Below are 70,428 nucleotides of genomic sequence, written 5' to 3'. Positions count from 1 at the left end.
CACATAATGTAAAAAATACAAGATAATGATCTATGAAATTGAGCCCCTAAAGACTTTAATTTCTGATGCTATTATTTTAGACTTTCCTTCGCAGGCGATTCAACTACGAAACTCTCCACAGTTAAGGGAATTTGTGAACATCCATTAGAGATCCATTTACCTAATCTCCTAGTTCAGGGTGCGGTAATAAAATTAGAATGGAACAACATAACCCTTTGGTTTTGGTGGAAAGTTAGTGGAATTCCTTTAAATTTTAAATATATTAAAATCAATGGAAGGGAGTAAAATATCGATGAAATAGAAATCAAATTAATAATTTTTGTAACAAGAGTTCAGACTAAGGTAGTTTCCATTAATATTAGACATAACTGATTGCTGACTAGTTAATTGTCAATTAACCGTGTGAGCATGGAACTTTTGAAAGAGTTTATAATTATGAAAAAAAGAATGCGATTTAAATACGAAAAATTTCGAATTTCAATGTAAATCAAAGATATATCGCTAACACTAAAACTGAACCTGATGAGTGAGATCTTATACCACAGAGAAGGTTAATTGCATAAACATGACAAATGCTTTAACGTCTAAAATCTGAAATAGTTACTTTTAACGGATTTACAAAACAATCAGGTCTATCTTTCCATTGCGAAGATCCCGGTATGCCACCGTTTTGCACTGTGAGCGCTGGATGAGGAAATTCCCGGTTCGATTCCCTGTAGGACCAATTTCGAAAACAATCTTTTCTATATTGATTCTATTTCTGATATTCTGGGTAATTAGTGTGAACATTACATTACACCTTTTCGGCTCTTAGTTATTATCTACCTCTTTTATTTAATACAATAAGAACAATAATACTCAAAAAATTATATATAAATAAAAATTGATGTTTGAAAACAAATCAAATAAAATTACTTGAGTACCCAGACATTTTACATTTTTCATCAAGAGCAAGAAATCACAAAATTTGTTATTGTTGACAATCCCCTCTGGATTTCATACGACCATTTATCATCTGTGAAGACTAAATAGAAAACATCCCCTTATTTTCCAGGTGCATTTGGCCTTGGGCCAAATACGATTATGGCACTTGCACTCCTCAAAACAAATTCAGACCGCATAAATGAATTTTAAATTTGAATAACTGAATTTGAAGACAGACTTCCAAATTTTATTGCTTCACCTGAAACCGCTGAAATACATTACGTAGGACTTGACAGTAAAAGAGTTGCAAATAAAGCACAAAGTAATATTTCACACAAGAGGTAAAGTACACCAAAAATTTGAACGCATAAAATTCAAATAAAGCCAGTTTTACATGAATTACGCCCGGAAAGCATTCGCGTATGAAGTAAAGAATGATATTGTATGCATTTTGCATGAGAGCGGTATTATCGGATATGGTAAAGAATTTGAATATTCCGACGGTGCTGTTACTATTGCTTAACAAATTGTCAAATAGACAATGCATCGTGAATGTAACGAGTTTTACTTATTACAAGAATGACATATACGATAGAGCAGAAGAAACGGTGGATTAAATTTAATTTCTAAACATGTCAAAACGATAGTAGATGAATAAGGAGAAATGATTTCAAATCTTAAGAGAATCTTGCTTGTTTGACTACAAAATTTAAGACTACGTAATCTACGTGGTCCTTTACTTCTATTTCACAATCGATCCTTTACTTGTATTTCACCCTTTTCGGATTAGTGGTAGTAAGTAACATTTGGTAAATTTTTCAGAGCGTATATTTTTGGTTCATCACTTGAACTTTAGCTCGTGTCAATTTTTTTCTATCGATGATTTAATATTCATAAATAAAAAAAGGTAGACATGTTTTGAATATGACGTCTCATGCAGCAGTTTGTGACGGGTTGGAGTGAAATCGAGTAAACCTTAGTAACGCCAATACGTAACTATACGTTAGCCAATATGTCATCCGTGAGCCGTGCTGAGCACAAAAGCATTCTTCCCTATTATACGTTCTGTAATATTCGGGACAACTATTTTTGCTAAAAAATGTCTGCCTTTATGTTTGTAGCATGTGAGTCGACATTCGTACTGGTTGTCTACGAATTTTTAGTTTCAAAACTAATAATACTAGCTACTTCTTTAATAAAATTGACTATGTGTTTGGTACATATTCCTTTTTTGTGGCACTTTCGAATCCCGTTGCAGGAGTAAAGACTCCAAGAGTGACTTTTAAAATTACTTATCGATCGTATTACATTTTTCCTCTTTAGTAAACGGGATAAATATGAAAGAATAATTAACGATGCAAAAGAAGAGAGAAAAGCCAACAGCAAACAACATAAACATAAACCAATAAAAAAACTAAGTAATCCTATTTATAATTGTTAATACAAAGATCGAACACTTAATAATTATAACAAACTATTGGAGTAATTTCACAAAAAATAATTGAATATCAATTCAATAAAAATTTAGTTAATACAGTGAATAGCGACATCTCTCGCCAGGACTGGTAGCTGTAAAGGTACCATCTGGGTGATAAATCTGTAATAGATTTGTCATAGATGGCGCTACGACTAAAAAGTCGTTGAAAGGCCAAGTACAAAGACACGACGCAAGCACATAGAAAAATTCGTGAGGTCCGTTGGTTCGTTCCGTGGCTTAGTTGGTATAGCGTCTGGCACGGTATGCAAGAAGACGTCGGTTCGTATCCGACCGGATCGAAGGAATTTTTTCTGAGTGTTCGATCTTTGTATTAATAATTATAACAAACTAGTGGAGTAATTTCACAAAAAATAATTGAATATCAATTCAATAAAAATTTAATTAATCCTATTTAATTACGCAAACACAACCTAAATTGAAATACATCTGCCGATCTGCCAATTGGACCACTTTCAACACACTAACCGGAATCTTAATTTATCTAAGACACTTAAAAGTTGGTGTCCCGGACCGTCTGAGTAAGGAAAGTTTGTCAATATTTGAGGCGAACTGAAGACGGACGACGGGAAAGACGTTCAATATAAACTTTGAAAAGGATATCTAGTGTGCAATGGTACGGTTTATGAGGGTATGTGGACAAGTTCGTTAGTAGTAGCAAATTGAGATATTAACTTTATAGTTTTTCTAGGATTGGGCAAACATGTATGCATTTGCGACGATTTGCTAGTTAGTAGTCTGCTTTTGCGATAATTTGCTAAAAATGTATTATGTTACTGGCATCTACAAGCGATATTCGTGTTCTATCTAATATACTTTGTGAGTAAGTGGGGTATTTTCTTAATTATATTTATCAATGAATGACACGCTTGTACTAAATATATTATATTACAGTTCTTCAGTCTATTCATAATTTAAAGATCATTAACTTAACTCAGAGTAGTTGCCACCAATCTACATGTTTCAATTCAGCTGTGTATGCATGCCCATATGGCTTTGTTAGAGCGTAGCCAAAATAAATGCTGTTTCATCAACCAGTACTTATTTGTTAATTACACGTGGTTATACAAATGCAACGAAACATTTATTTGCTGAAATATATGCTTTCCATTAGGCTTTGCTAGATAATTGGCCTTAGGCGTCTCACCAGTACTCACTAGGACACCAATGGGTAATATGATAGCTTTGTACAAGTTGCAGGTAAACTTTTAGTTGATCTCATCCCAGTACTTTCTGGAAATATCTCATTAGGTGGAATACTGCGTCCATAGTGAAGTTAGATTGCGCACCGGTGTGATTACTACAAGCTCGCGATAGGCAATTTCCTGCCCTTTGTAGCTCGCTTCCTGTTCTCTGCGTACGAATATTACGAATAGAATTTAACATTGCTTTATGTTTCTGAAGTTTTCCGATTGTTTGCCCTTTTGTCTCAGTTCAGAGTACTTAATGTTCGAAAGGAAATAGGGACATGCTATCGTAAAGAGTAATAATAAAAAAGGATGGTTAGACAATGACATTGTATGTTGTTGACATTGCTTTTGTTACTTCCAGCAATCGCTTTCTTTAGACGATATAAGAGACACAAAGGCGCATAACTTTTTAAAGGTATAAATATGAAATTGTAACAAAATATTACAAATACGTCACGACAATTAATTATACCTAAAATGTTTTGAACCTTGCTAAGCAACCGTTCTTATATATGGATGCAATTTTTACTTATGTCAAGCAAAATTAAGTACTCCACAAAAATTCATCATGATCCCATAACAAAATAGCAGCCATAGCAAAAGTAACCTCAAACGCCACCTGTAAAAGGAGTGAAGGCGAGGTAATAGAGTGTCATCTTGTAATAAATGATATCGCTCAGTCTACGTCTCAGGTGCGGCCGTGCTGAGACACTGTTTTTGCATTTTCATATCAGATTGTTGGCTACAATTTGTATTGCTAACCAAGAGATACAGTGAAGAAATAGTGATTATTTGTGATATATCATTATTACATTTTTTGGGGACTAATTTTTCTTAATTTCTCGCTAACTTTTGTATAATGGAGACGGGCATTAATGAAACTAAACTTGAGTAGATATAAATATCGAGTTCGCAAACCATTAACCTGGTAAGAGAAGAAGAAAAAAGAAGAATAGGTTATGAATATTAAAAATAACGACTGAATAAGTGGCATAGATTTTCTTACGAAGAGTGTTTTTGAACGAATTGCACTACGTAACATTAGCACCATGTGATTCTTTTACTGGTAAGAGTACTCTAAGCATAACCCATCTGAGAAGGTATACCGCTGTACTGATTTATGTTTATAATGATTTACTATCTCAAAACAAAGGAACAGAATGTACCTATATGAAATGAACACTGACAGTTTTAAATTTTAGCCTTTGTGGAGAGACTGGTGTCGGTACTAGGCAACAAGATCTGTTTCACGACTTTACAAGCTCCTCTTCACAGATTGGTCTAAAATTAATACAAATCAACTATTGGTGGTGAGCTGTTATTAGAGTTAATGTGCTCAAATTATATTACGAATATTAAATAGAGCTGTGTTTTGCAGTCTTTTTATATAAAATAAAGACACGTTTGGCCATTATCTCACCTGATGGTAAGCGACGGTGTATTAGACACTGACAAACACTGATGCTGGCAGTGTATTCCACTCTTTTGCTTTACGCATTAGGAAGTAGGAGGTAAATTGCCTTGTGAAAATTTCTGCCAGTTTGTGCACCTAAGAAAAAAGTTGTTCAACGTAAATATCTTTATTACCTGACTCATGTTACAAGATTTAATCGCTTCAGTAACCCGCGTATCGTTCTCGTATCTGCATTTTGAAGCCACTGAACATTTATAAATGTCCAACGCTTCGTTAAACTCGTCTTGTATTATATTCTGGTTCCGGACTACCTTACGCAATTTTTTTACTTTTTCTATATATTTTATTTGATGTCTGTTACTCGAATGTGATAACACTATACATACACTATACATATATGTGAAACTTAGAAAAAGTAATCGTATGTTAATATATTTTGATTACAGTGCAAATAATACTCTATGGACGCTAGATGATCCCGATTCCCGGTGTGAACTTTTCTAAGTTGGTTCTGCTCTGAGTGTTATAGATGGTGCCTCGGAGTAAATTCTGTTGCTCTGATGCTCATAGTACAAGGACTTTTTTAGTTTGAAATATTAATATTATGATAAACATTGGAATCAATATATTCTCTCCATGTTAGGAAAACGGTTGTAACACTACAAATTCTTTTACTACTGTACATTGCTTAATTTGTGTGATGTTAATAATTTACTATCCTCTAATTTGTGATTTATGTTGATTCGTGTTATAAAAGATATAGGAAGTTTTTCGTTTTTGTTATAAACACTACAACGACTGTATTTGTTCAAAATTAGTTCGCGAAATTTACGATCCAAAGACAAGAAATTTTAATTATCTTTTTTATTCATGTGCTATCATCATCTTCATCACCCACATCCCGAGTTCCTCCGCTGCTAGGCACAGGCATCACGTAGTTTGTGTCATCCACCACAATCCTGCACTTGTCTCATCCACCACAATCCTGCACTTGTCTCACCCATCTACAGCCCTTGACTTTGTCAATGTCGTCTGCCTATCTCACTGCAGGGCATCTCACGTTTCTGTAGCCTCTTCTTGGCCACTATTCGGTTGTCACTTTACTCCATCTGTTATCACCATTCCTCATAATATGTATCATCATCAATCATCATCATCGTGTACTAGATTATTATACAAAACAATACTAGAAGCTTTCCAATAACCACTTATACCCTCCGCGTACATGATTATATCTATGCTTGGCGGACGCCAACATACGATCATAGCCAAGCCTAAGCAATAAAACAGTATAGGTACAATAAAATAACAAACTGGAGCCGGTCCCATAAAGAAGGCGCGACTTGTGTTTACCCGATGTCAAAGTAAAGGAGGTCGCTATGACGTTAGGTGATTACGTGGAGTACTCTCCTTATATAGTCGTTGTTCTACACTATAATAAACACGCTGTCAATAATTACTGTCCTTTAAGTTTAGAATTTGCTATTTCTATTAGTCCGTTTTTAGTAAACGAATTTTCGTTTTGCCTCATCGATTTTTTGTCCATTGCCGTTGCTGAATTGAGAACAAACACTTAGTATTAGTATATTTCGGGTAATAGTAAATTATACTCCGTCCAACCTATTTATTTAGCTTTTGACATATGCAATCCTCCGAATTTCCGTAATTATTAACATACAACCAGAGACAAAAAAATGCAATACTTCCCTTTACTTTTTTTAAATTTTAGTGAAGCGACGTGCTCTTAAGCTCCGATATTTACCGAGCTGACAGATTATATACGAAGGTTATTCGAGTTAACAAATTTTGGTACATGTCTAATAAGTTATAATGAAATGAAATAAGTTAAAAATAATTATAATAAATTGTTATTCTTTATTATAATGAATCGTCGAATTCTTCTTTACTTGAATCTTCATTAACATTCATTATTAATTCTTGAGTACACAATTTGTCAAACGCAACAACACGATTCCAATCACGTAATATCTTCTTTTTGGAACCTACTCACATTGACGATTAAAACTTCTTCATAAATAAAATCGATTGTTATAAAAAATCGAATTAGAATCGCATTAGGACATCACCAATTGATTAGAATTCGAGCTGTCAAAAGTTAAATAAATGGTTGGATTCGCTCTGGACCTTTTGGAGGGAAAAGTGTCGTTTTTATTTTGACTTTCAATTATTTTGTGAAATCTAGTTTAAAGTGGAATAGGATAGTGCTATTGTGCCTTAATCGAAGATTAAAACGCGAAATTATACGAATCTCAAACTAAAATACCCGTATCGGCCCTTTCTAAGGAATCCCGAGTCAATCCAACCACGCCGCCTTAAATTGCCTATCCACTTTGTGGCGGCCATTTTTACAGAAACATAATTAAACGAAGACATGGCTCAAAAGACTTAATAATGTACCAAGACTTGGCTGTATGGTGTAAAACCTTTGCCTTTTCCTTTATGGAAAGAAGAAAAAAAAATGGTTGGACGGAGTACATATATTACATTTATAAACTAAAATCACAATAGGGTCAAAAGTTATTTGAGTGTTTAAAATATATGGTGTAATAAATGTTGAGTGTGTGCGTTATTATTATTATTATTATATTTTCGTATTTGTGTTTGTGAAATTTTAAATGTACCTAAGGTTAGTGAGAAACACCAAGATTTCAGGGTGACATTTTACGGTCCCATTTTGCAATCTCGTGCAATCCTTAGAATAATAACGCATAGAATGATAGTTTCATATCAAACGAACTGTCACAAGTAAGGCAAAAATCAAATTCATGTAGGCTAGTTTTAGTAGTAGGTAATTTTCGGTTTTAGTGAATATTTATATAAAAATACAAGTTGAAACGCGTTACTTCCTTGTGGAATGTGATGTTAGTAGGTATCTATTTTATGTTTGTCTGACGTATTTTTACACTCATTTACTGCACATTTCGACATTTTTACCTAAAATTTTTTACCTAAATTGTTCGCGGTGCAAGTTGACCTTGAGCATTGACGGCCTGCCCGCTCGTGTAGGCCCATTGGGAGCGCTTCAATTTGCCTCACTTAGCGTGTGCGGGCTAGGTTTCTATGCGTTATTATTCTAAGGTGCAATCCACTAATAGCAAAGTTGACACGTTACCACTGTAAAGGTTATTTTTGCGTGCAGGACTTGGTGGCCAGTAACGGTCCCCCGCGGCTTATTTGTTCTTGTTAACCAATGGCGTTTAAGGACTGTATCGTATTTTTATTATAAACAAAAGATTTCCACAAAAAAAGTCAATGAAATAATTATATGGAGCAAGGGTAAACTACAATATTCGCTTGCAGAAAAAAACTGTTTTAGGACTGGGAAAGCTTCAACTTTGCTGTTATAGTAGTTTGTCGAAGTGAGAGTTGTGTTATTCCGTTTCACAAATCTAGTTCATATACGAAGCAAACATTTTGACATATTAATTTCGTGAATCTGACTATACTAGGCTCATCTTTATCTTTAGGTACTTAAGACGTGTATCGTTTCTCAAACTTAATGAAGCAAAAATAACATCTTTGTTGATTCTTTGCAGATTATCGTAGTCTAAACAATTGTAACAAAATTCGTCAAATATATCACCATTCGATAGGCTCATTAGCGCCGTACCATCAATAAGCGTCGAGTTTCTAACAAGCTATGAGATTGCTTACGTGCTGATACTCCGATTTTGATATATTTTGATTACATTACCTGAAGCTTCTTCTACGCCGTCAATAGGGCACAATAGAATCGAGTTACTAGCTTTATTTATCACTATTTAGTATATTGACGTCAGGTATCCATTGGATACGATGGGACTTGGGTATTAATTCCAAATAGGTAGATGATTCTCGTAAAGAGCTCATATTTTTCGCCTTATTTTTTTGTGTGGGTGTCCATTTCAAAGAAATTGAGACTACCATAGTAATTGGTATATAAATTGAGATATTTTTTCAATAACATTATTTTGCCTGTGTGATTATGTAAGTAAATGTTTATAGGAAATGAAAACAAAATATACGTGATTTAGACACAAAAAAATAGTTTCATTTTCAATGCGTAGCTATCGCGAAAACGAATGACCTTGATACATTTTTATTTTCTTAACTTTCACTAATTAAATTAAAATCAGATGTTGTTTTTGTTGTCTATCTACTTAAAAAAAATTCCAAAAGCTGCAAGTCCGTGTTTATGATTATAGGAAGACATAGTTTTCTACTCAATGTTCTTTTATCAGTACTTACTTGGTCTTAGCGCACAGATAAATAGGAATTCTACTAATAAGAAAGAGCAATTTCTCAAAATATTTGCTAATTCTGAAAAAATATTTATTAAAAGTAATAAAATATTGTCATTACAAAAATACTGCTTATCTTTTTCTAATACAATTTTACTCTTAACTTTATTCTAACTTTTAGACAAATACCTTCACTTAAAGATTTTATTTCAATTTCTAATCAATTAATTGGACATTACTTACGAGTACATCAAGAAATTTTTACCTCTTACATCAAATTTAAATAATGTTAAACGAATTCAAAATTTCTTTGGTGGATTTTAAGAAAATGTATTCTTAAACAAAAAAAGAAGTAGTTTGCTATTCAGATCAACATTCTCAATTCTAGAGTATATTTTTAAAACAACATTTCGTTGCGTTTTCAAAGTCAATGTTGTCTTGACATGCCGCCGAAGGCGCAAGCGGTAACAATTACTTTTACTTGTGCTTGTAATCATAAAAATCATAAACAGTCATTTATCCAAAGAAACAATAAGTAGTATCTCTAGTTTGTTAGTGTGTTATTTGTAGTCATAATTTAAGAAATTTGGTTTCAGCAAAGCACAACTTTAACATGCAATTAGTTCCATCGCGCCACTGCTAGATGGCATTAGTTGTACTATGAAACGCGCTATCGTTTTGTTAACTTCGATAGTATGAGTCATCTCATATATTTTGAAATGTTAGTGGTTTCTGCTGCTGTAGCATTTATATGGTTCTAAACGGTACTCAAGTATTTGAGAAGACGCCATCCTATTTCTGCTTCTTTGAGATTTGGCACTAAACTGTGTGCTTTCACGTTATTCAGACATACTGTTGGGTCCATAACCCTGTAAATTTACGCTTTTTGATACTAGAAAACACAAATCTTCAGTCAATAATTAAGTACCTCTCAATTTTTCATTCTTTTTTTTTCAAGTCAAAATCGAACATTGCTAATAACTAATAAATATTTTGAAGTCAATCAACCGTGACCATGGGACCTGTAAAGAGCCCGAAACGTCGGTTTTGTTTGAAAAAACAAATATACGCGATTTAAATCCGGAAAAACAGTTTCATTTCCCATGTGTAACAATCGCGAAAACCTAAGAACTCGATATAATAAATATTTTGTTGAATCTAGAGCAGCTTTGTGACTTGAAGTAAATTAATTTGCTCTTGGATTAAATATTTGTGTGTTATAACTAAAGTACACTTTTGAGACGTTTTTTTATTATTATCAAGTAATTGTTCTCTAGCGTCTATAGAGGGAGGATCGTTTTGTTGGATTTAATAAATTTGTCTTCATAAAAAAAAATTTGTCTTTTTCTAAGTAGTCTGTTTTTATCGTGCGCAAATATGACCAAGACATGTTTTTTTAATTTTGTCCATAAAACAATTGAAACAATCCAGATTAGAATTGCAAACTCAAACTCCCAACACATCACATATATCTCTGCTTATTAAGAATAGTACCTCAATCCAAATTGACACCATTTTACTTATTAACGAGATTTATTCCAAATAACGACATTGGGGTGGTCCACGATTCCTTAACTTCGAGTGGCAGATGCTACTCAGCTTTTTTAAGCCATCTCCCTGATGAAGTAGATAATTTTAAGCTAGGCCACTATTCTAAGCCAAAGCCATCGACATGTACTATCGTTTTCATGAGATACATGAGGCAATAGGTACAAATTATTTCATAGAGCCAACCAACCATTCCTGCTTGGGCATCGTATTACCAGATTTGTTTAGTAAAATTTTAACAAGCGCTTATTTTAACATCCATCGTGATTCGGCAAAACTCCCAAAGTGTAATAATCAAATCGCTTCTTTGATATTTAAGTATATTTACAAACCAATTTAAACTTGAAAATTTTCCATTTTCTACTTGATTTCCCTCTCATTTCGAGAAGCTAACGCAATATATCCCCTTACGAGAGATATGGACTAATTAAGAAGTCTCTTTGATTAGTGTCTTGTAAGGCGTCGCTGATAACCTGCTAATTACAAGGTTTGTAATGAGCATGCGCGAAGGTCACGAGATCACACGGTTCAATATTTAAGTAGAATTATTATCTATGACTTTGAATACAATTATATTTTGCACTTAATTCTAAATCTATGTTTAATTTTGAACGATATATTTTATGTATTTATTGAAATTTTGAAATTACTTTTTGGTTTCTCGTAAGCGTTTGATACGATTGCTTATTGTAAGCAACCATTTAAGAAGCTTTAATTAATAATATTGATACAAATTATTCATATTTTAAACTAATACATTTTATCACGATTATGACGTATGAGCAAAAATATGACAATAATTTAAAGTTTATAAATGTATAAATATCTAAGAGTGCTACAAGGAACATATTTTGTGTCCAATCTGTTTCTTTTCTTACTTGAAATAACATCATTTAAAATGAAAAAATAGCTACAATTTATTTATAAAATAGTTTGTATCTTTAGTAATAAATGTCTAATTCACTTATTGTTACTTTTGTTTCAGGTACGTTAAATTATGAAGAAATAAGCTTTCAAGAACTACCAACAACATCCAACAACCAAGATAAGCACATGCAGTTTTCTTAAAAAAACAACATAATATAAAAATATCGTTTGTATGAAACCTATTACTCAATTAAATACAAATTCATTAAGCACTTCAAACGACATTCCCGCTACCGTATACAACTGTATCTTCAACAACAAATGCAAATAACAATAATCCATTCATTGCCCGTCCCTGGAGAATAATTAATGAGCCCTAGATATGATTAAGCCGCCACAATGCTGTCATCAACGTCATCAACGTAGATATATCTGCGTGTGTATTAGTCTGTATATGTGTATGTTGAAATGGGGTGTTCAGAATGGTTGTAATTAAGTTTATAAACTGGAATGTTTACGGTAATGGTAATAGTAAAAATATAGAGAGAAAGCGTAGTTAATTAACTTTAAGTAATATGCGTTAAAATGTAACATTTCGTTAATCTGTTCATGTTTAAGAATGACAATAGAATGTACTAGTAATTACCCAGAAGTTATTCAATCCACCATTAACAAAAAACATGGCGTCTTCTGCGTTTTTAGTATAATTGACTTGGAAATTAACGTTTTTGGGTTATACATTTCTGTATTGTTAAAAAAAAATAGCAATGGGATATTAAAAGTCGTATTGGTAATCTATTACGTAAATGATTTTACAAAATTGCTAAACAAAGTAAAGTTCTTCAAGAAGAAGTACTGAAGAACTAGAAAAACAAACTGAAAAGTATTAAATAAGCTTGGCCTAATTGTAAAAGCTCCAAACATAATATAAATTACCGCTTATATTTAACTATAAGCCATATAAAGAACCCAAAACGTCGATTTGTTTGAAGAAACAGATATAGATAATTTTAAATTTGAAAAAAATAGTTTCGTTTCCAACAAATTAACCCATATTTTTATGTAACACCCTATTAATACAGTACATGTATGATGTGTCATGCAAGCTAATACGATTACATGCCGCTATTTGATACCGGGTTCGTGTTTAATAATTTAGGAGATATCTTATACAATTTACAGGAATGAGATATAGTTTAGAAATGCAGTAATTTAGTACAACAATGTGGTGGTAAAGTGTCATAGTTAGATGAGCTAAATATTTAGGAACTTACAAAATACATTAAAAATATAACTAAGTATTTAATGATATCGTTTTTTATATTAACCAAAACTTTGTCATATTTGGCTCTAGCCACCGGTATAAAAATAGTTTTGTCAGCTTAAAACATAATATTTTCAAATTAAATCACTTCATTATAAAAGATGCCAATATATTTACTTTCAAACTCAAAATACTTATAAAAATGCGCACTACACGTATTTATTCACCCTTAAGTCTACATTCTAAAAGGCATTGATAAACTTGTATATAGGCAGATCCAAGGAAATAAACACGTAGCAGACAGGAATAGACGTAATCGGAATTACTGAGGACGGTCAAGCGCGGCGCACAATATGAATGACCTTTGTCAATGCTCCCGGCACCAGTACAGGAACGCCCGAATAATTCAAATTCGGATCTTCTTTACACACTACGGATTTAATGATTATAGTCTCAATAAGTATTAAAATAAGGAATAAAAAGAGCAGAAGTAGGCCAGTTGGAGAACGGATACTTAAAATCCTTATGGCAGTACTTATGATTTCAATTTACAAGTTTCGTACATTTGTGAATATTTAGGGACAATACCTCACTGCGAAGGATGTAAAGTTTTCGATCCACATTGGACTAGCATGGCAGATTATGGCTTGAACAAACTTCTTAGAGAAGACTGGTCGATGATGATGATAAAAGGAAGGTAAGCAATGATACAGAAACTTAAATGCCAGATAAGAAGCATAAAGCCATTCGACAAATTCAAGATCAGGGTGTTGCACTTCTTCTTACAGGATACCCAAGCTCGATTACGGGATGTTTATAGGTTGATACAACGAAGTACATTTTAAGGTCGCAGTCGTATCGTCCTCCTGTGCCAGGGTGAGGGAGTTGTGTTTGGGCGGTGTGAATGACCTAGCCTCCCCTTAGCAGATATCCGGCCGTCTTTTGTCCGTACATTCGGATCCGATGTTAATTAAAATGAATATTGTTATTGATCTTTTTTATTCGACGTGGGAGATGGACGGAATTAGTGTCATTATTTGATTTTAATAAGCATATATTTTAATCTAATTTTTGTTAAACTGAAATTACAACTGTTCTGAAATGAAAAACGGACAGTCATTATAAAAAGTATTTTATTTTATTTTTATTTTATTTATAAGGTACACAAACAGAATGTAATCATCACATTGGTAACATATACAACTTAATACATAAATATACTAGATCACATTCCAAAAAAACAGTGTACACAGCATGATAAAATTTTCTTAGCAAGTAACATGATTTAAAAAGTACATTTTACAAAATTTTACGAAATGAAAACAAAATGCAAAAGAATAAAATATTAAACGAAAAAAAATTAATAAAAATTACAGAGTGATTTGTTTCATAATCCATAATAACCATTTAATACAACACAAAATTATTAAAAGTTAAAATTCAAGCGATACATGCAATTGCTTCTTGTATAAATATATTTTAGAATTAAAAACGTCCAGATGAGCGTTACCCTGCTTAAGTTCATCATAAGCTCGACACATTTTTACTATGGGATTATAGAAAGAAGTATTATTTTTATATACTTCTAGGCGAAAAATTCGCGGCACCCTGAGACGTACTTTGGCATTAAAATTAATTTGGCTTAAAAGCTCAGGACAATCCACCACAGAATGTATAATTTTATGCAAGTAAATAAGTTCATTAAAATCTCGCCTTTTTTCCAATAACGGCACCTTAAAATACTCAATCCTAGTGGCATATGATTGCAGACGCCTCAGTAAACCGAATCTACCACAAACTGATCTCAAAAATGATTTTTGAATTCGTTCAATAGTTTGCGAGTGAACATCATAGAATGGTGACCAAATCACTGAAGCGTATTCCAATATTGGCCTAATTAAAGCGTAGTACAGCCGGAACATGGTTAGAGGTTTCTTAAAACCCTTCGAAGCACGAATGATGAAGCCCAGCATCTGAAACCCTCTGTTAGTAATATAATTGTAATGTGTATGGAAATTTAATTTTGAGTCAAAGTACACTCCTAAATCTTTCGCAACTTCACTGCGCTTCAAATGCTGTCCCTTTATAGTATAATCATACTGAACAGCGGAGTGTCTTGCCGTAAAAGTGATAACAAAACACTTTGCTACATTAAGGTCCAAGCAATTCCTAGTGCACCACTCTGAAACAGCATCAATGTCACGTTGTAAGGCAAGGCAATCACCAGTTCCCGTGATTGTACGGAATAATTTCATATCATCAGCATACAAAAGGCAACAACTGTCAATGCAATCAATAATATCATTTATAAAAATATTAAACATTAATGGTCCAAGATGAGAACCTTGGGGAACTCCCATGGGAACCGGAGAGGGTACCGACAGATGACCCCTTATAGCGACAATCTGATTACGTCTGGTAACATATGATTCAAACCATCTAAGTAAACTGCCGTGAATCCCATAAGCCGAGAGCTTTGAACACAGAAGTTGATGATTTACCCGGTCAAAAGCCTTCGAAAAATCAGTGTACACTGCATCTATCTGACTTCTATTGGCAAAAGCGGAACAAATATAATTTTTATATACAAGCAAATTACTTATAGTCGATCTGCCCGCGATGAAACCATGTTGTGACGGAGTTATTAGTTGTTTAACATGGTTGTATAGATGCATGTACACCAGCGACTCAAAAAGTTTAGCCAGGCAAGACAGTATGCTTATTGGGCGATAATTGTCACATTTTGTTTTGTCCCCGGACTTAAAAACTGGTATTATATAGGCAGTTTTCCATCTTTGTGGGAACGTGCCAGTGCTCAGAGATTTATTGAAGATAATGCACAGTGGAACACAAAGCTCCTCGGCACAAGTCTTAACAAAAATTGCTGGAATACCATCAGGCCCAGGCCCTTTCATGGTATCCAGCTTTCGCATGCTCATCAGAATGTCATTGCAGGTCAAGTTTATTCTGCTAAGAGTGGAACTATACCGATCAGATGCCTGATACGGAGAGGCACCAGGGAAACTAGAACTAGCATAAACCGATGAAAAGTATTGTGAGAATAACTCACAAATACTTTGTGCATCAGATGCGGTATTATTATTGTATGTCATGGTCTGGGGTAGAGCCATACTTGACTTTTTACTATTGACGAATTTCCAAAAACCACGCATATTACCATCAAGACTATGTTCCACATCATTAAGCACGGCTCTGTAGCATTCCGTAATTAAAACTTTACTTCTAGATCTAAGAAGAGCAAATGTGTCATAATCTCTCTTATTGCCGTACATTTTATATCGTTTGTGATATTTTAATTTCTCGCGTAAACAGCGGCGAAGTTTATAACTGTACCAATATGGATATTGTGAAGAAGTACATTTTTTTAATGGGGTAAATAATATAATTGCCTTTTGTAGTTCATCATAAAAACAGTCCAATGCTTCATCTGGATTCATGTTCTTTAAAAGTTCACACCAATCAATAGAACCAATTTGAGCTCTAAGTTCAACGTAATTGCATTTATGAAAGTTCGGCTTTAATGACGCATTATTGGCTTTTAGATACTCATTTTTTTGTTTATAGCTATCAAGTGAAACAAGTAAGCTTGGATGGTGTTCATCAAGCTTTAGCAGAGGTATAGTCTCTTCCACTCTTAAATCACCAACAACATTTGATAGAACCAAATCCAAAATCCTTTCATTCTGATTCTTAACATCATTAAATTGAATTAAATTGCAAAGAGACATCATTTCCTTCAAAATACATGTTTTTTTACTGTCACTCACACAATGTTTCGCAACACCCATCGAAGTACACCAATCAATTTCGGGTAAATTAAAGTCGCCTACAAGGATGAACGGGCCGGAATTAGTACACTCCAGGATATTTTTTTGACAGTGGGAGACAAACGTTTCAAGATCAGCAGTTCCCAGATACGGTGGAAGATAACAGACACACACGTTTAATGGAAGTTCGTTTCCTCGTGTGGGCATAATAGTAATCCACAAATCCTCATAGCAACTGTCCCAGTGTGATTGTCGTGATACAGCATAGCATTTTTTTACAGCCATTACAACGCCTCCGCCGTCTCTTTTCCGACTTTTATAATTAGTATTTAGTCTGTCCCTACGAAACACATTGTAACGCCCATCGAACATTTCTTCATTATAGACACTACTATCTAAATTAGATTCTGTCAGACATACAAGATCATAATCGAAATTTAGTAAGCTTAAATACAAATCCACAGTTTTAGAACGCATACGATTGACATTTTGATAATACAACAACATAATTAGGGAAGTAACAAAGACCACGTATCATAACAGTATTTTAATATGAAAAAGATATCAAATTCTACATTAGTTTGAGTAAACTATCCTTATTTTTAATAAGTATAACAGGGGAGCTATCATCCTTACGTACATAAATATTTCCAAACTTGACCCAAACATACTTATATTTGCCCCGAGCTGCTTGTCTTGTTGCTGCATGCAGTTCTTTTGTTTCTGCTGACAAATGTTCTGCCACATAAATGTTGCTTTTTTCTCCAGGCACTCCTACATGTTCAGAGTTTAGTTGATCGTTGGAATGAGTTTTGTTATAACGCTTCACTGATGAAATCAAATTATCTCGATGACGCACCGACGGCAACGTTACCAAAATATTGCGCGGTCTATTAGACGAAGTAGACATTTTAGCCACTCTACGACAGGCAATAATGTCACAATCTGACATCGGCAGGTTAACTGTTGTATATAAATTTTTCACAATGGTTAAAACATTTTCAGAGCGTTTTTCAGGAACTGCCTGAATTTCGACATTGCTGCTACGGGACATTTTTTCTATAGATTCTATGCGACGTTTGAAAGAATTTATTTCTGCTTTTAAGGTGCTATTTTGCTGCTCAAGATCCTTTATTAAAAATGAAAAAAAAAATTAAGTAAGTTGATGACGAATTATACTTTTTTACTAAACACAAAGGTCTTTTTACTGCTTGTAGAAGATACAATATTTAACATATTAATGAGACTTTAGATACTGAAAAATACTTATGTACTTATGTATTTTAACTGCCTCGGTGGCCGAACGGTTACCATGCCGGACTGCCACGCAGACGCCTTAGGTTCGAATTCCGGGCGGGGAGAAATATTTGTATGGCCTACATTTATTTCTCTCTAGAGTTTGAGTGTAATTTATGATTGTCTATGTGTGTTTCCATGGCACCCGTGACATGGGGTTTCCCCTACTGCGGGGCTATGTTGAGTGTGTGCATTATTGTTATTGTTACCACTTACTGTCTATTATTCTAGCTATAAATGGCACATATATACATTCCTATCTAAAGGTTTATTTCGTTTTTGGAGCTTGGTGTCTACGTAATGCTTCAATGGTGTAATCATGTGGAAAGTATGGATTCTAGTAAAATAAGGCATATTATACATTTATTGACTGAACGCAAAAGCAATTGTGAAGAAAGGTTAACTTTAGGTCACTTATCTCAATCAGGTTTAGGATATCTTAAAAAATCAAGAGAAAATCAATTAACGCATGTGTATGACTTATGCAAATAAAAAAGAGGTACAGGTACGTCCAGAACGCAGCAGGTGTGGATTCATTGTCTGTGCCTACTATGGTTGTAGGAGACAGGCGTAGCCGGATGAATTTAAGTATGTACTTACGTAATTAAAACATTTGAAAATCATCATTTTTTAAATCTACGTAAACAAAACACTACATAATAGGGAAATAAAATTTTTATGACCACGCTGACACAATCTAAAACGATTCAAGGAAAAAATATTTACAATGGAAAATCCCTAGAGAAATCTTAACCGAGTACTAAAAATTGCATACCCTCATAGCTTTATTCAACAAATGGCGTGCATATAATCCTTTGTGTGGTTTAAGTCTCACGCGTATTTATATTGTAGAGTCCTCTGGCACAACAGAAAATGTCAGGACCTGTTACTTAAGGTTTGCAGTGAATTTAAATTTACTAGCTATGATACCTGGATATTTTACAGTTTGAAAATTTGTTTTGTTATTTTTTATGCACTATTACGGTCGTTTCTTAAGTTAGCAAATAAATCGAAGGCCTTTCCAAAATCTAATATTAATTTATCATCTATAGATTGAATTGTGTTTTCCTTATAAATCATGAGTTATAAGTATATAGTGACAGAGACATAGTCAGTAAAAATAACCATCTTAAATAAATCTAAAACGTCCGTCTAAAATGTTTTGCTTCACTTTTAGAATGCGTACAATGCAATCCTCCTTACTTACTGTATAATATCATTGCCGCGCTACGTCTTGTGCCTCATATCGTATAATACCGTTTATGTAAAAGAATGTCGCGGTAGATTGCGCATCTTTTCTAGGCACAGAGCCAAACCACGGGGCATTATGTGTCTTCATTCTCATTCTATGGACGAGATTGCGCCGCATCATCTCTTAGTAGATTTTTATTATGGCTTCTTTGGTTGCAGTTAACGGTACGTTTACGTGTATTACAATTTAGCCGTATCTTGTGATAATCTTTGGTATTTTGAAAGTATACTTCATTCAATATCATTTTGAATTTTAATTTGATTATTATTGATAGATAGCTAGATAGATGAAAATAATATGTATATATGTCATTTTCTCTTCGTGAATTTATAACCACGTCACATCGTCCAAGTATTACTGCTACACGCTTTTTTGAATATCCTTGTACATCAGACGTCACGTACATTTTTACTTTTATCTGGTCTGTATAACACTTGATCGCTTATTTAATTTCATACACTTTACTATATTTTAAGAAATCTCTCGCTTCGTCAATGAATGTGAATGTAAATAGTTATAGGTTACATTTTCTCAGTCTTTAATCAATCTATATAAACAACAATAAAAAATCTCAAATCTCCGTTCACTGTTCATGCGTCGTATCCCTCGGCATAATATAGTCTTCCTAACATGAGAGCAACTTCAATTTAATTTAGCTTTTTCGCTAACGTTATAGGGCCTCTGTTTCGTTGCGTTTATATTAATATTACTTTGGTTGAGAATATTGTGATTTCAAGTACATATTTGAACACTTAATTAACATTTGGCTTATTACTAATTTTGTTTTCCAATGAAGTATATAATTATGGAATATGGATTTTTACTTGCTTTCATTCTCATATTCATTACTTTTTTTGCTTCGTCTATTTACATTACTCCTTTCATACGATCTTGGTATTACTGAAGTTGACCTATCGGAACGAAAACGTGAACAAATAAGAAGCTTTTTTTTTTAAATATGTATTACGTTCGCTTTGTTCTAACATAGTTTCTAAAAGTTGAAAATATACAAAATTCGTAAACAACTGGTTACAAGCGAGTTTGATACTCTGTTCTCCTTTTTCTGACAAGTTTCGTTAAACCCGAAAATACGTAAAGTATTTAACAAACGGATTACGAGCAAGTAAGTCTGGTCTATTATGGCCTCAATAACTAATTTATCACGAAGACTTTTACTCAAAAATTTTACGAAATATTACTTTTGTGTCAAGTCCAATCGTAGTGTAAATAAATGATGAGTCTTTATAAACCAAAATATAACAAAAAAGATATCCCCTACTCTCAGGAAAACAACACCAAGTTATTATTGCGACCCGCAAAATGGGCTGTCTTTTGTTAACGTATAGGAATAAGGTAAAGTTTTTTTTATTTCTATGACAGTAAATGTATTGTTGCAGAAATTTACCAGCTCTTAGCGAGCCATTATCGGATGCATATTTTATAAAATTACCGTATCGCCCTCTTGAATTTAGTTTACTTTCTCTAATTTTTTGTTGTTTTTTTTTATTTTATTGAAAACAAGAACAATAATAATTTATACAAAGGTAAACTTAAAACAGTAAAGTTTAGGAGTGTTCTCGAATTCTCGAATTCTAATTTTTCCCGTATTAAATCGGTTCCATTGCGGCAGAGACACTGACTTTATTTCAGAATTTATTTTTTTTACAAACGAAATTAAGCGCTTTAAAAAATGCATATCGTATAATATACGTGTTTTATTTAGTTCAGTTGATATAAAAAAAAATTACCTTCTTGTATGTAAAGTAATAAGAAAGCGATTTTCTTATAAAATTTCGAGGTGACTTTGTGTCTTTTTTTCTGTAGTGAAATTTTTTAGGAAATCGTATTTTCATACCATATAATAGTCAGTGTATACCGTCAATTTTACTATATATTTTTCTCAAAGTGATTGATTTAACACAGTTATACGGAATCAACCAAAGTCCTTTGAGGTGGTATAGACACCTTAATCGCACCGAAAAAATATATCCGGATTCTAGTAAATATAAAGCAACTAGAAAGCTATAAGTTGCACCTTAAAACACTTAATTTATTAACATTGCCAGGTATATTAAGTACATGTTGAAAATTTATAACAAAAGAACCCTGATTTCTAACAATAAAGTAGGAGACGGCCTTTGAAATCACATTCCCCTACAACCTTATACAAACACCATTTAAATGAAAATATAAAGTTCTGGACGTCATCGTATGTCAATAAGAATGTATAACAAATTACCAGAATATTTAAAAACAGAACACAAGCATAAATAAATTCTTAAATGTATTGGGAAAAACTAATAATTTCTAAAAGTTATTACGTTGAATCGACTCCTAAGTATGGCCTAAAAACTTACTCTAATTAATATTATTACTATTAATGTTGTACATTAGCAGCCTTGTGGCAAAACGGTCGTAGTAGAGATGACGAAGTTATAGTTGAAATATTGAAACCATGCCGTTTTGCTACCTTGATGTCAATTTTTTTTTTTGTGAAATTAGTCCATTATAGTTGTCATAATTTAATAAGCCCAATTTGACAACTAAAGAAGACAGTAGTATGTAACTGAAAAAAAAGCAGTCAACTTCACTTTCGTTTCTACGAAAATTTAAGTATCCAAGAATGTCATATTAGATTTATCGGAGCGTTTAAAGTTAACATTTTGTATTTCTAGTCTTATTTTTAAAAAGTTATTGATGTACAAAAACGTACGAAAGATGCGAGTGGAACCGAAAGAGATATCAGGAGCGTGGCGAAAGGCGGTCCATAGTCTCTACCTTCCTCAGTGGGAGACAGGCTTGAGATTTTATTTGTAGCTGTTTAGTAAACAATCGAAGTTTTCGATAAAATCCAATTGCACTAAGAAAGATTTCGACGAATTTCAAGATGACCTACTGACCTATTTTTGATTTTATTACCAATAATCTCAAAGAGACTGAGTAACAGCTTGTCCTATCGTATCCATTGCACTAGTTGGCTTATAAGCCTACCAATGAACCGGCTGCACTAAAAATAAACTGAAAACTAAAAGCCGTCTCCGCCTTTTCTGATATCAACAAGTGCTAGGCGTAAAAGATGCAGTCACTCGGCCTGGCATTTTGCCATGCCACGCCTAGGCCTCTGATTGGTTAATAATACTAACCAATTGACATCCTGCGTTGTGATTGGTGGAAATGTATATTTAGGTCAGTGGAACGCGGAGTAGGAACCCGTGGACAAGGTAATTGTGGATAGGTGAGCGTAGGTGGTCATTGAAGCACCACTGTTCTCGACCCTTGAGGCTACACAAACGAAGGATAAAGCTTGTTCGATATTCTAAAGTGATGCCGACTGGTTGTTCAACTGTCAGAAGGCTGTCGTGGCTTCAGCCTAAGAATAAGCTTAGCTATCCAAAAGGAAATGTCACCAATATCCTGGACATGATGCCCCAGGGCACGGCTTTCGATGAAGCTTTTTACCTTTAATTAAATGAACATCTATTTTTTTTTCAAATACAAATACAAAATAATTTATTTCACAACTAAATTTTGGAGGAACATTTCATTTTAAATTATAGGAACAACTTAAAAGTAACGTAAATCGCGTACAGAAAATTTCCTAATGATTCCTGCACTAGACAAGGCCAATCTCTAGGGTAATCAATGTATCCTTGTTACTGACAAAATAAAAGCACGATAGGGACTTTTACTTACGTTATTTTCATATTATAATTATATAAAACAAAGTAGGTAGGTAAAATTATACATCCATACATTTTAAATTCAATTACGAAATAGTGAACTGCCTGTCCAACCCTATGATCTAGGAACACATACTTAATAATAATAACGCGCAGACGCATAGCCCCTGCATAGCCAAACTCACAAGAGAAATAAATGTAGGCTATATAAATATTTCTCCCGACCCGGGAATCGAAACCAGGGCCTCCGCGTGGCAGTCCAGCTTAGTAACCGTTCGGCCACGGAACTTGGAGTCGGCTCTTGACTGAACCGCCTCGAATCAGATAGTTTAACGCACCCCTTTTAATAAGCCTCTATTTCGTTTTATATCAGTTGCGTAGTTTTTTGTATGTATGTTACGCGATAACTCCGACATTTCTGAACCAATTTTAATGATTTTTTTTTTGTTGGAAAGAAGGTACCTCAGACGTAGTCCAATTTAAATTTCAAGAAATTATTCCACCTCTAAGGGTGGCAAACTAGGGAATGAATGACTTTTGAGGTCGGTTTTTTTAACCGGAGGTTAGGTTATAATTAACTTTATTCAATTTATGAATTCTTAAATCTAAACAAACGAAATATCTTTCGGTACGAATTGTTTACCGCGTTTCCCACAATAACGCACTTTATCAAATCACATATGAATCACATAGACACAAATAATGTAACACAAGAATCGTTTAGAAAGTGGTTCACGTCACCGATGAAATTCGAGCAGGCGCCCGGTAAGCAAATGCCTCGAAGGACGGTGCGCTGTCGAGAGGTTTGTGCAGCTTACAATATATTGTGATACTGTACTAATTGTAACCCCGGTAACCAGCGGATGGAAAACAGTGTTAGATGGGAGACAGTGACAGAGAGTTAGTGTACAATGCAATCCTGCGTACGACTTTAATAAAAATGAGGCAAACGATGGTAGTTGCTCGCAGCCGCCGCCTACGTTCGTACCCGTCCTGAGTGACCGAGTTGTCAGGGCTTTGACGCGCAGTTTCCGTTGAGTCACTGCCGCGGAAGCTCATGATTTTCGACAACTTCCGTGGTCGAGTAGATTTTTTTTTAACTCATTAAGTGACGGGACGAACAAGTCATGTCATGTACCTGATGGTAAGCTACAGGCCACTCCATAACAGTTTCAGTATTACCTATCAGTGGTCCGAAATTACATTTTCCAGAAATAACGTTTGGTCGAAGTCTCATAACCCCGAAAGTAATTTTGAGAGGAAAATGTTTTTTCTTTTAAACTTAACCGAAAGAACAACTGTTTCCTGATAATTCGGTATTCGGTGCAATGAAAATTCGAACAAACGTTATTTCGGACAAAAAAAATTCGTCTTTGTGATAGGTTACCCAGTTACAGTGCTACTAGGGGTTTTAAATTGCAAAGAACTGAGGGGCACTACCACTGCGCCCGTCAACCCGAGACATAAGTTAATAAAACCCATGTGCCTGTAATTTCACCAGCAACCTTACCTTTCAAAACCGGAACACAGTAATGCTGACATTACTGCTTGGCGGCAGAAATAGGTAAGGTGGCAGCACTTCTTTGGACGAACTCTTTCACAAGGAGCTCTACTGCTACTAGATAATAAAAGCTGAGTACAATTTGCCATATTCGTGTTATTGTAAATTTGCATTGTCTTTTTTTTAATATATTTCCAAATACAGTAAATTTTGAATTTTCGATTATGTGTATAATACGGACATACGTATACAAAGCAAACGACGATGAAGCCAAAATAAGGTCAATTATGTAGTACAGTAAATTATTATGTGGAAATTTGTTTTTCCTGGCTCATTTTCCTTTTAATAAATCAGCTTAAAGTACACAAATTAACCTGGAAGCCTTATCAATAAAGCTGCCGTATTTTTCCACTTTTACTTTGTAGATGAATATATTAATATTCCTATAACATTCCAATTACTAATATCTTCCAAGCATCCTTTGATATGGAATACTTTGATAAATATCCCGAACAAAGTTGATCAGTTTTCAGTATTGCTAACAACATTTAACGCAACGATGCTTCCAATACTACTCAACCGTGATAGTTAGAGAAGTGTATTCAGGTAGAAATGTCTAAAGCAGGTTATAGGAGTTGCGTCGAACTTTTAAATATGAATTATCGTCGCAAACGCAAATAAGCCTATTTATGTTAACACGGACATATACTTCTAATTCGATTAGATGTTTCTGCCTCCGTGGTCGAACGGTTACCATGCCGGACTGCCACGCAGAGGTCCCACGTTCAATTCCCGGGCCACGAGAAATATTTGTATGGGCTACATTTATTTCTCTCGTGAGTTTGTGTGTAATTTGTGGTTGTCTATGTGTGCGTCCTTAGCACCCGCGACACAGGGTTTTCCTAGTGCGGGGCTATGTTGAGTGTGTGCGTTATTATTATTATTATTATGTTTGGAAACTATTTACTATTTAGAAAATATAATTTTTCTGTCTTCATCAACTATATTTGGCGTCTGCCGATATTTTTTTATCATTCCAAGTGACGGGACGAACAAGTCGTGCACCTGGTGGTAGGCGACACGCCTATCTATAACAGTTGCGGTGCCATTCAGAGCTTTAAATCGCAATGATCTGAGAGGCACTGCAACTGCGCCCGTCACTCTGAGACATAAGTTGACAAGTCTCATGTACCTGTAAATTCACCATCACCCTGACCTTTCTAAACCGGAATGCTCACATTACTGCTTGGTGGCAGAAATAGGTAAAGTCATAAGTCAAAATCCAAGATAATTCATTTAAATAATTGGATCCGAAACCTGATTCAAATTTATTTGTTTCAACTAAAATTCTAGAGGCATCTTCAACCTTATCATTTCCTTCATGTCTCCCGATATTATAAGCAACATAACTGAAAGACTGGTAACGTTTTATGACGATGACCACCAAGTGGTTCGTCCCCACGTTTGCCAAAAAATGTAATTTATCAAAATTTAGAGCCATTTTTTTACATGTGTGCTTAAGTCTGCCGCCTATTATCTTCGAAATATGTTCTTTATATTTACAATGTAGTTTCAGGTCCACTCCACTTACAATAAAATGGTTTAAATCCGCAGAGTGTTAATGACTATGGCAGCAGTTAATTTATAATTATCGCTCCATTACCTCATTGTCACCAAGCTATGTTTAATACAACCCCGTGTTTTGATTGTTCTTGTTAATAAAAATAATTGATTTCAAAGCAATTGTTTTAGTGATGTCCGTAATCTTTATTTCATTATTAATGTGTGATAATTTGTATTTGGGGATCAAGGACGATCCTACGCGCATTGTATTAACTTTGTTATTATTAACTCATAACGTTAAATAAAACTTAAAAAACCAACCTGAAAAGTTTGTGGAATTACATCTACTGGCTAAGTTTTATTGAAATCGGTTAACGGAACGTTGGTGCAACCCAATAAAACAGATTCATCCGCCACCTTTTTTTCCAAATTTGTATGGGACTAATACTGAGGTTTTTACTTGAGGTTTCAAACAAAAAAGAACAATCGAAATTGGTTCACAAACGTCAAAGTTATCGGGTAACATACACACAAAAAAAACTACAGTTGTGGCGTCGGTTAGTGGGGGGGGTACGTAGAACGAACAATTAGACGCAGACTTCAAGGTAAAAAGGGTTCACAGGGTTATGGACCCAACAGCACGTCTCACAAGCATGAAAGCACACCGTTCAGTAGTCTCAACAAATTGGGTGTCGTTCAGTGCTGTATCTATGCTATACAAGTAGAAAGTATTAATAATTTAAAACATTATGAGATGACTTATACTATTGGAGTTAACAAAACGATAGCGCGTTTCAGAGTACAACTAATCACATCTAGCGGTGATGAGACGAAACTAATGGCGTGTTAAAGTTGTGGTTTGTTACACAGTCGAATTGAGAACCTCCTCTAGTCGGCCATACTTGTTTGCCTTTTTGGCTTTGTTTAAAAAATAAATTTTAAATTAAATTAAAATTTACTCGACTTACTTTACACGGGTATTGGATAATTACATCGTAAAAAATTAAATGTAATTCTTACACAGTGGTTATTGTTAGATAAAACAAAATTGTTTAATATTTTTCTCCTTTCTAATTTGAAATTATTCTAACAAGACGTGTTTGACGATTCAAGACGGTACGATGGATCGGACATCAGTGAACCGAGGAGGACGTAGTTAGGGAGAGTATTCGCCTGAGAATTTCTCATCGCTACGCTTATTGACTAGAATCTTGTTGTGATTCTTAGTGTACCTAATTGAATGCAAAAATATACTCTTTTCATGAGAAATAAAATATGACTTGAGTACCTTAATTACTTTGATGTACAAAATTATATAGTAAAAAAATTTATATGGTCCACAGTTATAACCTTCATCGGCGGTGTTTTTTTCAACAGATCTTTGATTTTCATAATATTTAAGTGTCGGGATGAACAAGTCGTGCGCCTGATGGTAAACTACACGTCTATCCATAACAGTTGCAGTGCCATTCAGAGCTTTAAATCGCAAAGATCTGAGGGGCACTGCCACTGCGCCCGTCCTCCTGAGACATAAGTTGATAAGTCCCATGTGCGTGTAATTTCACCAGCTGTAATTAATGGAAGTGGTAGGCCATTGGGACAATTGAGAGAATTCGAATCCCTGTGACGGCATGAATTTATTTTACGTATTTTTATTAATGTTTAGTCGAGAAATACCTCTCGCAAAAGTGTTTTAAATTTAAAACCCATTTAAATTGAAGCAAAAATTCAATCAAGGGTTGTGGACGAAGGTTCTACAACCTTTCAAAAACATGTGAAGAGTAAAATTATCTAACACTGTAGTATCGATTTTTTTCAAGTTGGGACGAACAAGTCCTGCGCCTGATGGTAAGCGACACGCCTGTCCATAGCAGTTACAGTGCCACTCAGAGCTTTAAATCGCAAAGGTCGGAGGGGCACTGCCCCTGCTGAGACATAACTTGACAAGTCCCATGTGCCCGTAATTTCACAAGCACCCTTACCCTTCACAACTGGAACGCAGTAAAGCACGCATTACTGCTTGGCGGCAGAAATAGATAAGGTCCTTGTCAAAGAGTTCAGTCCGCCCAAGGAAAGTCAAAGTCAAAGTCAAAGATTATTTATTTCATAGGTAAAATAAATTTACACTTGAAAACGTCACATTTAAGCTACTGCTCGTTCACTACGCTGACCTCCCTGAGAAGAACGAGCAAGAAACTCTAGGGATTGCTCTTTTCAAATAAACTTAAATGCTATGGAATACACTTTGAATCAAATTTGTGTGGATTCTGGAGCCATGTCGTCTTTCCATACATCTTTATCTAACACGTAGTCTTCAATTTTGTAATATGATTTTTCGATCAAAATATCTTTAATGTAGTTTTTAAACTTAGGAAATGATAAACTTAATATATGCTCCGGAATCTTATTGTAAATACGTATACAGTTCCCCATAAAAGAGTTGTTTACTTTGGTTAAACGAAATCGTGGTACCATGAGTTTGGACTTAACTCTAAGGTTAATATGATGGATATCTTCTTTCTTATTGAAATTGGAATTGAAAGAGGCAGTACCTCCTTGGACGGACTTTGACAAGAAGCTCTACTACTAATAAAGATCAGTTTCCAGGAGAAAGATATAAATATAATGGATTCGTGAAGGAATAAAGCTCTGTATTCAGCACAAAATTTTTGAATATCCCTATTCAAGTAAACTCGAGTCTCAACACTAACTGCCGCGTATATCCGTTTGACTCCTCTGAGTAATTCTTACTATCAGACTTAGCGTTCAAAAGCAAACATTCTTCATTAATCGTTGTAAGTCTTTTGATATGGAGTATAAGTCATTTATTTAACCGTGAAACAACAGAGAGTGGGTGAGGGTCGGGTGCGTGTCAGATGCGTGTCAGGTTGAGAACACGGCGGGTGTAATTCCGTGTATTTTTATGGACGACAGCACACCGCGAGCGGCTGCTCTGCGAACCTGCGCCCGTCTCGCGCCCGCGCTTGGTGTGTTGTCAAACTGATTCCGTGGCCGAACGGTTACCATGTCGGACTGCCACACAGATGTCCCAGGTTCGATTCCCGGGTGTAAAGTTTGGGTGTAATTTGTGGATGTCTATGTGTGTGTCCATGGCACCCGCGACACAGGGTTTCCCTAGTGCGGGGCTATGTTGAGTGTGTGTGTGTGCGTTGTTGTCCATATACATACGCGGAATCGCACCCGCACGAACCGACACACGCCCGACCCGCACCCTTTCTCTGTGTGTTTAATTGAGGATGAGACGGACGTTTTCACACAGTACCTAGATCGACAATGAAAAGAAAACTCATAAAATATTTATTCAACGTCGAATTGTTTTTTAGCAGAAAATAAACTTACCGAAAACGTTTCACCGTAATAAAAACCAAACAAGCAAGACACATTATTCACTCGAAATGAAGAGCTTCGTTTGCCGAGCCGCCGATCTCCGAAGCGTTTTAAATCGCCCAAGTGGAAATATTGCGGCGACAACTGTGGTTTCCCAAGGCGGACTGGACTCACATAAACTGGAAACATAGCAAATGAAATCTGACAAGTTTTACCGGCAAAAATACTATAATAGGTATGAAAATAGCAATTTTCTTCGATATATTTTTCTTTTTGGGGTGAACTTTGTAAGCAAGCATGTTCAATCCTCAATATACTATATATTAAGAATAAAATAACTGTACACCATAGTACCAAGTGGCACAGAAAGCAGGCAATAAGACGCTAGGGTTGTCAAAAAGGCGAGTTTATCATGCCCTAAGCGCGTCAGAGCACTGCTTGATATCGCTTGTACACCTAGAGATAAAATGATCCCCGTGACATTTCGGACCGTCATTTCTCGGATTCGGGACTTGTACGAATCGATTGTAGTGCGCAAAAGCGCTACCCTAAGCGAATACCTTTTACAAAAAATTTATCCGCTTATGACTAAAATGTATATACACTTCAACAGCATCATCATTATCAACCGATCCATTTATACCACTACTGGACACTGGTGTTAGGCCAGAGTCGCTACTATATAGTGAGCCGGCCCAATGCTGGTTAGGGACTTTACACGTTCTCCGAAGGATGTGGACCATCTTAACGTGCAAATTTCAATGCAATATTCTTCATCACCGAATATTTATTTAATAATAATAATAACGTACACACTCATACCCTCGCATTAGGGAAACCCTGTAACAAATATTTCTCCCAGCCCGGGAATCGAACCCGAGACCTCTGCGCGGCCGACCAGCATGGTAACCGTTCCGCCACGGAGGCAACTGATGGTAATTATAAATCAAATTTCGCACGTGAATTCCGAAAACTCAGAAGTTCAGCACGGATTGGAACCCACGATCTTTGTATGAGAGACGGTAAGTCAAATCATAATCCTACCAATACTACTTCCATCCTACATTAACAGCGTTTGTATTACACTGGGCATGCATTTTACATTAAACAATCATTATCGTATCCCCTTCAAACAGCAAACCTATAAATGAACTGACAAAATTAAAATGACCTCGTACGTACGATAATCATGGACACAACGCTACAATTAATAGAGGACATCATGTTTGTGACAGGAAATCGATAGTCCTTCAGCAGGTTATAATAATTTTGTAATGGACATGTTGATTAAACTGACCAGGAGTGTTATAATTAAAATACATTATTGAACACGAGGTATACGTTGGGGTTGCAATTTGAATTTCATTTACTCCATGGTTGTTACTGATTGCTTCTCTCTACTATAGATTAAATTATTATTAAATTTTGGGGTTGTAGAGGAGCAAAACAGGTACGACGAAACGCCTACGAGAATTTCATTAAATACGTAACGTATACTGATCTAGAAATATACTTCCACACTCTATTTTTATCCCTCAAGTGAGCATTAATGGAACGTCGTTTCTCTGAAACAAGTGGAAGATACGTAAAGGTTATTGGGTATATAGTACTTAAAAATTGAACACAAATGTAAAACTTAGACGTGAATTAGATTCGGTACAACGAACCAAATACTCGTTCTATTTAGATCCTAACGCCATCTAGCGGTACGCGAAGTTACTAAAAATAATAATTTTTGAATTATAAATAGGTAACATTATTATTCTTCAACATTAAACGCGTTGACAATAGGGTGTAAGATTTTACATGGCATAAGGTATAAACGCTGCATTTTAAAGCAAACTTGTTTTCTTTTCATGATTCCAAGTAAAGGCACTAATAAGTCGTGCACCTGGTGGTAAGCGACACGTCTGTCCGTAGCAATGCAGAGCTACTCAGAGCTTAAAAACCGCAAAAATCTGAGGGGTTCTGCCATTGCGCCCGTCACCCCGTCACTCCGTCACATTATGGTGACAAGTTTCATGAGCCTGTAGTTTCACGAGCAACCTTACCGTTCAAAACCGGAACGCAGTAATGCTTGACGGTAGAAATAGGTAAGGTGGCAGTACTTCCCTGGACGAGCTCTACAACTACTGTAGTAAGCACTAAAGTAGCGCACAAAATTGCTTTGGTGACCGTGCAAAGACAGCGCGTAAAATAGTTTTCACTCTATTACATACAAAGAACGTTTTTTATATGTATAGTATATAGTATTACAATATTCCAAGGCATAAAAACCAATACGTAAACGAACAAATGGCTAACAAAGTACAAAGAACAAAAACAACCTTTTCCGTCCCATTTCAATACCTCGCTAATTGAACTTAGAAAAAGCGAAAAACAAAACACCTTTCAAAGAAAAATAATCAGCACGGATGTTTACCAACCATTACGACCGGTCGAACAGTAAAAATGGATAAGTAAAAACATATAAATTTCCAGTACGCAGTTTCTTAGTTATCAAAAATATGTGTTCTTCAATTTTTAAAACTAATTACTTCGTTGTTTCGATGAATACGGATTTAAATTAGTATTTATTTGATACTGTGGGGAAGAAGAGGTGTAATAGGCAATCGATTTTTTAACTCACAATGTTGTTATTCGCAAAAAATGGCTTTTTACGTAAACTTAGTTTTTGTTTCCACTTTTAAACTGTTTTCTATTCAAAAAAATTTGGTAATGGTAAATGTTTATGGTAGCAGTAGAGCTCCTTATGAAAGAATTCGTCCATGGGACTTGAAAATTTATATCTTATGGTGCCGGGCGTGGCTGTGCCCCACAGATCTTTGCAATTTAAAGCTCTCAGTGGCACCGCAACTGTTATGGACAGACGTGAAGCTTACCATCAGGCGCGCAACATGTTCGTCACTTGATATCATAAAACCGCCACACATTTATTCGAATGCATATTTCTAGAAATAACGTTTTTGTAGTTAGATGTTTTTGCATTGGTACCGTCAATCGATGATTGGACGTAAACAAATTTTCCGTTTTTAATCCTGATTCCTTTTTGTTTTGTTTTTTTATTGAGCATCGATGGTGTTACGTATAATTGAACTGGCTTACGTTCGCTGAGTGATGAATTTGTCTGTTAATGGATAACTTTGTTAGTGCGGTACCAAATTAATAATGCAGAAAAAAGTTAGTTATTAATAACCAATTTTTCAATGCAAGCAATAAGGGATGACTGTCGTTAGTTTCTCATACATTTTTTCAATAAAACCTTTTCAGCAAAAACAACGGGATTTATATTAAAATTTTCATTAGTTTGAAAAAACAGGGTATCCAGTTAACAAGAGCAATAAACGTTGGTGCAACCCGGGTAATATAAATCGTGGCTTGAGAGCAGACTCGTTGTATCTACCAGTTACAACGCCCGTCTCTTACACCGAAGCATAACGTACTTCACTACTGTATTATATAATGTGTTAATGTAATAGTGTATTTTACGAAATTCCCCGTCTTTTACTATGAGAGCCCATCTAATTCGTCAAAAAAAGGAAAAATATTTTGTACTAAATGACCATACCTATCCATATGATTAAACATAAATATATGAAACAGGTTTTTGCGACTTCAAAGGGTAATATGAAATTTTTGTTGAAAATTTTCTTGTCCAATAAACTTTGGCTAAATATTTTAGTTTAATATTGAGTATGAAATTGTTGACATTCTTGTCGCGATTTTAAAATCAAAACATCGTGAAATAAAATACGTGTTAAAGCCGATAACGATAAAGATTAAGAACGTGGATGGTAACTCCATACAAACGTAGCAACGCGGCTTTTATGTGTGCGCGCCCGCCGCGCGTCGTATACATTCGTATAATCTCGCGATACACTTGCGTTGCATAACACTGGTCGTCCCAACGCGCTTTAATAATATGCCATAATAATGATATTATGGGAAGGTGTGCATCCGTACACGGCGTGTGGTTGCGCACGCGTACAAGCTGCGCTGTTATTGAGTGCGGAGTGACCCCAGCATTTTTTTAACATTAATGAGTGAAGAAACGTCATAACATAAGTTTCTCACAGCGATCAAGGAAAAAAAACGCTGTTTAATCCCAACACAAAAATCATTGGCACCAGCACATAGAGAAATTCCTAAAATCTGCTGATTCGATCTGTGGCCCAGATTGTAAGAGCGGTGTCTGCGGCATGGCAAAAGACGATGGTTCTAGTCTATTTAGATCTAAGGAATTTTTATTAAGGTTAGCATTACTGTGTTCCGGTTTAGAAGTTTAAGGGTGGTGGTGAAATTACAGGCACGTGGGACTTGTCAACTCATGTCTAAGGGTGACGGGCGCAGTGGCAGTGCCCCTCATATCTTTGCAATTTAAAGTTCTGAGAGGCACTGCAACTGTTATGGACAGGCGTATAGCTTACCATCAGGCGCACGACTTGTTCGTCCCGTCACTTGATAATTACAAAAGAGAGAGAGAGAGAGAGAGAGAGAGAAAAAAATGTTGAATAGAATACATTAGGGTGTTATAATGATATACAATATTTTATGTTGAACATTTTACTGATCCGTGATATTTCTTTTAATGAAACAAGAGTATGTTACACATCGGTGTAACACGAGGAATTTTTAGACTATTTTACAGCATCGCCTAGACAAATTTTGCAGCGAGATAAGAAAGAAACAGGACAAAAGCCGCATTACCAAGGCTGGGCCCTTAATGCGGATTATCCGGGAATCCCGTTCCCGGGGACCAGTGACGGACCAATGCTGTCCTAGCTTTAAATTTTGGTTTAGATAATGGCGATTAAATGAATTTAGGACTTTTGTTACTTTACTGTGTGGTTCAGGTAAATATTTAAATTACTTTGTTTGTTAATGCGCGTTTTTGAGATTTATGCGAAGCAGAAATCAATAATGAAGAAATAATCGTAATAGTAATTATCATCCTAAAACTCAGTGTACTTCAAGAGATACGTAATGTGTGATTTATTCAAGCCTACAAAATAATAATAATTGTTTTATGATACCAAATGTTGGGACGTACAAGTCGTGCGTCTGGTGGTAAGTAACAAGCCTGTCCATAACAGTTGCAATGCCACTCAAAGCTAGATCACAAAGTTCTGAAGGGCACTGCCACTACGCCCTTCACCCTGAGACATAAGTTGATAAGTCCCACGTGCCTGTAATTTCACCAGCTCCCTTTCCCTTCAAAACCGGAACGCAGTATCGCTCACATTACTGCTTGGCGGCAGAAATAGTGTTCCTTGTGAATCGTCTAGGGAAGTACTGCCACCTTATCTATTTCTGTCACCAGGCAGTAAAGTGAGCATTACTGCGCTCAAGTTTTGAAAGGTAAGGGTGCTGATGAAACTACAGGCACAGGTAACAGACGCAGAGGCTATGCCACTCAGATCTTCGCGATTTAAAGCTCTGAGTGGCACTGCAACGTTATAAGCAGTAGCTTACCAGGCACAGAATTGTTCGTCCCGTCACTTGATATAAAAAAAAAAACAAGTTATGCGACAAACAAGTTGAGCGCCTGGTGGTTAGCGACACACGTGTCCAAAACAAGGTACTACATAAAGCCTTTAATTTCACCAGCAACCTTTCACTTCAAAATCGGAACGTAATCATACTCACATTACTGCTTGGCGGAAAAAACTGCACACGGCAGCTTTTCGTGGTAGTTTTGGTTATCTCACCAGCAAATTTTGGAACAACATCCAACCATCCACACGAATTAGTAAATGCAAAAGAAAGCTCAAAAGAGAGTTTAAAAATATTGTCTTTATTTCGCAAAGCCTTGCTTAATGTAACCTTAATATCCATAATATTAACCTTAGAGCTAAGTCCAAACTCATGGTACCACGATTTCGTTTAACCAAGGTAAACAACTCTTTTATGGGGAACTGTATACGTTTTTACAATAAGATTCCGGAGCATATATTAAGTTTATCATTTCCTAAGTTTAAAAAGTACATTAAAAATATTTTGATCGAAAAATCAAATTACAAAATTGAAGACTACGTGTTAGATAAAGATGTATGGAAAGACGACATGGCTCCAGAATCCACACAAATTTGATTCAAAGTGTATTCCATAGCATTTAAGTTTATTTGAAAAGAGCAATCCCTAGAGTTTCTTGCTCGTTCTTCTCAGGGAGGTCAGCGTAGTGAACGAGCAGTAGCTTAAATGTGACGATTTCAAGTGTAAATTTATTTTACCTATGGAATAAATAATCTTTGACTTTGACTTAACAATGGTAACGATAGGCACGTACAAAAGTCAGTCACTCCTTCGGTTGAATGTTTCAACGTGTTCTCGTCTCAGTTGTCATTTTCCTGTCTACACACCAACTGAGTAGAGCTAACCAACATGTACAAACTGCACTCTTCAATTTGATTTTGCTTTTTATATACTGCCCGTGTGTTTGCAATCCTAGCACTTTTGAGGTGAAGCGGAGTAAACTGTTTTACTAGATTAAATGGTTTAGCTGTTGACCGTAAATAATGGTCTTATAAAAATATGCGATTAGACCTCAGCATATTGTCTAAAGAATGTGCTAAATCGTTACACAATAGGATGTACTTTACCCGATCTCTATTACGAAATCTAAAACGAATTATTTAGGAATAAACTATCTAACTTTGCACATAATTTTTTATATGGAGATAATTCTCTTTAAGTACTACAGAGAACTCTAATATAATAAGAAAATAAAAACAAGGCTCTAATTATTAATACAATGATCGAACAGTCCGGAAAAATTCCTTCGGTCCGGCCGGATTCGACATCTCTAGCCGGGGCTGGTATCGGGTGACGAAATATCGTAGATTTATAGAAGCACATAGAAAAATTCGTGAGGTCCGCTGGTCCATTCCGTGGCTTAGTTGGTATAGCATCTGACACGGTGTGCTAGAAGACGTCGGTTCGAATCCAGCCAGATCGAAGGAATTTTTTCGGAGTGTTCGATCTTTGCATTAATAATTATAATAAACTAGTCGAGTAATTTCACATAGAAATAATTGAATATCAATTGAATAAAAATTTAAGAAACAAGGCTCTAATCAAGTATTGCATGTTAATTGCCACGGTAAACTTTAACAGCAATTACATATTACATATAAGAAACAAACACATGAAAACTAAGAAATTCTTCATAATGTGAAAATTTTATTTCATTTCTATCTTTCAGTATTTGTTGTATAATTGAGCTCCATCGTACATTATGTTTTTCTTTCCATAATTCATCCGCGGTATTTGCGAATATATATCACTTTATCTATCATATCTATCTATCTATGTAAATAAATAAGGTGGCACTATTTCCCTGAACGAACTCTTGAACTAGGAGGTCTACTGCTACTAAACCCTGCCTATCAACGGTGCAACATCATTGTTATGTTTACAATGTATGAGAGAAAACGCATAGTCAACTTCCGTAAAACCCGAACAGCTCCAAAATTAGAACTTGCATAAATAGTATTGATACATTTATTATTCATAAAAAAACATCAAAAGCATAAAAATTCATTCATCAATCCCCAGCCAATTTCCGAAGGGGGAGACCCCCTTTAGTTAACTTAACGAGGAAGATTTGAAAATATTAAAAGAAAATTTATATGGATTTAAACTCAACGGAAGAGAGCCAGACTGAATGAAATATCCTCTGTCTACTTCACTTTTGTGTTTTTTTTTCTTCGTGATCCGATTTCATGGCAGTGCCTGCTTTTTAATGAGGACATAATGATGAAAAATATGGCATTACACTTGGGCGGCCCTCTGATATTAATCGGTGCAATTTTTCCGCAAAAGCTGTTAGCACACTTATCCCTTTATTTTGATTCTTTCTATCTGCTTGGAATTAAATTGGTTATTTTTTTATTCATTCATGACGTCTTTTATTCTACCTATGTTTATATTATATTAAATAGGCTCTATTTTTACAGTTTAAATAATATAATATAGTTTTTATTTTATGGTTAATTTGCAGGTTAGCTTTCATTATTTAATTTCGGTGGCAATTTTTATTACTTAAATGTGATACAATATTATCATGAAGCATTATTTAGTATTCGTGTAAATTAACCTGTTATTTAATATTTCACGATAATGTACTGGAATACTTACGAAGGCACTTTGATAAATACGTGAGTTTAAAGGTTATATAAAAACTTTTTCGGAATTTATTCATATTTTTTTATTTAGAACTCCTTACTAAGCAACTGACATATTTTTTTTTAAATGAGCGCGAAAATAAAAAAATGAAAATAAAAAAATTACATGAGGTTGTTATATTTTTTGAACTTGGTGGAATTTCGAGTATTCCGTTTCTTATCTGCAGTCCGAAGACATGAACTATTGCCACACACCCCGTATTCACCTGATTTTTGGCCCCATTTGTTTTTTATTAGATTTTTTACCGATTACCATGAAATGAGGGAGTAATAGATGAAACAAAGACTTGTTTTACAGTTTGACAAAAAAAAAAATGCGTTGAAAAAGTTGGAATATATAGCCGGTTAAGGTGTTATAGAGTTAAAAGGAGATTGCGTATAAAATAAACCATAATTTAAAAAAAATGTTTTCCTCTCGTTGTCCTCGTAAATAATCAAAATTGCCACCGAAATTATTTAGATAAAACTAACCTGAAAATTACCCAATTAAACTATTATTATTTTTAGTTGCAAGCTCCTTGTGAAAGAGTTCGTCCAGGGAAGTACCGCCTTACCTTATCTATTTCTGCCGCCAAGCAGTAATGTTAGCATTACTGTGTTCCGGTTTTGAAGGGTAAGGGTGTTGGTGAAATTACCGGCACACGGGACTTATTAACTTATGTCACAGGGTGACGGACGCTGTAGCAGTGCCCCTCAGATCTTTGCGATTTAAAGCTCTTAATGGCACTGCGATTGTTATGCACAAGCATGTAGCTTACCATCAGGCGCACGACTTATTCATTCCGAAAAAAAAGTTATATTATGTATAAATTTTTATTAAATTATCGAGTTCTTAGGTTTTCGCGATTGTTGCACATACAAAATGAAACTATTTTTCCGGATTTAAATCGCATATATTTGTTTTTTCAAACTAACTGACGTTTCGGGCCCTTGAGAGGTCCCATGGTCACGGTTGACTGAGGTGGTACAGTCTTCAACCAGTTATGTCTGACAGACATAACTGTTACACAAACATACGCGATTTAAATTCGGAAAAATAGTTTCATTTTATTGAATTGATATTCTGTTATTTTTAGCCGGGGCTGGTAGCTGTAAAGGTATCTAACTGGGTAACGAAATATCATAGATTTCTCATAGATGGCGTTACGGGTAAAAGTCGTTGAAGAACCAAATACAAAGATACAACCCAAGTACAACACAAAAATTAGTGAGGTCCGCTGGTTCGTTCCGTGTCTTAGTTGATATAGCGTCTGACACGTTCTAGAAGACTTAATAACGATTAATAATGATCTTTTGTCGATTATTCTACAAATAAATAACTGTGTTTATAGTGAGTAAGGTCAGTGTATATAATAAGGTAGTGTGTGAACACCTTTATGCACTAATCGGTTGGAACGGGACAATGGGTTCTATAGTGCTTTTTACTGTTTCGGGGTCGAACAACGAGTACTACTTATTTTCTTTTGTTTTATGTTTTTGCCCCACACTGGCTAGTGAATTCGAAGATCACAGTTTAACTGCAAAAATTAACCAACCCTACCACAGAAAATCCCTACTGCTTCGAGAGAGCGTTTGCGCAATACGTCGGCTTCGTATCAGGGGGTCAACTCTCGATCTCCGTCCGAAACAATTACTGTCAAATAAGTAATATTCGACAAAATTAAAAGACAAGTATCCAGTATGAAGCTTCATTCGCATCACGCGTCTTTTCATTTGGTCAAGTATTGCTTATTTGGCAGTAATTGTTTCGGACGGATGTCGGACGGAGATCGAGAGTAGACCCCCAGTTCCGAATCCGAGAAATGACGGTCCGAAATGTCACAGGTGTCTGAAGTGTCACTTTATTTGTAAATGTATAAAGCAATACATATCATAAGTATTTCTCATATGTATGTAGTTTTATGTACAGTACCTATTATGTAGGCTTTCTTATCTGTTTATTTATTTATTATTGAGTTCTGTATTGTTGTCAGTGGCTCACTCGCCCGGGCTTGCTGAAAATCAGCGCCACGAAACGGTTTAAAAAAAAGCCGTTTGTGGCTAAATCTGAGCAAGTTCCAATTGCACCAGCCGCGACACGCATGACGGTGAATTAGGTACTGCATTATCAATTGTTTTAATTCAGTAAACAGTATCAATTGTTTTCAATTTTTTTTTAAATTGTTATTATTATATCATTATTTATTTGGATTCTCGCCTCTCGGAGGGCCTAAAAGATTCATTTTTAATTATTATTATAAAAATATACTGTCTTATTTTGCACCGCAATAATGGCGAATAAAGATGGCCGTCAGCTGTTAAAATTGAACTGACTTCTTCCGTTTCGAAAAATTATAAAAAATATTGAAAATGAAAAAAAAATAGCATTACCTTATTTTTGGCGGTATAGTTAAAAATGTTTATTGGTGCACTATCCATCATTCATCATTCCACTACCTTAAATAAATAAAAAATTGCATTGCATGCAGTGCAGAAGGCGTGAGATCGAATCCGGGCTAGCACCTTTGAGTTGCAAAATTTAATTTTAATTATACTACAAGCTTTTTGGTGAGAGAATACGTCGTTTGGAAACCTGTTCACATCTGCACAGCAGGTTATTAGTGTGTGTGAATTTACCAATACATATTGCGCCCGCGTGGGTACTATAGCCCTAGCTCTCGAATTGTGTGCCTATGCCTGACAATGTGACTATATAATAATAATAACGCAACACACTCATAGCCCCGTATTAGGGAAACCCTGTATCGCGAGTACCATGGACACATAATTAGACAACCTTGCATCTAAACATACGAAAGAAATTAATGTAGCCCATACCCATATTTCTCCCAACCTGGAAATCGGCAAAAATGCTGTTCTCACGCGTGTTCTTCGAACGTATAATGACCAATTTGGACATATTGACCCTTTCGTAGATTCTAAATACGGCTTCAAAACGAACGTTACGAATAGTCAGATACGTTTAATGTACTATATGTATGTATATACCTATTGATGGATATATTTAAATTATTTTAATGTTATTTTTCTCTCACTTTCTTGTTGGTTTTTCTTTTATCAGAGACAGGATAATTTAATTTCATTTGAATTTATTCATTCCTATTTTTATGTATTTTATTATACGTCCATTACCTGTAGTTATTTTAGTGGATAACTGTAATTGGCCTATACAAAAAGTGTTAAACATAGTATATTATGTTAAGGTTAGAATTGTATTAAGTATGGCTGTTGTTATCACAAATAAAATAAAAGTAAATAATATCGTAACCAACTTTATGTGCATAAAATTATAAAAAGATTATTTTACACTTGTTTTTAATATACGACACAAAGTTTGGTACTTTAAAAGAAATAGTAAATATTTTTAAATTTTTCATATTGCATCACAGTATTTAATTTTGACGTTGACAACACCGGCGACTACTATTTATCTCTTCCATTTTATAATCAAGTGTACAACGATCTCGATTACTTCGATTTTATTTTTTTTAGAATTTCTTAACATTTTAACAGGCATAATTTATTGTAACTGATATTCACATGAAATTAAGTGATTGGAACAGATTGAGTGGGACACCTTCCGCTGAAATCGTATGTTTAATGAATGAATGAAAGAATTTGCGATCAGGTAATTGTTTGCCTGGCACATCATTATTATTATATACATTACTAAAGTTACACAGTCGCGTTTTCATAAAACAAAGAACTGCCATTTAAAGCAAAATTAAAGAAGTAAGTTTTTAAGTAAAATGTAGAAAATAATACGTAGAACATTTTTCGTTTTCTCGCCTCTTCGCAATATTGGCTTTCGTATGAGATACGTGATGTCAAAGGCGTATTACCCGACGTGGTAGGGTATTGGTGTGCTTACCCTACTCGAGGATGACGGGGTAAATTGTAGTCCTTATGCTAAAGTGATTTTTATATTGCTCTTCAAGGTGCTTTAATAATATCATGCAAAAATAGGAAAATGTAACTTTGCATTCACTAGAGCGGCGTCTTAACAGACGATCTTGGTGTGTGTGTACTAGAATAGAATAGAATTCATTTATTACAACTACATGCATTGACTTAGAATTATATGGACGTCGGGTCCGCGCTAAAAAGTGTCCGAACTTATAGGGCGTTAAAATCGTATACACGCTTTAGTTTTCGTTTGTTCGACTGACAGTGAAGCAAGCAAAATTAGACAGTACTGCGATGACATTACAATTTAAATTCAACGTTTTAGCTTTTTCATATTCCTTTACATGTCACTACGTTTAAATAGGTTGACTTGGGACATTTTTTTCGTGTTTTTTGTATTAGACCCGTCGTCCATTTATTTGTAAGTCAATGACTACACGACACAAAAATATGCAAAAAGAAGTAAAAAAAAAGACAAAGCAAAAGAAAAAGAAAACAATGAAGCAAACATAATGCAATTTTAAAACAGTCAATTTGAATAAATGTCATGTTTGTGGCTAATAATAATAATAACAATAACGCACACACTCAACGTAGCCCCGCACTAGGGAAGCCCTGTGTCGCGGGTGCCATGAACACACACATAGACAACCACAATTTACACCCAAACTTACGAGAGAAATAAATGTAGGCCATACGAATATTTCTCCCGGCCCGGGAATCGAACCTGGGACCTCTGCGTGGCAATCCGGCATGGTAACCGTTCGGCCACGGAGGCTGTGGCTTATGTAAAAGGATCCACTCACCTAATGTCACAGACTAGATGAAATATCTACTAGATACGTAATGGATGAACACGTACTACAATACCGGCACGCTATGATGACCGTTTTCACAGATTACAATAGTGAGGTCAAATCTCAATTCATTATCGAAAAAAATATAATCAAATGCGAGTCGCATCTATAAGTTTTTAGATTTATAACTAGTATTACAAGGGGTAGCTGATTAAAAAGTTTTAATAAAACGAAAATAAAAATGTTTGCTTAATTATATATCGTCAATTCGCAACTGCTTGGTTTTTTTTCATTGGGGTTTGACGCGGGTTTGCCGGAGGTAGAAGTTGTGCTGGCGATCCTATAAGTGACGATCGTATCAGATTTCATTATTAAAAATTTCGAATTTCGAAAAGCGAATGCCGAGTTGTGTTGTAAAATTATTAGAGATGCGCTGAGTACAAGTTTTACCGAGTAACCGAGTACCGAATATTACTCGGTTTAACATTTGTCGAGCCGAGTACTCAGCCGAGTTACTCGGTTCATTACAACTATTGTTATTATTGTCGCGAGAGCAGAGTTTTTTCCAATGGCATGTGGGCAGGGCATAAAATAAGATATCCAAAACTGGCATAGTTACCACGAGTGTTTTTGTGTGCATCTGTAAGCACTGTGTATAGCGAGCGGTTATTTTCCGAAGCGGGTAATGTGTATGAAGAAAAAAATGAATAGAACGCGAAGAAAGCGTATTTCTACATCATAAATTGCCTTTGTTAAATTTTAATAATGTAAACTTTTTTTAACCCTTAAATGCATGATTTTTTAATTTAAGGTGAAACAAATATTTTTATATTGGTATTATATGGTAGATAACAGGAAAAATAATGAAAAAATATCACATGTCAAAAATATGAATATATTTAAAAAAACGGTATGTTGCCACTTGGCAACATCATGCGTTTATGGCAAAAAATATATATACTAAGAGTGGAAAAGAGCAAAACAGTTTCGCTCTTTTGTGTGGCAAAGTGCCACATTACATTTTGTGCACTCGGTGCGTGAAAAGCCTTTGCATCCAGGCAGTTTGGACCTATTCTTCTTTTCGCACCTTCTTTCATTGTGGTCAACTCCATCTCTTCTTACATCACGTACTGGGATGGATTTCATGGGGCCCCGCCGTTTCTTTGCTTCCAATTCCTTTTCCATGATGCTTTGCATGATGGCGCTATGACTAAAAAGTCCGCTGGTTCGTTCCGTGGCTTAGTTGATATAGCGTCTGGCACGGTAAGCTAGAAGACGTCGGTTCGAATCCGGCCGGATCGAAGGAATTTTTTCTGAGTGTTCGATCTTTGTATTAATAATTATAACAAACTAGTGGAGTAATTTCACAAAAATAATTGAATATCAATTCAATAAAAATTTAAAAATTAACTGGTTCTGATCTAAGGGTTAAGCACTCATAACACACACACATACACACAAAAAAGGCACATTCGACTCGTCACCACATTGCTTATTAAGTATACAGTGTGGTTACGTTTCTTTAAAAAAAAAGTCCATTGTACAGGGGGTCTACTCTCGATCTCCGTCCAACATCCGTCCGAAACAATTACTGTCAAATAATTAATATTCGACAAAATTAAAAGACAAGTCGCTTATTTGGTGCTACATTGATGTAATTGTAATTTTGGCAAATTTGGATAAAGGATGTTAATATGTAATTAATTAAGTCTTAATTCAATTATGCCAAAATTGCAATTAAGTCAATGTTGCACTAAATGAGCGAAGTATCAAGTATGAAGCTTCATTCGCGTCACGCGTCTTTTCATTTGGTCAAGTATTGCTTATTTGGCAGTAATTGTTTCGGACGGACCGAGAAATGACGGTCCGAAATGTCACAGGTTTCTGAAGTGTCATTTTATTTGTAAATGTATAAAGCAATACATACCATAAGTATTTCTCATATGTATGTAGTTTTATGTACACTACATATTATGTAGGTTTTCTTATATGTTCATTTATTTATTGTTGAGTTCTGTATTGTTGTCAATGGCTCACTCGCCCCGGGCTTGATGAAATTGAGCGCCACGAAACGGTTTTAAAAAATCCTGGAGATCTCTAATAAAGTCTAGTTTCCTGGTAATTGATAGTCTCTCCCTTGAGGTATTTAAGTTATACTTCATTTTAACTGATTTTCAATTTGTCATTTTTACAACCTTTTGTGACAGTGATTTAACGAAATACGTTTGAATACTAAGGACAGGTTTATTCGATACGAATTTCTCTTTGCTCACGCCACACGGAGACCGCGTTGCCGCGTCCATCTAACTGTCATGGCCAAAGTACGTCCTATTTATTTAGCTTTTACGTTTTAACTTAAATGAGCGTCCCGGGCGCGCGGGCGAGTCTGGTTTGTCTTCGGTCTACGCGACAATCGCGCGGTTGTATTCTTCAGAGTAATTTAACCTTCCAGTGGTCGTACCCTTGCGCCGAACATAAGCAGTCGCGTGCGGTCTGTGAGACCGCAAGTTCAGTTTGAGAAGAAAGAAAGTCTTTTATCTATATAAATGAAAATAAAAAAACATTATTTATTTTTTTAATTTGTTCTTATTAGTTGAACAGTCCATAAAAATTCAGAATTTTAGTCATATGACACAAACAACGTCAAAAATCAACAAAATAACAAAATAAGATGAAATTTTCTATCTTAATCGTTCATAAGCACACTATAATAGATTATTATTGAGATCAATCAATATTGTCGTCAATTGCACAATATTGTAGGAACTCTAAAATCATAATTATTTTTTAATGTTTCTTTCATGATGTTCTACGTACTATCTCAATTCTTATAAAATAAAAAAGGAAAACAAAACAAAAAACTTCTAACTTTTTTTAGGAGCAGATAGTACAATAACCTACTCATTATCAGTAGCAATGGTTTGACATCATCAAAATCTTCATCTTCTATTTCCGCTTTCTCTGCAAGCCGTTCTGATTCTTCGTAACTCATGTTATGTCTACAACAAATAGTGAAATAATAAATAATTTAATGTTTAATACATAAAATAATGTAATTTTGTAAGTAATACAGAACAAATAACACGAAATACTCACCCAGGCGTCAATTTCTTCCATGAATTTTTCTGGAACACGACCGATCGCGCGCGGAATCTGAGACCGCATACACAAATAAAGACACATGTGCGCTTGCGACCAATGTCACAGGGTTAAGGGGAAGTACCTCACCCCCTCGAGGATATCACTGTCGCGTAACCGTTTATTGTTTATAGTTTTTGTAAAATGACTAAAATAAGTTCGCTGCGGTCTCTGAGACCGCGCGCTACCGTTGGAAGGTTAAATGTTGTTGCCTAGTAAATAGAATTTAGATTCGCCATTAGTGTACGTGAAAGCGTGGTAACTGGGCGGTCACCGCGCGGCATCCGCGCGAAAACTTTCTCCTCGTGTAACTGGGCGCTAAAGGTCATGTTATTTTATTGACGGTATTGATATGAACGTGCTATATTACCTTTCTCACTGTTGAACATGGATCATCCCTCATCCCTCTCTCTGATCTTAATCCGAGCTCAAGTACGAAAACAATCGTAGAAATAAAAAATATTTCACGTTATCAGTATAAATAAACCAAGAAAGTAACAAAATTATCTACTAGAAGAGATAGTGTGTTATATATTATAAATATTAATATAAATTGAGCTGGGACCAGTAGCTTAGGAGTACATTTATCAGCCGGTCGCAGACGCGCCACGGATCCAAGACGACACCTTTTTAGTCGCCCAACATTTATAACAGGAGAATGTGGATATAAAGTATTACAAGAAGCGAATGATTTTAGAGTTTTATTTACGTGAATTCTAATTGTAGTTTTATTTACCAGGCATCTCTAGCTACATAGAGTTTTTAAATATAGTGTCTGGTTAAGACATAGCCTAAGTGGGCGTTAATAGGATTACAGGCAACAAAAGAAACTCCCTATAAAATAACTTTTTTAAATCCGAGAATTACAGAGTATTAAACACATTACTGCCTTAATTTATACACACAAGAAACGTGTTGCGGTCCTTATGGTCAAGTAGGAATCGTGCGATGAAACAAAAGTTTAGAATTTTCCCGTGCACTCAAGACGTAGTTTCTGTGCAACGCCTTCAGGCGGCGCTTGTGTTTTATCTGTGTAGTTTTGCCGGTAACCCTCTACCTATGCTGTACACTCCCTTTCGTGCCACCACTTTTATATAGCAACAGTATTGATTTTAAAGTGCGATTTTTTTTAAATGGCTGTAGAACTCCTTTTGAAACAGTTCGCCTAGGGCAGTACTGCCGTCAAACAACGTGAGCATTACTGCGTTCCAGTTTTGCAGGCAGGAAATTACAGTCTAATGGGATATGTCATTGAGTGACAGGCACAGTGGCAGTGCCCCTCAGATCTTTGCGGTTTAAAACCCTGCAATTGTCAGGGATAGGCGTGCCGCTTACTATCAGGCGCACAATTTGTTCTTCCTGTCGCTTGATATCATATTAAAAAATATGCATGTGATTCATTTTCTTGAAAATTTATATCAGCGCCTTCAAATCCACCATGTGAATCTTCCTAAACAAATTTCAGAATTATGGGCTTTCCTAATATTAAACAAATAACACGACTCTGTTCTGTTCGTCTACAAGATGTTTTCACACCTTGATGTTTTGACTCTGTCAATAAATAAACAAGTATATCATCGGCGAATAACTATTTTTTACGCATGTCGTAAGTACGAAAAGACGATTCAATTTTTTTTTTGGTTTTCTTGTAAAATTTATATTTAAACGCTTTATTCCTTTTGATTCTCGCTAGGACCATAAATTCTAAGTTACGTGCCTTTGCAAATATTTACAAGCAATATTTCTCGATAATGCAGAAAAAAAAACATCGTGATTGAACGAAGAAGGATCCCAACCCTTGGGAAACGTGTCTTGTAGCCACATTGGGTGAACGTGCACAGCAGTGAAACGTATAATGGACTAAATTTAGCTTAAGAGTGTATACAGAAAAGTATACATGTTTCGTAAAAATAACAACCGAGAAAATATTCATACTAAATTTAGCATTAGCTTTAATGAAAGCTATAGAAATTATTGTTGATGTAATGTTGTAGTAAAAACGTCTAGACATTGATTACCGAGGTAATCATAGGCTTTTGTTATTGGCTGTACTTATCAACGTCGGTAGCGAGATCTTCCAGTAATTCTTTGTATCTTTGTATGAAGTGACTTCAGACTGGAATAATTTATCTTGGGAGCAATCAAGACGGTAATTTTCGTGAAGAGTTGGCTCTGGAACCATTTTAGCTCAGTTTCAACTTTCACAAATGACGTTATGTTGAGTAACAAAAAAAAAATGTTCAAAAGTTTTTATCGTAAGTAGTTAAGTTATAGTGGCACGGTTCAACAATCGAGTGCTTAATTTTTAATGTTTTATTATCCAGCGATATAACTTCTTCTTATCGCATCTGTAGCGAATTGCTAGAAATCTCTTTGTATATATTTTATAATATTGTCTATTTTAAGCTTAGTTTTATATTTCAATTCTAAATTTAAATGTGTTTGTTATTTTATTATGAAAACTAACATGGTTATCACCATACAAATAGGTCAATGGTTATCACACATTATAATATAAAAGTAACGGGACTTACTCGTGTAGTATTTTAGTCGGAAGCGGTCAGACTAGTTTTGACCATAATCGATGGTCTTCTTCAGGGGTTGAGTGCAACGTTCACGACCGCGTCACGTCTAGCACAGTGCTATACGTGACGCGGTTTCCTTAATATTATAATGTCATTGACTTACAAATAAATGGACGACGGCTCTAATACAAAAACCACGAAAAAATGTCCCAAGTCAATCTATTTAAACGTAGTGACATTTAAAGGAATATGAAAAAGCTAAAACGTTGAATTTAAATTGTAATGTCATCGCAGTACTGTCTAATTTTGCTTGCTTCGCTATCAGTCGAACAAATGAAGACTAAAGCGTGAATGACGCTCTGTATACGATTTTAACGCCCTATAAGTTCGGACACTTTTTAGCGCGGACCCGACGTCCATATAATTGTAAGTCAATGTATTATATAATGTATTTGTTTCTGGCGCCTTGTTCTTGACTTTATCTAGGGTTTTTGCTTTGATGGCTACATGGTGTTTTGTAATAAAAAATAATAAACTGTAAGCACATTTGCATGGCCTTGCGCACTCGTTGTTAGCACCCACCCTTTAAACTATTGATAAAGTGTGAAGACAGCATTAAGGGTTACACTGGTCGATCAAGCACCTAAACCAGAAATCTTAGAGACTCTTCTTTTGGAAGCCGAAGCGATCGTAAACAGTCGTCCTCTAACACATGTAGCGGTGGGTGCCAATGACCTTGACCATACACTCACTCCTTTTCATTTTTTATTAGGCACTTCATCCTACCAAATTATCTTAGGCTTAGATAACCGTGACCTCATCCGCAGGGTAGAGTGGAAGAAACCCCTCCGTCTGGCTGACCACTCTTGGTCCCGGTGGGTCAAGTAGGTACTACCCGTCTTTCAAAGCCGACCTCCTGGAACTCCCCAAACTCCTTTAAATGTAGGCGACTTGGTAATCATCGCCGTTGACACGTTACCTAGAGGTGTATGGCCCAAAGGTAAAGTACTCCAACTGTACCCTGGTAGAGACGGTGAGGTTAGGGTCGCAGACGTGGCGACTCGTGGCGGCACGCTGCGTCGTCCCCTAAGGAAAATAATTAGGATGCTTGTAGACTCCGTAGCATTCGTGGATCCAATAACTGTATAGGTGGTCCCATCCATTTCTCCGCCCGGATGATGTAGCGAATCGCTACAAATTTGTTTGTAATTATTTTATAAAATATTCTTTTTAGAGCACAGTTTTATATTTAAATTCTAAATTTAAATGTGTTTGTTATTGGCTCCTTTTTCTTGACTTTATCTAGGGTTAGGGTTTTTGCTGTTTTGCTTACATAGCTACGTGGTGTTTTCTAATTAAATTAATAAACTGTAAGTACATTTGTTTGGCCTTGCTCACTCATTGTTAGCACCCACCCTTTAACCCATTAATACAGTCCGCTACAGCATCGATATCTTACTCTATTATTATTATTTTCTTTATTTTTCTCAGCTTGTTATCTGGTTTGAACTACACTTGCGGACCGAAATCAAGCAAATGCAACATGTCTGTGTGGAGGGCGGTGGTGGTGGGTAAGAAAAGCCTACTTCGTTCTTTTTCATCTGCAAGAACCTTCTGACAATGCGACAAGTATTAATATGAAGGGATGGCTGCCTGATTCTGTAACAAGTGGTACATGTTTAGTGGAAGATTCAGGGAATGACTGACGGAGGCAATGACTTGTGTAGCTGTTTGGGAATGACGCCTGTAGTTGAAATAACTATTGGTAATATTAAATAAAATTAAATTTTATTTAATATTACCAATAGTTAAATGCCATATTCTGGTTATTTCGTATTTTAATTCCGTGTATTTATTAGTATTATTTTTAATTATTGTGACCCAGAAGTTATTGACGCTACCCGTGTCAATGTTATCGCCGGCGTGATGAAGCGTTGGACATGTTTGCCATCGTGATGACAGAATGTGCCAACCGGTATGACGAACTCTTGACTCTTGCTCAGGGTTTGCCAGACAGAAGAGGACTTGAAATAGTAGGTGCGCCATATCGAGTGGGGCTCCTTTCGTGCACCCCATGGTATATCTGACTGGTAACATTAATAGGAGAGCTTATTACCAATTTCACCATTATTAGTATAATTCAAAGGCATAACTGGTCCGAAAGGTCATCGTAGTTAGCTTGTATAAGTCCATTGCTGGGCAGGGGTCTCCTCTTATGAAAGGGTTTAACCGATCCGGAAAAATGCCTCTAAATAGCTTCTCATACGTAAGGAGAAAGGACCAATCCACGAATTGTACTGATTGTTTGTGACGTGGTGGAGGATGTACGAGAATACCATGTCATGATGGAGTGTGTACGGAATGAAGCCCGAAGATGTTTTTTTATAGTTTAGATTGCAATTTGGCAGAGTTGGGTGTATGTAACATTTTCTTATCGTCCCCAAGATCAAAGGAAGCAAAATTGTTATACAGATTAGTTCATATGGGAATTAAGCGAAGACCGTAGATGATGTTCAAAGAGCCCGTCATTATGGGGGTGACATTTTCTAAAAAAGGAAAAGCTTAAGCTATAGTCCGCTAACACCCCGTTCATATATAAAAGTGTTTTCATAATGGCCAAAAAATTACCTAAGGTAGTAAAGTCTGAGAAAAACCTTATGCTATTAAAAAAAAAACAATTTTTTTTTATTTTAGATTAATGTAAAACCGTTTCCGGATTTTTAAACGGCAATTTCTTAACCTCGTTCCAATTATCAAATTTGAATGTTTATTTTGACTTCAATCAAATTATTATTTATATAAAATAATTTTTTTTAAACCTTTGTTTTAATGTGTATTATTTATAGAGGGTTTTAACATGTCACCTTCATAATGACACACAAAATATTAAAAGACCGTATTACACTTGTTTAGCCTGTCCAAGGGCATGTGAGTACATGTATAATATATACCTTCAGTATGCCTAATATTTGTCCGGATACAGTGAAACCAGACGTATTTTGTACTGTATATCAACTTCTATACAACCCGAGATTTCCATACATAAATTAATTATGATTTAAGGTGCTTTTCTACCGGCAAGCCAAGACGAGATGAGACGAAGATTGAAATTTGTATAGCAAAATTTTAATTCTCTCCTAGCGCATCTTCAGTGGAAATGGTCTGGATTGACGGGGATCGGCGAGGTGAGAATTGAAATATTTTTTGATGTAATATTTAACCATATTGCTGTCTACTCAGAGTATTATACTCTGCAACGGAAATACGATTTCCTGCGCGAGTTCGGTATAGCTATTAATATGAATCGCAAGATTGAAGGGTACGTACGATTTGAGATTTAAAAAAAGATTTGAGAGAGAGAGAGAGAGGCTACATTTGATTCTTCTTCCGTTAACATACTTAATAATAATAATTTGCGGGACATGTTACTTCAGCTATGTGTTCATCGCTAGGCGAACTGAACAGCACTGAATCTTCACTATAGAACCACAGCGCGAGCTCGAGTAAAAGTGCCATGGCTCACGCGATCTGTTAATTTTAACTAATTTTTGGTAGAAATAGGCTGGCGAGATTTCAATTCTCGTCTCCCCTCGCTGATGAAAAACCACCTTTATCGTATGTTAAAAAAAAAGTGTTACTATTGTCGCTGTCTTACTGTCTGAAGTGGGAATACGGTCTTAAATAAGAACATCTAACACATAATCCTTTAAATCAACATGTAGGCGACGCCTACCAAATAGTCAATTTGCTTTTCACGGCGCGATCATACGCAGACGTCATACATACTGCGACTAAAGTATTCAGGGTGAATCAAAAATAACCAAAAATAGAATAATAGACATTTATAAATATATCGTTTCTTACAACCTCAACTCAACTCTTCGTGGAAGAGTCCATCCGGGGAAGTACTGTCATCTTGTCTATGTCTGCCGCCAAGCAGTAATTTGAGCATTATTGCGTTCCTGTTACGAAGGGTGAAGGTGCTGGTACCGGACGCAGTGGGAGAACTCCTCAGATATTTCCGATTTAAAGCTCCGAATAGCACTTCAACTGTTAAGCACAGGCGATTCGCTTTCCACCAGGTGCACGACTTGTTCGTCCCGTCACTTGTACACATATTCCATCAAGAGTGGCAAATTAGGGAATGAATCCAGTTTATTGAATGTATATTGAAGTGTTTTACTTTATTTCATTTACAACTGACGATATCTACAAGTCTATTCTAAATCCCAATTCAAAGGTATGAGTTAAATATCATTTTGGACGTATTTGAAAAAAATGTTTCTTACCATTGTTTTCAGATGCTTTGCTTGTGGTATCGACAATCATGCTGCTGCTCCGATGATTAAAATTCTATTTCGTCTTTAGTTTTACCTTCGCATTTTTTAAAATAACATCAAGTGACGGAACGAATAAGTCGTGCGCCTGATGGTAAGCTACACGCCTGTCCATAACAGTTAGTGCTTTCGATTGCAAAGATCTGAGGGGCACTACCACTGCGCCCGTCACCCTGAGACATAAGTTGACAAGTCCCATGAGCCTGTAATTTGACCAGCAACCTTACCCTTCAAAACCGGAACACATAACATCTTTATTTTGTAATCCATCTCAATAACACCCTGTATAACATGTATCAACATGTTTGAATGTATGCAAGCGTGTTATGACAGGAATCTCGACGACCTCCAAGGACCGGACTAGTCAATATTTAGATCAGCCTGAACCAATTTACAATCTGGATGTATTCACGTATGCAATTTGCATGTTGCACATTTCATGCTGTTTTCATGTACTGTACGGTTTATATGACCCTGTGTTAAAGTACATGTTACTAATGTTGATCCCTCATTTCAAGTTAGATGGGAAATGTTAGCGAGTATTCAATTTTCTTCTTAGTTTAATAAAGAAATTGTAATTACTGTGAAAATTACTGTTCTGGGCATTGACTTATAATTATATGGACGTCGGGTCCGCGCTAAAAAGTGTCCGCACTTGTAAGGCGCAAAATCGTATACAGAGCGCGACACTCCGCTTTAGTCTTCATTTGTTCTGTCAATGGTTCTGGGTTTATAATTGTTAATTTTATTTAAGAATTGATACCACCTCTAATGGCTTAGGTTGATTCCGTATTGCAGTGAAAGTGTTGAATTAATCCCAATGGAAAAAAATATATAGTAACATTGAGGATATACACGGTCCGATATATCCGACCGGATCGAAGGAATTTTTTCTGAGTGTTTTTTCTGAGTGTTCGATCTTTGTATTAATAATTATAACAAACTAGTGGAGTAATTTCACAAAAAATAATTGAATATCAATTCAATAAAAATTTAATTAATACAGTGAATAGCGACATCTCTCGCCAGGACTGGTAGCTGTAAAGGTACTAACTGGGTGATAAATCTGTAATAGATTTCTCATAGATGGCGCTACGACTAAAAAGTCGATATACACGGTGTTAAATTATGATTCTTAAAAATTTTCACGATGGAAAAAAAAACACAAACACCTCGAATTTTACAAGACACCAATGATCGTTTCTTATATCGTCTGATCCAAATAGAACACGTACAGTATACCATACACATTTTTCAAATAGCTGTAAAAAAAATTAATTTAATTATAGTCCCTGCTGCTCGACCCAAGCAATATGAACCGTATTAGTACGGGAAAAACTTAAATTCGAGCCGAGGTAGTATCAATTCTTAGTAAAATTCAATATAATGTACGGTAATTTATAATCTAATAAATAATATTTGTAAGCACGTACTGACAGTAATTTTTAACCGACTATATTGTGTGTACTTTATGCGACTACCACGGCATTTGTGAACCGTTTTGATGATTCTTTTTTTTTTGTTGGAAAAGAGGGTACCTAAGTATTAGTCCCATTTGAATTTAAAGAAAATATATCACCTCTTAGGGTGGCAAAATAGGGGATGAATCCGGTTCCGAGCACTTTCCGGTAATTTCAATGAAACTTGGCAAATAGATGTAATACCACGAACTTTTGAGGTTGGTTTTTTGAAACAAGCCAGCTCGACATCCGCCACCGCAAGTGGTCGAATGGCCATGTCCTGCCACTTAGCGGGATGTCCACAGGTACGTGTAGAAAACAATAGACGTATTATTCTTTTTATGCAATAAATATGTAGGAGAATAAATAATGGTTATGGAACATTGCTAACAAATATCATACGCGATGTCAATGTACAATTGTCCAGAGCAGAAGAGCTCCTTGTGAAAGAGTTTCAAGTCAAAGGAAGTACTGCCACCTTACTTATTTCTACCGCCAACAGTAATGTGAGCATTATTGCCATTGACTTACTAATAAATGGACGACGGGTCTAATACAAAAACCACGAAAAAAATGTCCCAAGTCAACCTATTTAAACGTAGTGACATGTAAAGGAATATGAAAGAGCTAAAACGTTTAATTTAAATTGTAATGTCATCGCAGTACTGTCTAATTTTGCTTGCTTCGCTGTCAGTCGAACAAACGAAGACTAAAGCGTGAATGACGCTTTGTATACGATTTTAACGCCCTATAAGTTCGGACACTTTTTAGCGCGGACCCGACGTCCATATAATTGTAAGTCAATGATTATTGCGTTGCATTTTTTAAGGGTGCTTGTGAAATTTCAGGCACCATGGGACTTGTCAACTTATGTCTTAGGGTAACAAATGCAGTGGCAAAGCCCCCAGATCTATGCGATTTAAAGCTCTCGAGTGGCACTGCAACTGTTATGGACAGGCGTGTAGCTTACCATCAGGCGCGCGAATTGTTCGTCCCGTCACTTGATATTATAAAAAAAATATCTTATACGGCAAAGAAAGTGTTACCATGTCAATAATTTTCAATTAAGTGAGGCGTACTGTAAAGTAAGGCGCTCTCTAAAGTGCAGCAAGCTGTAAAGTACGGCAACCTATGTGTACCAAAAAATAATCATAATTTAAGGGAATAAGATTTAAATTGAAATACCTTTTACAACCACGCAAAATTTATTATTATTAAATAATAACCAATAAAAAAACGACAACAATCACTGATAATAATAACTTTGTAAAACAAGTTAACAATTCTTATGCGTAATTAAGTGATCAAATCGCATGATTTGAGTATAAATAACTAATTAATAAATTAAAAATAAAATGATCACATAATTTATTTAATTATATAATATATTCTACGAAAGGCGTCACACAAGGCAATATCCTGACACCATTACAATTTATAACACTCGTGACTATTTGCAAGTACATTAAGCACCAATAAGTACTACGGAACATTCTCCGAGATTCGATTACGCAGACAACAAAGTAAATAGATTTAAATTGAAAACATTGTTCAGTGCCAAAGATCCTGTAGCATTTAAATTTAATAGCGGTTAGGCGACTCTCTATCTTTAAGCCACGCAGAACAGTCACGGCTACAAAATGTTTCGTTTAAACTTCGCTACATTTAATTCACGCGTTTGTCCTATCTGACATTACAATGTACGGTACACATCAGACTCCACATTTTTTTTCGAAAATCGCCTCCAGTGCTACGGAACAAGATACGTCAATGTGTAGCTTGATGCGCTGGCGTGTGTACAACCAGAGGTGAGCAATTGTTAGCGCTTGGTTTACATCGGGTTAAAACCCATTAATGCCCGAAATCGAAGACAAACTATTTACAACTAAATATTTGTTGTAAATCGCGTTTTATTCAAATTTAATGATATTACTACAATATGTTGATTGCTTTCCGATTTAGACGATACGATTCGCCTATCTATTCAATCGATTCGCTCAATAATCGCATTGAAATAAATCGATACAAAAAATTGTTAGTGCGTTCAAATCGACTTGAATCGATTTTCATAAAAATCGTAAAGTGCATCCTTAGTAGTGAGAACCTACAGGTTTGCAAGGTGGGTATTGTATGGATTTGCCTTTTTATCGTCTAGAAAATTTGTAAGAAGTACGAAATTATAAGAAAAATTTCGTATTCGCTGCTTCCGCTCACGATTTTGGGCCGAAATGGATTAAAACCCGGTTAAAACCGGGGCGGGTTGATTGGATTTTAACTCACTGCCCATCTCTGCGTACAACTCAAACCATTACGTACTTACCATCCTTGATGTTCAATATCCTAATAAAAGTAAATGTGTTAACTTACCTGTTTTAAACAATTTGTAAATAACTCATATGACTCGTGTAATCAATAACTTGAATTATTATAATTACGTAATTATCTTTAAAATCGCCTTAATAAAATGTACCAAACATATAGAAAATAAATATAAAGATAATTTAAAAAAATATTACAGCAAACGAGTATTGTTTAGAGTCGCTTGTTACATTATCATACCAGACAATAATTTATAGTGCCCTATATCAGTTCTATCTGGTTTTAATATATTAAGTATACAGTGCAAGTTATTGTATATGTGTGAAGTGTGTAAATTGACCTGTACAATAATTTCTTAGCTACATTTCTGTCTAACCCAAAAAGAAACATAATAATCTCTTAATTAAGGACACAAGATTCGTATGTAGGTATCATATACTTGATATTGATGAAGGCATCAGGTCCACCGTAGCGTTCGAGTATCTGAAGGGTGTCTTCTATCAGATCCGCAACGTTCTCCCCGCGACTTGAGGTATGATCAATACCAGCACCGATGTTACCTGTAATTTAATTACGATAAATATAAACGATAGCATATACTTTATTGTATTTTGCATCTGTTATGCAAATATGGTTCCTAAATGCGTCAACAACTTTTTGTTGCTGTGAAAAAACAAATAGAAAAAGTTCCAAATCAACATTTTTTTTCCATTTCTGTTAGTATTTTAACAAAGATACAAGCAATAATAGTCTATCATATATTTTTTGTATTGTACAGTATCCAATTAGCATGAATGAACATCGACCGCATACATTAATTTCCGACTGCTACGTATGCATGTGTGACTAGACTTGACATACCAACAAAGTCCCCTCAAACATTTTCGCGTAAATCCTGCATAGATTCACTAACGCGATCACCCATCAATCACCGAAATAATTGACACAACGTACAGAACGTACATTGTTTTCAGGTTTCAGACTAATAGACTTGTCAGCTCGCTCGAGTAGATTAATTACCTGCGAGAATAAATTTCAGACACGCAGCGGCCACACGAGACCACATTGTTAGAATGCTGCGAGCGTTTGTTACCTTCAAATTTGGTATTATAGAGAGGAAAATGTACGTTACGTCAACAAGACATCAACGACAGAAAAAATATACCACAATACAGACGCTAATTTTATTACTATCGTGATGGATTTAACAAATGCTTTTGAGAACATGAATAAATGTTTAATTTCTTTATTTATAGTCAGTTTTATAAAAAATATAAATTAAATCAATAGCAATAAAGTTCAAAATTTAGAATCGGTTTCAAAAATTTCGGTGGTTGTGAGGGAGCGCACGTCGTTGATTTAATATGAAATGTTGACGTTGATCGATCTCTTTCGTTGATCATCTCTTTCATTACGGTGATCGATATCTTTTGTGACGTTGCGGTTCACATTTCGAATAAACGGCACCTGTATTTCAGTATGAATTTAGATCGAAGACGACAAGAATTAAAGTAATTTCATAGGGAGTTCCTTAAGGTTCCATCTTAAGACCAGTTTAGTTCTTTGGATATGAAATGGTGAGAAAATTCAAACAAAGTGACAAATAATTTGACAAGTATATCAACTTGTAAGTACATACGTATAATGCTTCCTGGTAAAGAGAAGCTAATAGACCAGTCTACTGGAGTAGATTAATTACATGTGAGAGAGCGAATTCGAAGCGCGCGACGTTGACACCCCGACCGCATTGTTAGGGAATTCTACTCGTGCGTCTCGGGTTTTTGTGAGCTTTCCGTGTGAAGGTAAATAAGTGTGTTGATATTTTAGGACGTTAGGAGACATTACGAAGAAGAATTCACACGTCTTTATAATGATTAAAATAAAAAGGACAATTGTACTGTATTTTTTATTTACTTTTACAATCATAAAATCAAAATAGTACGCAAGTAATTCTAGTACAATCAAAATAAGTCAAATCGTATAGACCCAAAATAAAATACCATTTTTTATAAGATTTTCAATCAGCCTGAAGAGACATTATTCAAAATGTGACTATGCTGATTCTATTAAATTACCAAAGCTTCACTTTCTGAGCTAATTCTCTTTTACGAGAGATCCAACCTCGGTAACACAATAATCCCGTAAACTTCGGCGTGCTAAATGAGATGATACATTTTTTTACGTTATGCCTATCGTCAAATAGGAAACAAAGACACCTTGCGGGGTAATTATTCGAAAAATGCTTTTCATAAAGCGTCATAGAGAGAGAGAGAAATTCGTTTCGCGTATTTGTGTTAATAGTCAAAACTAAACATTTTTGAGTTATCACTACACATATTATTTTGAAAACCTGTATTTCATAATATATTTTTATGAAGAAACAAAAAATTGTGTCTCATTTTTTGTTTTAATAAGTTGTTTACAATAAAACAGAGCAATGAATGGCCAGATCATCTGAACAGCTTATCGCTTATTATAAGAAACCTTCTTACCAAAACTTCTGAAGAATTTCATAATGACTCTAAAAGTCAGTCAAATTATCACAAGCAAAGTGGCAAATTTCAAATCAGAAATCTTGCAAACAAACTTATGAACCCGAAACTCCGAAAGTCTATTACGTTAAGAGATAGCCTTGCGTTTCCAAACTCTGAAATTACCCTTGACGCTAGACATTTATAATATTTATTGGAATTGAAGATTTCTTTAGGTAATATTTATTTATTGAAATGTCCTATAATTGTGTGTAATGAAAACAATAGCCGTGCGTACGAATGAGATTAATGAAGAAAATTCGCCCCAACTTTTCTAATCAGTTTACTAATAATATGAGAATGAGTCAGCCATAACCATGGGACCGGGAAAGAGCCCGAATTGTTAGTATGTTTGAAAAAACAAATATAAGATCCGAAAAAGAAGAACTCGATATGAGAATTAATGTTTCAGAATCATTTCATCATGTAGGGAATTTCCTTCCCTTTTTCTTTATCTTGTTTGTTCACATATTTTAGGAGTGGGATTACATATGTACACGTATGAGATCGCGGGCACATCTAACAAAATTGTTTTACAAAAAGAAAGTGTTATAACATCAAAATCGTCAAAAACAAAGAATCATATAAAATTTTTGTCACCCACATAAAAAACAAATCATGGCCACGGAGACCCAAGCGTATCCCAAAAGTTGCCTGGTTTATGTTTGCCTAACGAGTGTTTTGTCTCGTGCGGCCGCTAACGCCTCATTTCTCTTTGCGAAATAGTTGCGGCTGAGGTTACGGGGTGTCGTTTTTGCCGGCTTCGGTAGGCTAATGTTTCGTAAATTGCGTGTCACATTGTACCTGCTTCGTTTTTGTGCGATGTTTTAGGTGTTTCCATAGACCTGGTGTTAAATTTGCGCTAATATAATCTAATTCTGCTCATAAGTTCACTATTTACATCAAAATCATATTTATATGCGCTTGTAAGTCTTTACAAGCGAAAATTAGTAGTAGTAGCTTAAACAAAATATCACATTTCTATATTCTACAACGAACCACTAATAAACAACCAATTTTAGTACCTTACTAAAAACACTAGCATTTGGACATTATCGTTATGAACGATCGGTAAAATACTGTTAATTAAATTCCACATTGAGAAATAACATATAAAGCTGAAATCATAGAGTTATACACCAGTAAAAAAAAAAAACAACAAAAACCTGCGACATACCTCGCTTAAAATTGGTGTTATAAACAAATGATTTTTTGTCTTATGCAATTTAGATCGTGATAAGGCGTTTGACTTCGATCGACTTCAAAACGATCGATATTGATCATTGCATTGTATTGATCATAACACGCAAAGTGCATCTATTTAGAACTTTTTGAAGTTCGTATCGTTTGTCGATAGCTTTTTACTTTCAACGTCACAAAAATTTATGAAGCGAATATACATATTTAAGCAAATGAAAATTAATTAGCCAGGTTATTTGATACAGGTTAAAATTTCAAAACGTAACTCACGATTCCTGTCCTTGAAGAGGTTGAGTGTAGGCAGTATCTGTCTGTAGTATGGGACCAGGGCTTCTCCCACTTTGTCGCAACCAGTTACAATCATTTGAATGCACTTTAGAGCGTGACAAATTACTGCGGGTCGCTTTGTCTCTAGGGCACCTGCAAGAAATATAACAATCATTGACGACTTTTGTGGTTCCAAGGTGCTTGGCGGTGCGAAGGTTCTGGTCCGGGTATTACGAGTGACGTTTTCAAATTTTAATCCCACTATTCTTCGCCTTATTTTGTTATTGGCGGCGATTTTAAGGTTTTGCCAGAATCAAGTTTTCAGTTTAGTCATTAAAGACTATTGGCAGATTCTGTTATTCTACCGAGTATTTTGGAAGCACACTGTGAGCCATACAATCAGACCTATTAAATTTTTAATTTTGATGATGACCGTTTATTATTACCTTAATTAATACGTAAATATTAATATCAAGAAACGTACTGTCAGGTGGCACCAGCAGCGCGATTCAGAACTCTTCGGTATTTTAACCGAATCGTTCGATTGGATACGGTTCTCGAATCGAAGGACGCGTTCCAAGCTATTTAGAATATTCGAGTTAAACATTCGATTTGGATACGATATTTTTATCCAACAGCGTTTACGGAGTTAGTCGGTGAAATAAGAATAGAAAAATGAAAATCCTTTCATATACATTTTTAAGACTTTAAAGGCCTAAAATGAAGGAATGCCTTGCATTCAAATAAATGGATAAAACAAAATCCAGACTTTATTTAAAATAATAAGAGATTTCCATATTACATTCTTGCTTTGTAAACAATAGGACGTTCGATAACTTTCATTCGATAACTGTGTTCTGAATAACGTTTGTAGCCTTTGCCGGTCGAGACGTTCGAGTAATCGTACGGGTGTGACGTCATTTCGGTTCGGTTTCGAATACGACAGTTTGACGTTCAATTCGGGTGTTGTGAATAAAAACGAAAAGAAATCGTATGATATCAAAACGAATCGATCGACTACAGAGTTATCGTAAGGTGCTGAATCGACCTGCTGACTGATTAAAACCTTGAGATTGACATTTAATCAATTATTGATAATTACTAATAGAATGACACATCCAGTTAGTAATTATCTGACATTGTAACTTATCATAATGAAGTAAAATATTATTATGTAAACAGAGATATTGTTTAAATAAAAATATTAAATTTAAACCAAGAACCAAATAACCAAACCGCCAAAGTGAGCAGCTATAAAGTAGCCCAGAAGATGGTTATGAATCGTGAGGAGTGAAGGAGACCACACCGGCAAGAGCCTGACCCTTAAATAGGATGATGATGAACCAAGAATAATGCACAATATATAATTTTTTTCATATCCTCATGATATACCATAAAATATTATCTTATAGGTCACCATCCATCTACAAAAACATTCATTTGTCTATATTCCGACTGTCGCTTCATAAATACATACTTTTCTACTGATATTTGCACATTTAACTCGTAAAACTGAGCAATATCTTCGTTTTTTAATTCATGAGAGTAGTTAATAAATGTCTGCGGACAATTATAATAAAATACCACTTTAAATTAAACTATTAGACTATAGTTTAAACTAACTTATTCAAATGGTTAAATGAAAACAATTTCAATGACAAATGAAATATTTAACAAAAATTAACATGTGTAAGATCTTGGCATACTTTTCATCATTTTCGACCTGTAAGTTAGTAAGTTGTGACATTCTTATTGTTATAGTAGACAGTAGACTTTTATAACTAGATATTTGCGTGCCATTCGATATATACTAAACGTAATATATTGAATTGGGCACTTTTTTACTACAATATCTTTTGTTATACCATTGTCAAGCAGATGAAAGTATTTGTTATTACGAAACATTTTTATTGCACGTAAAATTCATTTTAGTATGACTATTGAATATTGTTTTAGGAATTTTTTTAAGCCAATTTGATCTTTAATGTATACGTATACTTAAATACAGATAGAACAAATCAACAAGAAGACTCTCAAAAGATCAGTTAAGGGGTCAGATCTAGGTGATAGATTGTATACAGCGTTTCAGAACTTACTGGAACGATATTTTTTTTGTATTTGCTTCCCATCCCATATTTAACCCACAGATTGACGTCTACATGGAAAATAAATATACTATAGCTTTCTGCGCCTCCAAGCAACAACAAGAAGATGCTGGATTAATATTGATATAAAGACAAATTAAAATGAGATTCTACTCGTTTTTCGGAGTAATTGAAATCCGTACAATCTGACACACTCTTCAATCCGAATCAAGTCTCAGAACCTCAATAGCTGGTCTCAAGTTGCGATGTCAATCGCGCCATGCGATCCGGACGATCCAATAAATCAACCTTGGGGTAACGTCTTGAACCGGATTATTGAATTTCATCTTATACGAAGCGATGAAAATGCGCGTACTTTTCTACAATGCTGGGATCTGTATTCTGGAGCAATCGTCTTTCGACTAATGAATATTTTACATCATCATCAAGCCATTCATATCCCCCTATTGGGCACGAGTCTCCTCTAAGGCGAGGGTTTAGGCCATAGTTCGCCACGCTGGCTCATTGCGGGTTAGCGACTTCACACGTTCTCCGACAGTGAACGTGAACCTTCTTAACGTGCACATTTCTCACGTAGAGGCCGTGGTTTCGAATTCGAGCTCGTACCACTCGAGCATTTTACAGTTCACGTTTTAACTTCACCGAATAGAATGTTAATATCCAGAAACTAATAACAAATCATCCTTTGCCACGATAATGAATGTAACTGACAATTTAAACGAAAATTAATTAATTATCCTACAATGCATTGGAGGATATCTGCGGTGGCAGAACAATTGCTTCTCAATTGAGATATTGATGATCCAAATTCCTATGCCAGTGTACCTATGACTTAATTTTCAAGTTACTTATATTTTTGAGTGTTATTAGCAATACCTGTCTATAATGAAGAAAGAAACATTGTGATGAATTGATGATACCTACATGCCGAAAAAGGTTCACAACCCTTGAAAAACGTGTGACATTTCACACGATTATTGCAAATTTATTTATTTATACTCAGGTTATATAGACTCATAAATACATACTTTACAGACTAACATACATAATAATATCAGAAAACATAATTAATTATTTACACGTATTTTCTGAGACGTGTGACGCAACGCAGGTGTCCGGTAACCGGACTCGGAAACCTGACACCTTTTGCCTTCTTCAATAAGGTCGACAAATGCTCAGTTGGTATAGTCGATGCTCTAAAATACCTGAGAGCCTTCTTACGTATCCAATAGGAAATGTGAAGGAATGTCAAAGACTTTATGGTTGAAATTTGCATTTATGTAATATAATTAAAAATCAAATTAGACAAAAAAAACGTCATTCAGTAATGATGCAATGAGGAAGTCGTATCAAAATGAATTTTATGGTTCACAGATTAGAGTTTGTTTAACAGTTTTTTCCACACTTGCAACGAATTGGTGGGTTAGGAGGTCAGTTATCTTAGGGCATCGTCTGTACTCTGGCATAGACTATGTATGTAGAGGAGCGCAGTGGGACGTATGAGTTGCCAATGACAATGATATTATGATTAGAAATTCTAAAACAAACTATGTAAACATTTTGTAAGTTACAAGTTACAAACCGTTCCTTCTAAAGGACACGTCCCAGAATTTATTAGTTTCACAGCGTTGATGTTTTATTTTGATGTTTGAAAAATGCTCATGGTGATGACGATGAGGCAGAAGCTACTTACGTTTAATTGGAATCACAATCTGAGGCACGCACGCCAGAACTTTGTAAGAACCTTTCTTGACCAGATCATTGATTCCTTCTTCGACAATAAAACTGTAGGGATAATTTCCTTCAGCGAGACCATCAAAGAACATGGGCAAGTAGTGATGGAAGTCCAGTTTTTCTATTGGCACCTGGGAAAATCAGGTTCGTTCTTTGTTTATTGGCTTTTTTTAGTAGCTTACCAGTTTCTGCTGCCAACAGTAATGTGAGCATTTCTGCGTGTTGGTTTTGAAGGGTAAAGGTACTGGTGAAATTACAGGCACATGGGACTTTTCATTTCACGTCTCAGGGTACGCTCAAATCTTTGCGATTCAAGGCTGTGAGTGGCATTGCAACTGCTATTGACAGGCGTGTCACTTACCATCAGGCGCACGACTTGTCCGTCCCGTCACTTAGTATTGTAAAAAAAAAAACCTAATCAAACAAAAGTGTAATGCTTGATGTGCTGTTGACTGAATAAAGCTTATACGGGTGTATCTAAAAAGACTGATACGGTGGAGGAACCGTCATAGGTAACTCACGATCGTAGCTTCGTGAAAGATCTTTACATGTAAAGACAGCGAATATCCTTGATCATAAGTATGATATTTAGGACAAATACATACGCACATATAAGCTCTTGAGATTGAATTCATGGTATCCGAGGAAAAAGCTGAACGTAATGTACCCAATAATAGATCTCAAATTACCTTCCACGAAAGCCGTTTACCAGAAAGCGTGAATTCAATTGTAACTGGGAACTCCCCTCGTTTGTAGGATTTTCTGAACATAGTCGGTCGGGCTGGCTGAGGCTCGTAAATATTACATTTTGGCGGCGGTTGTACTATTGTGTTCTTCTGCATCGACTGAATGGTGAACGCTGGCACAATACGCGGCTTCTTAGTCTTGTACCCATACGGATAATTTGGACTAGGTTGTTTTAATGAATTCCTGAAGTCCTTCCCACATTGCTGCGGCAGACACGGCGGAAGCAACATTTTTTTATCAATCACGATATTTTCCGAAGAAAAATTAAATTGATACTTTTCGACAAGTACTAAGTCTCAAATTGGAAAAGAAAAAAAACATTGATATACACTATACGGGCACAGTTGCGAGTAAATAATCCAATAATATCTATCTAAAATGTTTACACGAGTAATAAAATAAGAAAGTAAATTTGTTCTCGGGCAGGCCCGGTTCTGATTGTTTATTTTGCAACATGACCGTTGCTTAGCAACGGGCGTATCGATTGGTCGACGGTAGCGCCCCCGCGCGGCTTCTGTTCCAGTTCACGTGAAAATATACAGGTTCATTTTTCGCGACATGAATAAATGACGTTTCCTTTAATGTGTTTTTTATTCATTTAATTTTATTGCACTTTTTAAGAACAACGCATTTCAATAGGCTAAAGTACAGTAAATAAGCGTCCTCATTGTTAAGCACCAACATCTAGCACTCATGGAATAATATAATAATTGTAACTTTTTATATAAAAAAACCGACCTCAAAAGTTCTTGGAATTACATCTACTTGACAGTTCTATTGAATTCGGTTACCGGAATCTCCTAGTTTCCACCCTTAGAAGCGGATTATTTCTTTCACATACTTATACATACAAAAATATACAACCAAATCGAGAACCTCCTCCTTTTTTGAAGTCGGTTGAAAACAGGAGCTGTGAATTACGAACTACGTGTAAGGTGTTTATTAAATAATAAGAAAAAAGATTACACAAAGAAAAAACATCATTCAGTATTGGCAACTGTTGGGGCTCATGCCCACGTATGTAATGTAGAATGATCGTAAGAATGTATGTTTTTTGTGATGGGAATTGTATGTTTCCCTGAGTACACCGTTCGGTTGAGGTAGGTTGATGCAAAATATGTAAGGCACTGTACTGCCCGAAGGTCTTTATTGTACTAAAAATACACGTAATTGTACATAAAATGTAAGCGCGACAATGCGCGCGATCAGCAGCATATTTAGGTTAAGTTACGACATATGTAATGTACTGCCCGTACATGCTCCCGACTTAAGATATAAAAAGGTAAAGATATAAAATCATGTAAAAATTAAGGTAAAAGTAAAGTAAAATTTGTTAATGTAAAGCAATACAAAAAAAGCATGTTTCTTAAGTGCTAGGTTCACATAGGTCACATAAGTCGCCTTGTCTTGCACAGCAACACAAATAGTAAAATAAAAAAATATGGCAACTCTAACTTTCTCTTGCACTTGAAGTTGATTTCTCATGTAATGTGCATGTTCCATATAAATTACAATTAACTTATTAAACACGTGCAAAATTACTTATTGTTTAATAATCTACAGTCCACATAAGGCTCCCAAAATACGCTATTAGTTACGTAATCATTCTACGTGCATTACTGAATTTGGATAATTCTCATGTAATATTTAAAAAATCACATTCTCCTTAATTCAATTAATTATCATTTACCTTCGTCAAATGCCTGAACTTAATACTTTATCAAACTATTAAAAGGCGCGACAATAGATGTACATGACATATGACACGGTAATGATGTTAAATTTAACCTAAATGTTTTGGTAGTGCGGTATTAATTAGACGGTTATAAAGCTTGTTCTAACACCTATATTGCAAATTTGCTACTATTATTGTAAAAAGTAATAATTAAATACAGAAGTAAAGCTAAAAATTTAATGATACAAACAATAAAATTACAAACAATGAACTTAATTTGAAATACTGTTGTAATGTAGCATATTCCCGGGGTGCGGTCGGGACAAGTACACTATTGTCTACCTACAGGAATTTATCCAAGGTTCTACAACTAACAAAAGAAACCAACTCCAAGTTTTAACATTGATCGTTGATCGGTTTACAATAGTAATAAATGCACCTCTTAATTATACTACAATTTCATGGACCACGCGAGGCCACTACCCTAACTAATCTAGTGACAGCGGTGCGCTAAAGAGTAGGTTTACGGGGTTGAAGGATGAACAATTCGCACGATCTGGACACACCTTGGTCACGTGCAGCAATCACTACCCAACCTAGGAGATGGCCGGGGGAGAATAGCCTGGGCACACTCGGTGGAGGTTCTTACCGTAGTAAACTCCTCCTAGGCTGTGATGCTGGTTTTCAATGGACCTTAACATCGGATAAGTATTAGAGTTAAGGCCATCTGTTATGTTTAAGCCCAAGTAGCAAAAAAACCTTGGTTATTTTCCATTAATTTCATTATCGTATCGAAAAATAGAGGTATAATTAAAAACGCATAAAGAATTATAACCAGATAAAAGTTCAAATAAACAGCTGTATGTTTCCATCTATAAGGCAAGTCCATACTGCATAATTACATATATTAGTATCGAATTTTAATCATATTTTAATGTTGATGTTTTACAATATTTGTAGTCAAGAAACTGACAGTGTTTAATACTTTTTATTTAATTCGTTTTGTGCACATAGTATTTTTAGTCTCGAAACAAAATAAACTCATAAATAACTTTTATCACAACAAACTCTATTCTGAGTCGTTTGCATTAATATTAGACTTAACTCATTCATGACGTACCATCTCAGCAAGCCTTAGGTTTGTTTGAAAAAATTGTTTCATTTCCGATATCTCAAACTAATTTATTAAAACTATGTTTTTTAAACTCATGAAAAATATTACAAGACGGCTTTATAACAGTGCGTCTAGAAACATTAAAAAGATAAAGTTGTAAACAATTTGACACGATTAATAAAAAAATATCAATTTCTTTATTAAATTTCTTTTGATGGTAAATTATAATATTACTGAAATAACAATAATATGAAATAAATTGTCCTACTAGTATAGTTACTACTATTATTACAAACAATACTGTTTTACAAATATAAAATGTACGGCTCAACAAACTCAATTGAAATCAAAGTCAAACAATGGAGTCATTGAAAAAATCCTAACAGAGGTCGAGCATCAATGAACGAATGGGATTATCCGTAGTCGCTTTACGAACTCACAATTTCTAGAAACAACATTTATAACTTCAAATAGAGGAGGACTTTTATTTATTTTAAAGAAAACTATTTCTACATTTAATGTTTGTCTACTTACATATTTATTTATGAAACATTTGAAGGGAAGTATTAGTTTGAAGTACGCTTTAGTTTCCATAAATAATACTCAATAGACTGTGTAGACATTTATAAGATGTTTTTTTTTTTAACCAAAGAGATTTAATTAGCGCTACAGACTTATTTTTTGCTAACTATATCTTTTTTCATGCGAATATACTGGTTCGGCAGATGGGCAAATTTAAATATTGAATAACGCTTTTTACTAAGCTAGTACAGTTATGTTAGTATAGTTATATTTCGTTTCAAGTTTGACATTCAAAAGAGGTTATAAACGGTTTAAATATTTCTGAAACTATTTTTTTCGTAAATGGTAAGCCAAACAATATTCTGTTGCATATAATTTAAAAACGTAGTTTGCCTTTAAATTAGAGCATTAAAAATATATGTCAGTATAAATCCAGCTTTATAATATTGAACTTAAAGATTTCGCGGCAAATTGAAGTCTGTTCGATATTTAAAATTTAATATCGCATCAGCTGTGCGCATTATGAAAATTTTTATAACGTCATCGAGGCGGTGAAGTTTCCTATGAACCGGTGTTCCACCTCTTTGGTTATTTTCATATTTTTAAGTGATTCTGTTCTTGGTCGTTTATTGCTTTTTAAGAAGCAAGGGGCAGAAAGGAAATTCCGTAATGCGAACTTAAATTTACGGTTCCTTTGTTTGCGTAATAAAATACAGTTTTGTTTGAATATGGAATGTCTTTAAAATATTCAGTTGTACCGATAGATGGCACTGATCATATTGGACTTTGTTCATAGTTCGCTATGTTATAATTTTCCCCTTGACCTACACATAGGAATTTTGTAAGATAACGATACTTCGATTCTCTCCTCACCACGCTCTTCAAAACCTATACCTTCCACATGTTCCTACATCTTAGCGATCAGAAAATTTGGCAAAATGATAATGCGTTGCGTGGAGCGCAAACTGCTGATATCGGCTGATGTGCGGACATTTTTTTTTAATATTACGTAGGCAGCAAACAATCATACGTCCCGCCTGATGGAAAACGGACATCGTCGACAATGAACGCCTGCAACACCAGGAGCGTCACGAGCGCGTTGCCAACCCTTTAAGACACTTCTTAAACCCCTTTTGAAGAACTCCTTGCAGTATTCCTGCGGGAAAACCCTTACATCATTCCACAACTCAATTGTACGTGGGAGAAAGTTTCTCTGAAACGGTACAATGCGAGATCGACTCGGTTCTAGAGTGTGAGGATAAAATGTTGCTGTTGGCATCATGACAAACAGTTCTTCAGAACATTGGCCATTGTACAAGCGATAGAACAGGCATAGAGATGCAAATTCTCTTCTCCAAGACTGTTAACGAGCGAGCGAACAATTATAATATCAGATAAGTAATGAATTACGAGTATTATATTAAGTACAGAAATTGGTAAAAATACAAAGCTCTGGCGGCCCGCCGACGACTGACAAAGGTTTTAATTATTCGTCGCTGTCAGCGAGGTACTGCACCAGTCAGTTGCTAACAAAGACAGTGGTTCAATATCGTCTGTAAGCACAGGATCCTCAATAATTCTCATAACACGTCTTTGAACCGCGTCAAAGGGTCCAAGCTGGCATTCATAACATAATTGTTCAACACAAAAAGATTATTGTTGCTTATAGAAACCGTGAGTAGTACTCAACGACCTTGATGACCCCATCAATGTTGCCACGCTGCGAGCTAACCAGGTCGCACCCTTCTGACAGATACAGCCAGTAGCGTCCTAAACCAAGACCCGTGCCATCGAGTATATAACCAGAAATAGAGACGAAATGCCAATTAATTTGTTTGAAAACTATTCTGCTATATCATTACTGTGACAACTGCGCTCCGATTAACTAGCCCAAGTTCGAAACAATTGACGGGTGTCGTCAACTGTTTCACTTCAAATCCACAACTTTAACTTGAGCTTTGCTACAATGCACGAAAATTGCAAAATTACATATTTAATGTTTAATTACCGATGAAATGTGATTCCGTTTGTTTTGTAATCAGATGTTGTGCTGTTTCTCCTACACCACCGAATAGAACAGCACGGCATTGTTAGAGATATTATCTTTATTACAATAAATACAGAATATTTTTTGGAATATACGGAGACGTACACATAAGTCTGTAGTTGGAATTGGACACACCTGTCTATATTTCAGTGCAAACGAGAGTTGATATTTATAAGAGCTGTATCGCTAATGTGTTACCAGGAATATATGGCCCTTATTTCGTCTCTATTTCTGGTTATATAGTCGATGACCCGTGCCCACCTGAGCCCTCACACCTGATATTTAATAATTTAATATATGTCGAAACTTTTACGAATGACTGCTTTTGAGCTGGGCATGATAAGTATAGGGCCGGTTTCTTATAAGTTAGAAATTTTTAGTCAAAGAGGTAATAGTGACTGGCGGTATATAAGAAATTATTAACGAGAGTTTGTTAGAAATCCGAATCCC

General features: G+C 35.3%; 2 protein-coding genes across 2 annotated transcripts; both read right to left on the bottom strand.

Moving 5' to 3' along the window:
- Positions 1–16,610: 16,610 nt before the first annotated feature.
- Positions 16,611–45,249, bottom strand: LOC113227170. The gene is made up of 3 exons (XM_026460049.1): positions 45,159–45,249; positions 29,384–29,550; positions 16,611–17,860 (listed from the first exon to the last, which is right to left on the bottom strand). Exons 1-3 carry the CDS (start codon positions 45,247–45,249, stop codon positions 17,303–17,305), a joined length of 816 nt encoding a protein of 271 aa, XP_026315834.1. The 3' UTR covers positions 16,611–17,302.
- A 9,852-nt stretch (positions 45,250–55,101) lies between these two features.
- Positions 55,102–65,069, bottom strand: LOC113226890 (parkin coregulated gene protein homolog). The gene is made up of 4 exons (XM_026459686.1): positions 64,563–65,069; positions 63,833–64,004; positions 60,038–60,187; positions 55,102–56,596 (listed from the first exon to the last, which is right to left on the bottom strand). The coding sequence occupies exons 1-4, from the start codon at positions 64,848–64,850 to the stop codon at positions 56,436–56,438; spliced, it is 771 nt and encodes a 256-aa protein (XP_026315471.1). The 5' UTR covers positions 64,851–65,069; the 3' UTR covers positions 55,102–56,435.
- Positions 65,070–70,428: the final 5,359 nt, after the last annotated feature.

Source organism: Hyposmocoma kahamanoa, unplaced genomic scaffold, assembly GCF_003589595.1.
Source record: "Hyposmocoma kahamanoa isolate Upper Pololo Valley unplaced genomic scaffold, ASM358959v1 202, whole genome shotgun sequence".
Lineage (NCBI taxonomy): Eukaryota > Metazoa > Arthropoda > Insecta > Lepidoptera > Cosmopterigidae > Hyposmocoma > Hyposmocoma kahamanoa.
This window is presented reverse-complemented; position numbering and strand designations above follow the sequence as displayed.

What these genes read in the sequence shown, in the direction of transcription:
- LOC113227170 (XM_026460049.1), bottom strand. Translation starts at nt 45,249, where the DNA reads ATGAGTTACGAAGAATCAGAACGGCTTGCAGAGAAAGCGGAAATAGAA. An exon ending in ACCATTGCTACTGATAATGA is followed by an intron (nt 29,551 to 45,158) that starts GTAGGTTATTGT and finishes CTATGTTTCCAG; the next exon opens with TTTATGTGAGTCCAGTCCGC. An exon ending in ATTACGGTGAAACGTTTTCG is followed by an intron (nt 17,861 to 29,383) that starts GTAAGTTTATTT and finishes TTTTTAATAAAG; the next exon opens with GATCTTGAGCAGCAAAATAG.
- LOC113226890 (XM_026459686.1), bottom strand. Translation starts at nt 64,850, where the DNA reads ATGTTGCTTCCGCCGTGTCTGCCGCAGCAATGTGGGAAGGACTTCAGG. An exon ending in GTAAACGGCTTTCGTGGAAG is followed by an intron (nt 64,005 to 64,562) that starts GTAATTTGAGAT and finishes TGATTTTCCCAG; the next exon opens with GTGCCAATAGAAAAACTGGA. An exon ending in GATTGTGATTCCAATTAAAC is followed by an intron (nt 60,188 to 63,832) that starts GTAAGTAGCTTC and finishes TATTTCTTGCAG; the next exon opens with GTGCCCTAGAGACAAAGCGA.